Source organism: Solanum tuberosum, unplaced genomic scaffold, assembly GCF_000226075.1.
Source record: "Solanum tuberosum cultivar DM 1-3 516 R44 unplaced genomic scaffold, SolTub_3.0 scf00096, whole genome shotgun sequence".
In the NCBI taxonomy this organism is placed as follows: Eukaryota; Viridiplantae; Streptophyta; class Magnoliopsida; order Solanales; family Solanaceae; genus Solanum; species Solanum tuberosum.
In genome coordinates, this window is record NW_006239025.1 from 1583279 (window position 1) to 1647415 (window position 64137).

General features: G+C 31.5%; 6 protein-coding genes and 1 long non-coding RNA gene across 11 annotated transcripts in view; 2 read left to right on the forward strand and 5 right to left on the reverse strand.

Moving 5' to 3' along the window:
- LOC107060822 (uncharacterized) overlaps positions 1-1093 on the reverse strand; it is a 5736-nt gene extending 4643 nt beyond the window's left edge. The window contains exon 1 of the long non-coding RNA XR_001473548.1: positions 927-1093. This is a non-coding gene — a long non-coding RNA (uncharacterized lncRNA). The remainder of the gene's footprint in view (positions 1-926) is intronic.
- A 3342-nt stretch (positions 1094-4435) lies between these two features.
- Positions 4436-6001, reverse strand: LOC102599704 (gibberellin 2-beta-dioxygenase 1-like). Its single transcript, XM_006348307.2, has 4 exons — positions 5605-6001; positions 5373-5520; positions 4932-5280; positions 4436-4827 (listed from the first exon to the last, which is right to left on the reverse strand). The coding sequence occupies exons 1-4, from the start codon at positions 5876-5878 to the stop codon at positions 4576-4578; spliced, it is 1023 nt and encodes a 340-aa protein (XP_006348369.1). The 5' UTR covers positions 5879-6001; the 3' UTR covers positions 4436-4575.
- Positions 6002-20689: 14688 nt separating this feature from the next.
- On the forward strand, positions 20690-22099 carry LOC102600357 (gibberellin 2-beta-dioxygenase 1-like). Its single transcript, XM_006348309.2, has 3 exons — positions 20690-21170; positions 21279-21627; positions 21725-22099. The coding sequence occupies exons 1-3, from the start codon at positions 20767-20769 to the stop codon at positions 21962-21964; spliced, it is 993 nt and encodes a 330-aa protein (XP_006348371.1). The 5' UTR covers positions 20690-20766; the 3' UTR covers positions 21965-22099.
- A 12854-nt stretch (positions 22100-34953) lies between these two features.
- Positions 34954-36721, forward strand: LOC102600034 (gibberellin 2-beta-dioxygenase 1-like). Its single transcript, XM_006348308.2, has 3 exons — positions 34954-35454; positions 35541-35901; positions 36276-36721. Exons 1-3 carry the CDS (start codon positions 35093-35095, stop codon positions 36525-36527), a joined length of 975 nt encoding a protein of 324 aa, XP_006348370.1. The 5' UTR covers positions 34954-35092; the 3' UTR covers positions 36528-36721.
- A 3194-nt stretch (positions 36722-39915) lies between these two features.
- Positions 39916-50347, reverse strand: LOC102600688 (vam6/Vps39-like protein). The gene is made up of 12 exons (XM_006348310.2): positions 49776-50347; positions 48838-49049; positions 47663-47794; positions 47405-47548; positions 46773-46885; positions 45022-45448; positions 44069-44398; positions 43420-43641; positions 42846-43088; positions 41972-42421; positions 40901-40999; positions 39916-40579 (listed from the first exon to the last, which is right to left on the reverse strand). Exons 1-12 carry the CDS (start codon positions 50215-50217, stop codon positions 40379-40381), a joined length of 3015 nt encoding a protein of 1004 aa, XP_006348372.1. The 5' UTR covers positions 50218-50347; the 3' UTR covers positions 39916-40378.
- A 915-nt stretch (positions 50348-51262) lies between these two features.
- LOC102601041 (interactor of constitutive active ROPs 1-like) lies at positions 51263-54246 on the reverse strand. Of its 5 annotated transcripts, none has more exons than XM_006348311.2 (3): positions 54029-54246; positions 52853-52923; positions 51263-52646 (listed from the first exon to the last, which is right to left on the reverse strand). In XM_006348311.2, exons 2-3 carry the CDS (start codon positions 52864-52866, stop codon positions 51533-51535), a joined length of 1128 nt encoding a protein of 375 aa, XP_006348373.1. In that variant the 5' UTR covers positions 52867-52923; positions 54029-54246; the 3' UTR covers positions 51263-51532. The 5 variants fall into 5 exon arrangements, with proteins under 5 accessions (XP_006348373.1, XP_015164674.1, XP_015164673.1 ...); XM_015309188.1 differs by lacking the exon at positions 54029-54246 and adding an exon at positions 53958-53978; XM_015309187.1 differs by lacking the exon at positions 54029-54246 and adding an exon at positions 53893-53971.
- Positions 54247-60480: 6234 nt separating this feature from the next.
- Positions 60481-64137, reverse strand: part of LOC102601386 (uncharacterized) — a 9421-nt gene continuing 5764 nt past the window's right edge. Inside the window, exons 8-9 of the mRNA XM_006348312.2 lie at positions 61857-61923; positions 60481-61338 (exon numbers count right to left, since the gene is read on the reverse strand). Coding sequence (XP_006348374.1) covers positions 60760-61338; positions 61857-61923 — 646 coding nt within the window. The 3' untranslated portion in view covers positions 60481-60759. The remainder of the gene's footprint in view (positions 61339-61856; positions 61924-64137) is intronic.

The window sequence follows — 64137 nt, forward strand, 5'->3', positions numbered from 1 at the left end:
TATTATTATTATTATTATTATTATTATAATTATAATATTGAATAATTTTAGCCGAATCCCCGCACCCGTATCCATACTCGGATTCGCACCCCCGAATCTTAAAATTTAAATTTTGCCGAATCCGACTCTCGGATTCGCATCCGTCTCGGATACCCGCACCCGAGTCCGAGCAACTTAGGTGCCCGATCAAACGATGTCAAATAAGTTGAGACAGATGAAATATCTAATTAAGTCAAAAGCATTGTTATATTGCATTTATGCAATTTTTTAATCTTACATACTCGTGAATATGTTCATGTACACGCACAAAGCGCGTATCCAGAGACTACTTGGTTATAGAGAATCACAATCATGAAGAGGGCAAGAGGCCCTGTAATACTCTGGACTCAAGCACTTAAGAACATTAAGTTTCTTCTCCTAGCGAACTTAATCATATTGCTTATGAACAACTTTAATTTTTTTATTAAGTTTATTTTTCTTTCTAATGTACCAAAAGAAATTATGCATAACATCCAAAAATAAGATCAACAATCTAAATTAAGAAAGGGGATTGCAAAAGTTAAGTCCAGTAGTTACCAACCAATGACTCAAACTGAAAATTCAAACCTCAGCTTTTTTCAAGTAAGAGAAATTAAATGACATTTCATACCTTCTACAACATTAATCAAACAAGATTTAAAAGTCTTGTTTATTTTCTTAACCTTCCCCAAATTAAACTCACACAACCAAATCAAAAAAGAGAAAATAGTACACAACAAAGATAAATATACACATTTTCTCACTTCAAGATAAAAAGACAATCTTTATCAACACCATGTACTAAAAATTGAAACTTTAACTCATATTCATTCACAAAAGGTCAACCCCAGATGGAAAAAAAATGAGTATTTAGGTAAAAACCCAACATGGGAAAACTATCAGCATACCTTTTTTTTTTCCTTTGATGGATAAAATCTAAAAGACCAGTTTAACCCTTATAGGTCTTTTTTTCTTCTTCTTGCTTCTCTACAAGTCTAAAACCCAACAAAGATTCTTTGATTCCTTAGTTGGTAAGAACATAACATAAGACAATAATTTCTTATGGCATTCTCACACTTTAATGACTCACGGAAATTTTTATGTACAATTATCACATATTTACACACGTGGCATACTATTATTGGCTAGGAAATTGATAGGATGGACCCAACCGTTGGATTATTATGATTAGAGAAAGGGAGTGAGACAAATAGGAAGTAAAAAATTAAACCAATCAAAGAGGACAGAGAAAATTTCCAAAAATTGTTTTTAGTTTTATGTCTTCTTTTGCAATGGATCTTTTTTATATATAAAATATCTAAACACGGTCATTTTATTCTATTTAATTTGTAATTGATCAGAAGAAATTATTCGTAAAAGAATGGGATATCATAAGAGGTTGCAAGTTTTTGCTTGATGCCATCAAGATAAATATCATCCATATCCGGAGAGAAGCAAACAAAGGTTTTCTGACAAATGAAGAAGACTTTGTTAATATAGCTAGGACGATATGATTATGATCATCTAATTTTCAATCGATCCTATGTTTTACACCATTTTAATGTATCTTCGGGGTCTAATCTTGACATTTTGAGCTTTCATTTTAGTAGGTTTTATTTGAGGAAACAAGAAAATTACAAACCAAAAAAAAGTTTTGCATTGTTTGATTTCTAAAGCATGAATTGTGAAGTTCTCAAAGTAATGTTTTTCATCTAGTCTAGTTTAATTTGAGAGTCTTTAATATTTAAAAAGAGGAAATTCCATAAACAACCATAGTTTGGAGAAGAATTACCATTCTATATTTTTCAAGTTCACACAAATTCACTAAATAATCTTGAACATACAAAAAAGTACTTATTTTGCACTCAATATTTATACTAGATCATATAATCTAACCATAATTTATATATATCTGGGCCAAGTATTTGGTGGCAACTTGGGCATGACTACAAAGTATGTTTGTTGGGTCAATGGGCCAAAAAAGCAAGAGCTTTCAAGAGTTTCTTCTTGGTGCATCAGATTTGGAATACAATTACCAATCTATACTACCCCCTTGACAAATTGTATTCTTTCTTTTTGATTCTTGAACAAAAGATAGTTGGTTTGTTGACAATTAAGTAATCTAACATAATAATTTAAGTTATAAGAAACAAAAAAAAGGCAATAACATACCCATTGTGATTTTATAAGTGGAGTTTGAGGAGCATGGTACGAACGTAGTCTTATTGCTATCTTGTGAATGTAGAGAGTATATTTTCAATAGACTCTTGGCTCAAGTAAAACATATCAAAAATCAAACATGTAAAACAAATGTAGTATAAAAGAAATCATCTTGGGAACAACCTAGAAGAGACCAAGTAACAACAACAAATAATACCATAACTGAAGCAAAAGAAACAACAATAACAAAAACTAAAATTGAAGAATATAATAAGATGGCTTTAGAGTAATTATAAATATAATGATAAGTATGTTAAACAACACTCGATTACCTACTGACCTCCTTCTAAAGTTCGATCTTCATATCTTCCTATCTAGGTCATATGCTTAGTCAGCTTAGAGTGAGTCATGTGTTGTCTAATTACCTCTATTCCAAAAAAAAATTCAGCCTACCTCTACCTCTCCTTATACCTTCTATAGTCAGTCTCTCGTATCTCATTAATGGGGCATATGTGCATCTTCTCTTCACATGCTAGGACCATTTCAATCTCGCCTCCCTCATCTTGTCCACCATGGAATCCATTCCCACCTTGTCATGAATAGCTTCGTTCCTAATCTTATCTCTCCTAGTATACCCACATATTCATCTCAACATCCTCATTTTCGCGATTCTCATATTCTTGAATTGCGGGTTCTTGACCGACCAACACTTTACCCATACAATATGACAGATACGATCACCATTTTATATAACTTACCTTTAAAGTTTGATGGCACATTCTTATCACATAAGACACTTTATGCGGACTTCCATTTCACCCATCGTCAATCTCTCCACTTTCTTGAATTATTGACCCCAGATACTTCAAAATTTCTCTTGATGACTTGGATATCAAATCCTAACTTCCAAATCTACCACATAAATTGTGTCAATAATCTTACTCGTGCTCAATCTAGAGCTTTAGACTTTAGGGTGCTAGAACAAAAAAAGACATCTCAGATGAACTCATAAACGAAGTTATCTAGCTTCAATTAGTGAATTTTCTAGTGATCAAAAATCAATTACAAGCACTAAACTTGTCATTCTGGACCTTTTTATCCCATGTGTTTGTCATTTAAAAAGGAGCTTACCAGTCAAATATTGAGTGGGCAGGTGGTTCTTGGTTAAAATGAATTGAGTTTAATATTATTTTTTATTTTTGGCTTAAAAAATAAGGTAAAGTGGCTGAATATATCACTTTCTGCCTTAAATGACCTTTTCTTTAAAAAAATAAATAATAAAAGATGCATCACCTAGGTTGGTGACTTCTATTGCATTTACCTAAACGAGGTTAATGAACGATCAATAAGGCTCATGACTTAGGTTAGTGCCTTCTATTACACTTTGGAGGGGTGCCTGCCTGAAGTTGACCCAAGTGGCTGAACTTATAACATAATGTGTGACAGTGCGGACCTTCATTGGCGCGGCCCTACCCCAAAAATGGAGGGGAAAAAAGACTTTGTTCATTTATTTTTAATAACTTTGTTAACTATTCAAACAATGAACTATTTTTGTATATTTCATTGTTTCTTCAATTGGATTTATTTTATGTAAAAGTTCGGGACATGGAAATAGTCTGTAGGAAAATGTAGGATAGGATTTGTGGTCCGACCTTTCCTCAAATTTCGGACTTAACGAAAGCTCAGTATACTAGACTGTTTCTTCAAATATCATGGACAACCTTCATTTTCATAGACAGACCTTTTTTATAATTGATATGTGTTCCAGTTGTCAATTCTAGTTGATTTGATTGAAAGAAATAAAGAATTGCTGTAAATATCAAATCATTGGTGATGTTCTTTTTGTTCCATTGTTGATGACATTTAATATTGTGAGAAAGAAGCATAAATACAAGAACATTCTTTGTTATTTTTGTGAAAACAAAATTGGAATAATCATGTGAAGTATCATCAGTATATATATATATATATATAACTTGGTTGATGATAGTACACGCTATCACAAACTTGTTCATAAATTCCTACTCATAACCCTATCCAGAAAAAAAAAATCTCTTCAATATCAATGGTTCACATACACAAACTTTTCAACTATGAAATCAAATAAATTGTAATATAATTTATTTATTTTTAAATTATGGGGGGTCAAATATAAAAATTTCTTGTAATTCAGAATGAACCTTTATCGATAAAAGAAAGGAATAACAATGGACTTAAAAACATTTGAGTTTTGATGAACGACACATTGTTACATTATCAAAGGAAAAATCATTTGAGTTTTTCGATATCAACTACCCTTTTGATCCAAATATGGTATATTTATCGCGAAATCTATTGAAATATGTACATATAACGATAAACTTTAAATTCTGATTTTGTCTCTCGTTCGAAAAATCACTATGAGGCTCCAAATTTCTCAAACAGGGTCAATCTGTTTTCTGCCAGTCTAGATTTGAAAGCAGATTTTTTGTACTCAAACCATGTAAACTCTTTGTACAAGCTGCTTTCTTCTCCTTCCATTAGTGATGGCAATGGTGCTATTTTTTCACTCAATGGTGGTCCTCCAAAATATATCATTGATAGTCTTGATTTCACTCTGTTTGTCAATACCCTATGCTTCACACTCTTAAACCTTCCATTAGTCATCACCTGCACGCATATTCAGGATTTTTAGTTTATGAGTTCTGAACCGTCATAAAACTTTCACTATTTAACAAGACAAGTACAAAATTTGATGGGTGTAGGTTACGTACCTGCAATGAGTCGCCAACATTGATGAAAAAAGAATTCTGATCAGGTGGCACGGAAAACCAGTTGCCATTTTTGAGTAAAACTTGAAGGCCGGAAGTGTTGTTGGATCTTAAAACCGATATGATTTGTGGATCGGTATGTTCTCCAAATCCAATCAAATTTTTGGCATTGAATTCTTGAATATCAGGACATGGAGGATAGTGATTCAGGCGGAAAACAGAGTCGCTCTTTTCATCCTTCAAAAGCTTACTGAAAACATTTGTCGGATGAATATTTAATCCCTCCGCCAACATTTCAAGAATCTCACATGACATTTTCTTCACTTCTGTCACATAATCATTTACCGCAGCCCTGCAATAACAATAACAAAAATCAAGAAATGATAAAAACAAGAATCGAAATTTAAAGACATCACTCTGTTTTCCCTTGTTTTAATGACTTACCGAATGTTTTCTGGATTTACACCTAATACAGATGCGAATTTCTGGTAATTGAATTCAGAGTTTGTTGAAAGGAGAATGTATTCAACCCAACCGATGTCGCCATTTTGTCCGATTTTCTTATTGCCATAACCAAAAGGGTCAGCAGGCCCTGCTTTTAGCTTCTCAGAGAGGGGAGAGGAAAAGAAATTAATGGCTTCATCGCCACTTTGTCCGATTTGTTTATTGCCATAACCAAAAGGGTCAGCAGGCCCTGCTTTTAGCTTCTCAGAGAGGGGAGAGGAAAAGAAATTAATGGCTTCGGATTCAAGTTTACTTATGAAGTCCATAGGAACATCATGGTTTACAACTTTAAAGAATCCGAATTCTTCGCAGGCCTTAACGATGAGGTTCTTGGAATCGGGTTTAGAGAGGTCTATCACAGGAATATCATTGAAGAAAGAGGGGGATTTGCAAGAGTTGATGATTATTGGTAAGTGATCAATGTCTGGTTCTGTTAAAACCACCATTGTTATTTTTTTGATGAAATTTACAATGGTAGAAGAAGAATAGCAATGAAAAGATCAAGAGTTTGGGTGTTACTATCTAAGACAAAGTATTTCTTGTTTCTTATTACAACTGTTGGAACTTAGTTGTAGTTGTGAGCACTCTGAAACAACTCCTGCTGTCCTATTTATAGGACTCTCCAAGTCCAAAATTCCAACAAATTTAAATAAATAATATATTCAGTATAATCTTATAAGTGAATTATGAAAAATAATAAAATATATGCAAATCATATCTTTGTTGTGGATAGAAAGCTAATAACTTAGATATTCTTTACTTTGAATATTACGTATTTTATCATATTTTGTCGTGTCCAGGTATATTCAGATACATGGTCAAATTTGTTCTAGATATATTATATTTAAGTGGATTCGCATGTACCTAGGATACATAAAAAAATATATGTTGTCTCTCTCCTTATTTTAAAGTATCTGGTAGCAAAAATACATGTATTTAAATGTATCTTTCTCAGTATATGATAGGAAACTCTTAATTAGAGCTAAGATACGTAATATTTCAAAAGTATAAATAATAACATTATATATGATAGTGAATATGTCTAATTATGTAATTTCTTCAATAATGTAAAGTCTAAAAAGAATATGATACATGTAGAGCTTATCCTAATTATGGATAGAAAGATTATAATAGAGCAAAGTCTAAAAAGGATAAAATAAATACAAATCTTATCTTAATTGAGTAATCGTATATAGAAAGGTTGTAATGAAATATAGTCCGAAAAGAATAGGATACACGTCGATCATATCCTTAGATAGAAATGTTATGATAAATTAGAGGAAAAGAATTGCCTTTTTTTTTTTTCTTTGTCATCACTCATCATAAACAAATAGTGTAATGCGAGAAAAAGAAAAGGGTTGAAGGAATTTTTAAGAGTTGATTTGTAATTGAATTCATAGTATTGATATTTGTGGAAAATATCTAGAAAAAAATAATGTCAAAGATATTGTCATAACGTATTCAAAATATATCAAACTATTAACATAAAAATTGAAATTAAGCTAGCTCATTCATACTTTTCACAATTGATATACTTGATGTTTGTATGAAGGGATCAAACTCTTATCAATAATAAAAATAATTTTGATTTTAAACTTCTCGTATTAATTCTGATAAAATGATTCATAGTCAACCAAATTTTAGAATTTTGTTTTAAATGTAACAAATTTCAAATGTTTGTTTTTACTTTTTCAAATTTTATGACTAATTAAACATCACCTAAATTGGATAGCATAAGTAATAATTTCGAACATTGAGGAGGATTAAGATAATTTGCTTTTTTTAGCTTAGTACTATGTGGGTGAGTGCAATGGACGGTGGACCTAGGATTGACAATATTGTAGAAATGTGTACCAAGATTAAATATGTTCATCGACGTGGATTGAAGTGAGATAGTTAATTAGACGTTAAATTTAAATCTTTGATAATGAAAAAAACTTACTATATTCAGTGTGTGAATCCGAATTAATCAGTCAAATTTCAATACATGTATATATATCGAACACCAATTGAATATAAAAAAAGAGAACACTATTATTTTTTCTTTTTCTCTTTGTGTACTTCTTTTCTTTTCTGAGTCACGATTATCAGATAAATTGTCTTGGTGATCAATTGGAATAAAAAAAGAAAGGGTACCCTTCCCCCACAAAACAATTGATTCATGAACCAATAATGGCTTTACATGGCACCCTTTATACTCGTTTTTAATAATGGGAAAGGATTATAATATAATTAACGTTTGTGATTTATCTTATACTAGTTATTAGGTTCCCGCGCCAGCGCGGGTCCAATGTATATTACTTCCTCCGTCTCATTTTATGTGAGGTAGTTTGATTCGCTACGGAGTTTAAAAAAGAAATGAAGACTTTTAAAATTTGTGGTCCAAAATGAATGATATAAATTTGTATGACTGCAAATTATTTCATTAAGGGTAAAATAAATATTTTATAATCAAATTGTTACTTAATATAGAAATGTGACATTCTTTTGGGACTGACTAAAAAGGAAAGTAAATAACATAAATTGGGAGTAGTTCTTTGTTTCAATTTATGTGACACCGATGAAATTTGGAGAGTTATATAATTTTTTGTATGTGATTTTGTTAAATATATTTTGAAGTTGTTAATTTATTGTGATTTATAGCACTTCTTATATCATTTTCAAATAATATATATTACTCTTTCTGTTCCATTTTATGTGACGTAGGTACTTTTACGAAAGTCAACTAAATTTCTTATATGATTCTTCAATATTTTTAGTTGTTATTTTACTTTAATTTACGTTACTTTTTATGTTATTTTCAAACAAACTTCTTATGTTTCAATATGGAATTAAAGAGTCAATAAAATTTCTTTTATGATTTTTAATTATGTTTTTTTAATATCTTATATTATTACATTGTGATTTTAAGTACTTTTTATGTAATTTTTAAATCTAGAACAAATTAAAAGAAAAACAAGGAAAAATTTAAATGAAGAAAGTACTAAAATTTTCAAATAATCATATTTCTATATTAAAATGTTAAAAACTTTAAAACTCCACATATATGCAGAAAATCATATACGGAAGACAAAATAATTTTTAAAATATATATTAAAGCTCTTTCTAATAATATCACATATTTATTCTATTTTTCAAATAATATATATTTCTCACTCAATCTCAATTACGCAGTACATATGAAATTTCGAGAGTTAATCAAATTCTTAGTACTATTTTAAACTATATTTTAGTACTATTTATATAATTTTCAAATAATATATGTTACTACTCTATTATATTATGCAATACATGTGAAATTTCAAGAATTAACCAAAATTTTAATATTTTAAATTGATTTTTAGTACTATTTTTGTAGTAAATAGAGGAAGTTGAAGAAGAAGGGCAAATCGGTCAATTGACTGACTAACCCTAAGCTCCTAAACATTCTCACTTCTAAATGGAAGCACGGGCACAATATCCGTTAAATTGTTAATTATTATGATTTATAATATTTTTTACATTATTTTCAAATAATATATGTTATGTATTTTTAAATACTTTAAGTTGTGATTAATAATATTCTTAACGTAATTTCAAATAATATATGTTACTCCATTTGTCCCAATTTATGTGACACATGTGAAATTTTGAGAGTTAATATGTTTTTCAAATATTGTAAGTTGTTAACTATTGTGGTTTATGGTATTCTTAATGTAATTTTTCAAATAATATATGTTATTCCCTTCGTCTTAATTATACAATTCGCGTAAAATTTTGAGAGTTAATCGAATTTGTAATATTTTAAATTTATTTTTTAGTACTATTTAAAAAGGAAAAAATTAAAATATTACTATATAAGAAGAGTAGTAATTATATAGTAATTTTTCAAATAATATATGTTATTCCCTTCGTCTTAATTATAGAATTCGCGTAAAATTTTGAGAGTTAATCGAATTTGTAATATTTTAAATTTATTTTTTAGTACTATTTAAAAAGGAAAAAATTAAAATATAATGAAAGGAGTGTATAAAAGTAGGTGGGCATCTTTGTGATAGGTGGGCCATCTTGGTGCCACGTGTCGAAAGAAGAGTGAATAAAATTCACTCTTCTTATATAGTAATATAGTAATATATATATGACATTTGGGAACCTATTGGCTCGTAGAAGTCCCTAATATTATCTTATGTGGAGTATCAAATATATACCCTCGTAAAAATAATAATTTAAAAAGGTCCAAATAGTCCCATCGCACTAATGGGTAGAAGTCGTATGATATTTAGATAAAGTTGAATAACTTTTTAATTACAAACACTGATTTAAAGTTGAGTGATCATGGGAAATTAACCTCTCACACTGTGTAATAAACTAGTTGAAAAAATTGAAACTTTTTTTTATCGAAAGTATTTATTGAATATTTAAGAAATTCTAATAAAAAACGTGGTCATTTTCCTAACCAAAATGATATTATTGTTCAAATGGAAAGTTGATTAACAAGAACAATCATGGTATGGAATGACAATTAAAATGATTGATATGAGATCATTAATTAACTTGGAATTAGACATTTAGACTTGACTTATTTTTTTATAATGGTAGGTCATTAGATTAAACATTTAAAAAGCGTGGCATAAATTATAAGGGTGCCTTTTTTATTAAATGTCACATTTTTTTTTAATTACTTCAGGCAACGCGTATTAGGGCAATGACATGGACTCCCCTTGACCCCCATTTTCTTGGAGATAGCCTAGTCTGAACTAGAACAACAGATTCGTGAGTAAGAACATATTTGACAGTTGATTCAACAACAACTATTTTTTCTAGAGAACTTTCATATGAGTTTGTTCTTTCTTTTAATCTACTATAAATGTTCTAAATTGGCTCCTTAATATTAAAGTTAATTACATTCTTGTAAAGATCAAGGGCTCTACCCTCTCGCATACACTTTTATTGTCTACCTTCGTTCAAAGCAACCCCCCCCCCCCCCCCACATCTATTATTTATATCTAGTTTTTTTGTCTCTTGATTTAACTCATCTTAATTTTAATTAACGATATGTTTCATTTACTCCATCTCCTAATCACTTCTCAAAGTTCTCTCTAATTGATTCAACTTATTTATCTTAATCCCAAAATCATATACTATATATTTCATTTGCTCCTTAATACATGCCAATCCACGAATGTTCATATTCGAAGAGAACATATACTTATTTAAATGGGTTAAATAAATTATTATTTTCATTTCAATTTATATGAAAAAAACGTTACAGTAATCATCAAATTTCTCTCACATTGTTTGAATTTTATTATTTATTAAAATAATGCATAGGAGCAATGTATTTTTCAATGTCACAACTTTTTTTATTTGGTACAATAATAACACGTGTCAAAATGGCCAACAACAACTATTACACTAACAGGCTGACACGTGTAAATATTGTCGGGGATTAAAAAAACTTTATTATATATGTGGTGGCTTCTTATTATTCGTAGACAACATGTATACAGTGACACAAGAGACAGGTTGGCTTAAGACACCAACGTGGAACATTGTTCTTCTCAAAAAACTTTTTAAGACAAAAACACACTCTTCCAATTGATCAATTTATTAGATTCCACTTGTCTAAATCTATTTGTAATCGTAAATACTAGTTTAGGAGACTTGTTAAGAAATAGATTTTAAGTAATTATGACACATGTTATCGATGGTGGATGAACTCTCATTAACCACAACTTAGGTATTCTTTAGGGATGTAGAGCGCGTTTCACTAATCCTAGCCGTCATTTTCATGTTGAAAAATATAATCTTTCATTCTACATCCATAATGATATATTTATATACTAAGATTCAGGTTAAGGGGAAGATAAACTAATGAGATAACCGACTAATTAACACCTCTTATGGGTAAACTCAGCCAAATAGATATTTATAACATCCTTAGTACTCCTTCCGTCCCAATTTATTGATAGATTTTGGATTTTGAGATTCAAACAAGTCTATTTTTTATCGTAAAAATGTCATATATCTTTTAAATATTTTGGATCGTCAAGTGTTATGACTAATAGTACTTTTTACTTAGCATACAAATATACAAGCTTCATTTCAAAAAATTGAAGATTTCATGCGCGTATTTCCGATCAAACTTAAACTATTTGACTTTCGAAAAACAAATTGTGTCACATAAATTGGACAAGAGGAGTAGTAAGTTACTACCTAAAGTAGCACTAGTTGTCAAGTTTATAGTTTCAAGGCACCATTAGTAAAATTGGTTTAATAAAATACACTAATTTTAAGAGATATACGAGATTAACATAAGTCAAGTAATATGAAATAGAGAAATATATAAAAATAAAGAAAGAGGATTACATATAAGGTGAAAGGGATATGTCAGTTTTGAAAAAAGTTTGAGTGGAGACACTTAATTTTTAAAAAGAAAGTTAATTCTGAAAATGATATAACAAAAACTTGGTCCCATTTTCTGAAATTTTGGTACACTGATAATTGGGGTTCTCTTAGCTAGCTTGCATAATGCATTTCAAAGTTCCCATATTTTAGGGATGTGCTCCAAAATAGTCCATTATTAGCACAGGAACCGGATCTTGTTGGGATCCGACTAATCAAATTTTATCTGCGAAAGTTAACAATTGCAAATTCTGAACTTTCGAGTTCAAATTTTTGATAAAAAAAGAAAGAAAAAATCGAGGTGAAGGAAATAGCAAAATGTATACGTACAGTATTTGCAGACAAGTTCTGATTAAGAAAATAATTTGAGGAAAATTGACCAAACATTTCATGTTCGACAGACAAAGAATAGATTATACAGTATGTTTCTACATTTCTCTAATTATACACATGCGATGTATGTTTTTTTTCCTCCCATCATTTACGTATACCAGGAATATACATAGAATTGTGTGCATGCATGTGAACTAGAGCAGGTGTTCTGACATAAAGGTAACAAATATTGTCATATCTTATTTTATATGATGTAATTTGACTTGCTACGTAATTTATATTTCAGATTACTATCCAAATAAATGTGAAAATCCCATAATTCTACGGTAACCCCGGACTTATCCAAAAGACCAAATTAAAACATTAATTTCATCCAAACTATTATGAATTAAATTTAGTACAACACTAGTGTACAGTCTACGCATTTGTCATAGTGGAAAACTAGATGGGAAAGATTTGACCAATTTTTTTGTGGAAGAAATTAAAAGTAATCTTATGATATGTCACAATGATTCAAGATGAGACAGAATTCTTATCCAAACAGCAACAACTATAATACATTTTGCAAAAATAAATTTCATGATTAAACGTCATAATTTTATAAGTACGTCACAAAAAAATAGCTACAAATTTCAACGTTAGTCTGCTCATAACTAAAAGAAATTCATCACTAAATAGAATTGGTGATAAATTCTGTTGTTTAATTGCATGAATCTCTAAGTCTTACTTCCTTCGTTTAAAAAAAAATGATCTCCTTTCATTTTTAGTATGTTTAAAAAAGAATGACCCTATTTCCCTTTTTGATAACATTTTAATTTCAGTTTTTCACGTGACATGTTTAAAGCCACAGGATTGAAGGGCAATTTAGTACATTTGATATAACTTTAATTTAGAACCACAAAATTCAAAAATCTTCTTTATTTTCTAAAGATTCGTGTCAAGTCAAATCATGCCACTCTTTTTAAAACGGAGAGAATAATATTTTAGTATAAAATTTGAAAAGAATAATGAATATGCAATCTTATTTTTATTCTACGTTGGTGAGTTCTCATCCAAACAAAAACGTGAAAATAGGAGAATTATTTTGGCCACAAATGGATAGAATATTGATATACATCCGTTTAAACCTTTATTTTGGTTCATAATGGGTACTATAAAAACTTCTATAAAGATTTTATTATTTTTTGACTTGATTGAGTGGACGGTCACTTTGATGTTACACACAAAATATCGTTACATTATTAAATAATTAAACCGGCAGCCAATTAAATCAAATTGGTTAATTTGGTCTTAATTAGTACACCTTATTAAAATTTTAAAATTATTTAAAAAGAAAACAGCTCCAATAATAGAGGATAAGTATTTTGTATAGTGATCACCTTTGTGTCGAAAAAGCCACATGCGTTGTTTCTAGTTTAGTAATTAACTTTATGATGTACGTGCATTTGTTAATTTATATGTAAGAAAAAAATGTATACATATTTTATTGTGCAACTTAATTTTGTGGTTTCCATTTAAATGGTATAATAAGCATAAATGAGAGAGTCGAGGATTCAACCTTCAACACCATGTACATTTTGTATAATTTTAACCATTAAGCTATCTTTCTAAATTAAATTAAGTTAAATTTAATCATTATTAGCCTAGAAATCACATTTGATCTATATGTATTATGTTTTTGTCAATGCTTACATTATCAACGACTAGTTCAACACAAAAATATCCCTTAGCTGTTATTAAAACTTTTGTTAATGTCATGTTAAGATAATAATATCTCCATAGTGTTCAAGTTTTGAATCTACTTAGAAAAATATTCTTGGAAAAAAAAAACAAGGAAAGTGCTTTTTATCGTAACCATTTCAATTTCATAATAGAAATATTCTAATATTATAATCACTAAACTCAAAGTTACAACAAGAGTATGAAACTAACAAAGAAATTGTAAAACAACAATAAACTAGCTGTAAAATGAAGAAACTAGTAAAGAAGATAAGTATAACGGAGATAAGAAACATAGATTAAAAAAAAAGGAGATGACCTAACTAGACATTTTTCTCAACAATCTTTATATATAAATTGGAATTTCTCATCCGTCGTCTACTCGTCTTTTTAGCTTGCTATATTAATAAGGTTTGGATCTCAAACCAACCTTTATGAAGGTCTTTCAGTTATGTTACTTCTTCTCTGCTCAATAACTAGTTATGTAACTTTAATTCATACAAGTATTGACAACGTACATCGATCCGAGGCTAATTTATACTTTCTCCGTTTCAAAAAGAATGGTCTCCTTTTCTTTTTATCTGTTTAAAAAAGAATGGCCACTTTCCTTTTTTGGTAACATTTTACTTTCAACTTTCCACGTGGCATGTTTAAGACCACAAGATTAAAGGACAATTTTGTACATTTGACATAACTTTAATTTAGGACCACAAGATTTAAAAGTCTTATTTATTTTCTTAAATTCTGTGTCAAGTCAAACTAGGTCACTCTTTGTGAAACGGAGGGAGTAACAAAGTTATATAGTGTCAATATTACCATGGAATATATATATTTAATAATAATACTTATAAATATTTTATGATAAAATAAATTATTTTAATTTGAACGTGCTGTGCTGACTAAATTTGCTGAAATAGTGGTGATCGGATAAGAAGAAGCAAAAAGGTTTATCCGAAACAGAAACTTTAATAGACTGAAACACTACTCTCTGTGTTCTATGAATAGGTTGGCGGCTCATTTAGTGCCCCTTTTCAATTTCCAACAGTCTCTTGTCGGATCAGGGGCTTCAACTTTTTTATCTATATTTAAAATGTGAACAATATTATTCTCATCGTCTTAATTTATTTATCTATATTTTAACTTGGTTATCGAATTTAAGCAAGTAAAGATGATTTTTGTATTTTGTAAAGTAAAAATATGTATAATGTATCAAGTGAATTACATGTTGAAGGCACACTATCATTACACCACGATGAATAAGGAGCGGAGCTACAACCATAAAGATAGATTCACTTCATATGATTTTTGACACACAAGTGAATTCAATATTTATAATTTTTAGCATTGAATTCCTTTAAAAAAAAATTAAAAAATAAATTATATTCACGTTTCGCATTTCATTAAAATGCATTAAATTAACTGAAAATTTTAAATTTCAAATTTAGATATTTAGAAATGATACGAAAAAAATTATAAGTTGCTGTTATTTTCATGTTAATAAAATTAAATTCAATAATCACATCAATGAAATTCATTTTACCATCCATTGGCCCTCCATCACAAATCACAGTTTTCATCACACGCATTCATGCAAAATAATTTTTTTAAATAGAAAATATCCGCCTTTTTAAATATGTTTTTTTAAAAATATCATATTTTTAGTTTACTCCTATTATAATTTATGTGTTTCTTTGTCCTAAAATACATGTAATCTTAGTAAATTTTTTGTTTATTATGTATATTTAATAAATATTTTTTGAAAATTGAATATAATACTAATTTTCATTTAGTACGGGAATCACAAAAAGAAAAATCCTACGGAAGATCTACTTTGATATCTGCATGTGACAACACCTTTCGGAAGGCATAAATTTGTAAAAATATTACTCCCGAATTTCATATTTGATATTTATATTGACTCTAACTAAATTTAAATTTGATCCAAAATAATTATATCAAGGAGTAAATCGTACCGTAACAAAGATAACTCTTTACTACATATTTAATATGACTCAAATTTAATATCTATGATAAAATAAGTTAGTGTTGTAACAAATAAAAAAAGAGTTTGTTATTGCCGCATGTAGTTTAAAATATTGTTATTCAAGTTGATTTATGAACAGATAAAGATTGAAAAAGTGTTTGTATTGGGTGTTAGGTTGGGTAAAATTTACCCGCATCGGGTGTATACATCAATTCAATACATGCATATTATGTGTTTAAATTTATAGTTTATTTTACTTAACCTTAATTAATTAACATGTGTTTTACTTCATTAAATGAGATAATAATGAAAATTGCATTAATTTGGTGTAAACACCCGCTGCGGATAAGTTTTTTCCGTGTTGGGTGGGTGATTTGGAATTATCATGTTTGACCAAAGTAGATCTTTGAGAGGACTTACCTCACGATTGATGGAATAATGAAGATTTCTTCGTAACTAATTAGAGGTTTCGTGTTTAATTTTATAATATATTTTTTTCAATAGGCACATTTCATCAATTTATTTATCAATTTTACACGATATAATTATAAATAATGCATTTTAAGCGGATAATAATATCTATTACTAAAAAATATTATTTTCCATCGAGAAATATTTTGTGACTATTTAATAATATTTTTATATGGAAAAATTATGAAGCTTTCCAATGAGCTGATTCATTAAAAATGATGTGAAAAATATATTTTATATCACAACTTACCATCAATTCGTGATGAAAAGACATATTTAGTAGTGATCGAATAGATAATTAATCCAAAAGAAAAAAGATAAAAGGATAAAAGTGGGAGAACATATTTAAATTATAAACCCCATAATTTATTTATTTTGGTACAGTATAAACCCAATAATTTATATCTTGTACACTATAAATGCTACATTTTTAATCGCTACTTTAAGTAAAATTTCTAAATCTTAACAGATATCATTGCTGTGACTCCAATAATTAAATTTATTTACGACTGTCAGTTACACGTCTATTTCTTCATTCTTCTTTATGCATAATATTTTTTATATAATTTAAATTACAAATAGATTTTTTCTATTTGTATATAGAAGATTAATTTGCACCTATCGTTGATATTGATTTTGACATAGCAACTAACAATTCGTACCATAATTGTAAGGTAAAGTGCACATTCTCAAGATTTAAATAAAATAATTCTAGTCCCACATCAATAATATTATAGTACTAAAATCATGCTGTTGTTGTTTATCTTTATCATGATATATATAAATAACCGAAATTATTAATGATTCTGTTGCAATTACACGAGATATCTGCCATCTCTATCAATAACAAGTATCAGGTAATTATGTCTATTAAAGTTGGGGCAAATGAGAAGAATCATCTAGTGTTTTTTGTCTTCGCTTTGTTTTGAATGTGAAATTAAACCTTACGGTTCCTAACCACTTTATTGATCACTAGGCCACACCTTTAGGTGCACCACTAACATTTTCAGTGGGAAATTATTGATTTTTTAGTAGTGATGATTATTTCACTCATCAAATAGTGATTTTAAAGATTGTTACATTAAACACAATGTAATTACTAGACTTATTAATGAAGATTTGTTTCTTAATATGGATAAGAACAATCTGTATAGTGTGATAAATATGGGTAATTGTTGCTATTAATAGTAGGACAGTTATAGATACAATCAGAGTCAGAGAGAATTAATAATAGAGTTTACGTACCCTAATTTATTGGAAATATGAAATGCACCTACACCAAACTCAATGAGTTTATAATCTAAGTCCCAATATTTTCGAATTATAAGTGGACCAGTTTTTTTTAAAAAAAAATTCTGTTCTATCATTTTCACAATTATTAATATTTCATTTCCATAAGGTCCACTTAACTCCCGTTAACATAGACAACTCCACTTCAACGGAATTTCCTCCACTTTCTTTTTATTAATTTCTTGGAGTCACGAAACGAATTCAAGATTAGAATTTTAAGTATTTAGGTTTGAAGTTCTATCACAATACATTTGAATTATTAGGTATGAAATTTAATAAGTTTGATGAATCGAAAATAGTGAGATGGATTCAGCAAAAGTGGAACTTCATCGAGCTAACTAGCATCCTTTTCCATTGTTTATTTTGAGTATAACGATGTTCCATTAAACACTGTGTGAATATATGTTAAAATAAGTCTAAGCGTTTGGAGGTATTTTTAAATTCATTTATCTAAGCATATGCGTGTTTTTAGTACTAGGCTTGAATTGATGACGAAAGTAATAATTCACACTAAATTCAAAGCATTTTAACTATTTCACCCAAAAAAAAAAAAGAATACTTTAAATAGGAAAAAGACACCATCAAAGTGTATGATGCGGTGCTACGGATGAGGTTATTTATAAATTCGAATTAGTCAGAATTGAATGTGAAAAAAAATAAAAAATAGGAGAAAGTCTAGGAATAATAAGGGCCACGTCACTCTGGCCAAAAGTTTGTTCACACATAAAGAATTCTGTTCATTTTATCTAATCTTACATCCTGTTTTGGCCTAAATTTTTTTGGTCAAATAATCAAACAAAAAAAATTTAAAATATATTTGCTAAAAAATATTTTCCTCCGTACTAAACACATAAAGAGAGTAATGCCTTGAAGTACTTATGATAAATACAAATCCCAATAGGCAATAACCATCAAATATTGGGGTAAAATGATACTTCTTCCGTCCCTAATTACTTGTCTATTTTTTTAATTTTATAGATATCTCTAATTACTTGTCATTTTGACAAATCAAGAAAGGACAAATTTTTTTTTACCTATTATACCTCAATTAATTACTTTGAAAAAAGTAGAACTTCTTTAAAACCTTAAGTTTTTAATTCATCCACTTCATAATTAATAGGGGTAAAATGGTAAACTCATTATATCAATAATTGTTTTCTTAATAGGTGTATCAATTCAAAAGTGGACAAGTAATTAGGCACAAAGGAGGTATATACTTAACGTCATTAAATTCGAGTTTTCTATATAAATTCATTTTTGAAAAAGAACATTGATTGATAGCAATTTCAAGAATAGATTATCTTTCTTTTATTTTTGTTATTTTTATCTCATAATGTAACTTCTCGATCTGAATTCATATTAGATAGACCACAAAACGAGTACTCGATAATGAATGAGAAACTTAAAGAATAAATAGCGAGTCTTGTAAGCCTTGACTTTGCCTACATAGTGAAAATTACCTTAGAACTGTGTTTTCTTGAAAGAGGTGAATCCTTGTCAATGTTTGTATACTCAATGACCTATCAATATCTGAAAAAGATATTGAAAGCAATTTTTTAAATCAAAATAGCGATATAATCTCATAGTGTACTAAGTTCAATTGAATTGTCCTTCCATAACCATCATTGTTAATGCCATCAAAACTTCCTGAAGTCGGAATTTAAAATTTATTAATATAAAATTTTAATTATTATATTCATTTGAAACCATATCTTAAAAAATTAACTCTTGCCATGTACTTATAAGGTTGTATGGGGAAAATGATGATAACGAGGAATTTTTTTTTCCATATATAAGCACATAATCATAGGAATTTTAACTTCTCATTGTATTAGCTCATTGTAAACATCAAAATTACATATCATTCTCTTTTTTAGTCGAGCTTATCGCACCAGATATATTAATGCGGTTTACATGTTAGACCATCTGCAATTCAACACCAAATTTTACACCAAATCCTAAATTTGGTGTAAAAGTTGGTGTTTTGAGCTCCAACCCATGCCAATTTTCACACCAATTCACTTTTTAAATATTTTAATATTATTTCACTATACAAACTTTTAATTAACCATTATATAAATTGTATGCTTTAATTAAATCTCTTGTATATTTAATTATTTTTTATGTAATTTTTTATAATATTAATTATAGATATAAAATTTAGCTTTTTATAAATTAATTTTTCTATATACGACTTTTTTTTAAATTTTTTTTATGTTAATTGTACTATGAATTATAATTTGATATAACTACAATTAACCTTCACAAAAATTAAAAATGCAAACATATAAATTTTTAAACAAATAATACAATTTACTTAAAAATAACCGAAAATAATAAACATTCAACAAAGTAGTAATTGACATACATCAAAATTGAAATATAAAATACATAGTAATTTTAAAAAGTACAACAAAACATAATTCTTTTTAAAAATTACAACAATAACTTAATAATCTGACAAATTCTTTCCGGATCCATCAATACTATTAAAATATGAATCGTATGGGGTATAATAAAGTATACATCAATACTTTATTTAATTGTATTTTCATTAATGATTTTCACTTTTATTTGTATTATCCATTATTTTGTATAATGTATAATATTTGCTAGCAATTTATATTATTTAAAAAATTATGGTACAAAATAATTTTATATTAAATTATTATAAAAGGAATAATATGAATTATATATGGTGAATGTTTTAGAACGAATTTGTTTTATGAAATAAGAAAATATAAATGAAATAAGAAATAATAATATAATAATGAAGAGAAAAAAATATTCTCTTTTGATGTAAAATTTGGTACAGTAAATTGGAGTTGATTACACAAAAAATAGTGCTGACACCAAATTTAATGTAAAATTTGATATTTGGATCGAAGATGCCCTTACTCAATGTGCACCTGAAAATTAGCGGTTGCAGATTTAGGGCACCAAGTCAAATTAGAGCGACGAGAAATATTAGGCCAATACTTTTTGTTAATATCTGTGTGCGTTGGGTGGGTGGTGTACTATGCTTAATACTTTCCCTATATATAACGTTACAAAATTTTCATTACTACACAGCTAAGTTCATACATACAGCTGTAAAAAGAAACAACAAATTCAACCAAAGTTTTCCCATTCTAAATTTCTATCAAAAAAACAATGGTGGTCTTAACAAAACCTGCCATTGATCACTTTCCTATAGTAAAAAACTCTTTCAAGTCTCCCTCTTTCTTCAATGATATTCCTGTAATAGACCTCTCTAAACCCGACTCCAAAAACCTCATCGTTAATGCCTGTGAAGAATTCGGATTCTTTAAAGTCATAAACCATGATGTTCCTATGGAATTCATAAGTAAACTCGAATCCGAAGCCATTAAATTCTTCTCATCTCCCCTCCCTGAGAAACTAAAAGCAGGGCCTGCTGACCCTTTTGGTTATGGCAATAAGAAAATCGGACAAAATGGCGACATCGGTTGGGTTGAATACATTCTCCTTTCAACAAACTCGGAATTCAATTACCAGAAATTCGCATCTGTATTAGGTGTAAATCCAGAAAACATACGGTAAGACACTAAAACAGAGCAAAACAGGGGAAAACAGAGTAATGTCTTGAGATCTCGATTCTTGTTTTTATCGTTTTTTTATTTTTGTTATTGTTATTGTTATTGCAGGGCTGCGGCTAATGATTATGTGTCAGCAGTGAAGAAAATGTCATGTGAGATTCTTGAAATGTTGGCGGAGGGATTAAAGATTCATCCGACGAATGTTTTCAGTAAGCTTTTGAAGGATGAAAAGAGCGACTCTGTTTTCAGGCTGAATCATTATCCTCCATGTCCTGATATTCAAGAATTAAATGCCAAAAATTTGATTGGATTTGGAGAACATACCGATCCACAAATCATATCGGTTTTAAGATCCAACAACACTTCCGGTCTTCAAATTTTACTCAAAAATGGACATTGGATTTCTGTTCCATCTGATCAGGATTCTTTTTTCATCAATGTTGGCGACTCATTACAGGTACGTAAATTACCCTCATCAAATTTTGTACTTGTTTTGAGAAATAATGGAATCGTTCAGAACTCATAAATTTAAAATCCTGAATCTGCACGTGCAGGTGATGACTAATGGGAGGTTTAAGAGTGTGAAACATAGGGTATTGACAAACAGTGTGAAATCAAGACTATCAATGATATATTTTGGAGGACCACCATTGAGTGAAAAGATAGCACCATTGCCATCACTAATTGAAGGAGACAGTTTATACAAGGAGTTTACATGGTTTGAATACAAAAAGTCAGCTTACAAGACTAGACTGGCTGATAATAGGTTGGTCCGATTTGAGAAAAGTTTATAATAACGATGTATATAGCTTAAACTTTTCGAGAAAATAGTTGCATTCAACGGTTCAACTCTTTAGGAAGGACTTGTATTGTTAAAAAAATGATGTTTTATAATAGTAGTTCAAAGTCATTATCATCTATTTATTATATACATATATCAACCCCAAGGGGTTATGAGTTTTTTTTATTCGTACTACTTGGGGCTCTCACTTCACCACCCTAGTGCTCGTTGGTTACATACGTTGCTCGTTAATGATATATGAATATGTAAATTATTATAAACATGGAAAATGAATCATTATAAGGCCAATGGGTTATGAGTTTTAAAATTGAAATGGGAATGATCTAGAAACAAGGAATTGGGCTTACGTACACATCCTCCTTCAACGGTACAAAATTAAATTGCTTGAGCTAAGGACCTCGTATTTAGGCCATTGTGAAAATGGCACTACGAGTCAAGGCTCAAGACATTACATTATGTGACATCGCATGGACTATCGTGGGAAGGCCAGATAGATCGATAAAAAAATTAATCTTGAAATGTTGATCGGCTTTTATTGGAAAGGCATTTTGACCAAACCTAATGTTCAAATTTCAAAATACAATATAAGTTCACGCGGATTTATTCCATTATGGAAAGTAGCCTTTTTAGTTGATTTATATGTCCTAGATATTAGGTCCAACAATGAACAAAAGTATATAAAACAACTTTTTACAAATTCACAATAATAATTATTGAGTGTTACCACAGTTATAATTTCATGCCCATCAAACATAAGTACTATACTTACTAAATTACACCTATTTATTAGATAATTTTTGAGAATTAAGAACTATCAATAAAAAGTAGCTTTTTAATAAAAGGATAAAGTGGAAAACATACTAATTTGTGTCATAAAAATTCCTAAGATAACACTTATTTCGAAAATAAATTTATTTTATTAAAGTAACATTTATTTTGTAACGGAAAGAATAATAAATTATGCACAAGCATTTGCCACTCTTTTCGTTCATTTATATGTCATCCTTATTAAAAATAGATGGTCCTTAATATTTGTCATTTCACAAAATCAATACATAAATGATATACTATTCTTTCTATTTACCTTGAGAGTTATTAGCCTTGAAAAAATGAATTTGACCAACATATGAAAACTAAACGATTAATTCATGTTCATTGATCAATTTAATTAATATAAACAATTTAATTTAGGTTCATTTATTGAAACTTGACTTCAAGAGAATACTAATAGGATTACAATGATAAACTTACATAATTTCTTAAAAACATAAAATCTAAAATGATAATATATAAATACTAATGGAGGTGATAATTAATTAGCTCAGCTAGCTAAAGACGACATTCAACGTCAATTAAGCTAAAGTTATTGTTAGATGTTAATTAGTAGACGTTTTTATTCGAGAAGAAGCTATTCAATTGCTGCACCACCACCTAAAAAGGTACTTCCTTTGTTTAATTTACGTGTCTTAGTTTTTATTTGAATAAATTAAAAATATTATTTTGCTAAAAATTTTTAAAATATTCTTTATATATTTTTGAATTATTAAATTGTGACTTATAATATTCTTAAAAGATATATATAAATTTTATTTTCAAATGATTGAAGATTTTACACCTTAATCATACCTAATATTAGTTAATTTAATTTACATACGAATCAAGCTAAATAAATTTAAACAAAAAAACATGACACCAGTAGTAGTGTAGCATCACATCAAAAAGGTCCATGGTTACCACAGTGCCACGCTACTACAGTTTAAAATATGCTTTGTGCTTCATTTCAATTTATATAATATTATTTAATTTAATTGAGTTTAAAAAAAGAAAAATAGATTTTTTAAAATTTTATGTCTAAAATAAATCTTAAATATTTATGTGATTATATATCATCTCATTAAGAATAAATACGCATTTTAAAAAATAAATTATTACTAAATATTAAAATGTCTCATAAATTAAGACGGAGAGAACAGTACATTGTTATTGTAGCTGTTTTAACGAGTTGTAATAGTCGTTGGAGCTGGCACAGAGCCGCCATAGTGCATGAGGGATACAAAGTTGATAAAATTTAATAACTTTGACTCAAACACTATATTTATAATTTAAGAATTCATTGAACTAAAAATTTCTAATCCCACCTCTGATATTAATACATATCGTCACAATCAACAATACATTATACCCCTACATCTTAATTTATGCGATAATATTTAAATTTCGAAAATCAATAAATTGAGCCTTTGAGGATAATCACTAACCTAGGATGTAGGCTTAGATTGTGAAAGGCATATCTTACCAAACATGTGATACTTCCTTATCCAAACACTATAAATTTTCGTGCAAATTGTTGAATCAAAGTACATACAATCTTTGATATCTCTTGTCATAGTGGGATCAATAGATATTAGATTAGATTGGATAGGCAACACTTCACCAACTAGATTTATCTTTAATTTTCTTCCCATTTTTGGGGAACAATTTGGACCTCTCTTTACTTACTCAACGTACAAATATATCTCCTTGCCACTAGCTACGATTTTTGACGAGACATTCTTCTTATCCTCAAAAAAAGGAAGAGGTGAAATTTACTTACACTCGTTATTTACATCAAATCATTACTGTATAGGAGTATTATGTATTGTTATATTTGAATTGAGACTTTATTAAAAATTGCGTCTTTGTTTATGTGAGAGAGGAGTGGAATTCGCATACATTCTATGAAATAGGATAAAGTTTACATACATTTTATCATTCCCTATACTCACGTGTGCAATTATACTTAATATGTTATTATTATTATTATATATGAGATTAATTGATTTAATGAGGTAAACATATATATTAAATAATCATTGATTAAGTAATAAAACTATATATATGCAAACATATATCATGCGTACATTAACTTTGCGACCCAACTCTAATATGTGAGTTATTTTTTCTAGTTGGACTATTTCGTGTTTCATCCTTATATTAATGTTCTCTATATCGTTCTAATTTTATTGGATGCGTGAAAGCTTAATCCTTTATATCTTGGTTACATCATGTAATATTTCCTATATTTTAATTGTCACTAAGAAAAACAATTGATAATAAAGTGAAAGAGTAATTGAAACTCTTTTTAATTAAATTTGAGATATCATCAGTCATATCACTAATCCTCCACAATTTAATTCTTCATCAAATGTCACCCACGATATTATACCAATTTTGTATATATGATGTAGAAATTAAAAACTATATAGTATATTGTACTGACTGAATTTGCTGAATGGTGATGATATAATAATAATTAATTACTGGATAAGAGAAGGTAACTGAACAAAGTTTATTCCAATATACGTAACACAACGACCTATTAATTAAACTATGTTGTTGTATACGTACGTAGATAAACTATGTTAGGTCATGTCAGAAGCGGAACTACGGTGGTGTCAGGGTGTCCAGTTACACATGCACCCTTTGATGGAAAATTATAATATATATATAAATCAAATCATACTTTATATTGGTATATATGGTATTTTGAAAATCCTTAGAACCATACAGACTTGTAGCGCAATGACAAGGGCATGCAATATGCTCTACATATATGGCGCCCAAATTTAAATTCGTATACAGTAATTTATTTTCGAATTTACTATCCAAAATTTAAAAGCTCTTTTTGAAAATTTTGATTATGTCACTGGTGAGAAGTTATCTTAAAATGTCTTATCGACAATGAACTGTACATTGACCTAGTCAGCCATGAATACCACCTATTTTTGGACCCCCAACAACACCCCATTTCATATTTGATCATGCATCACATAATTTGATCCTAGAGCAATAAATTTATAGTCAATTTTTTCGGTTTTTTTATATTGTTAGAGCGAAATGATGCTATAAAGAACATATAATATAAGTAGATGACCTAATAGAAAAAATCGGTTTAAAAAAAACTTAGTCTCTATCATTAGTGAAATGTCTGATTATAATTAGACTAGTGAAATTTAATACTATTAAATTTTGTATTTCAAAAAACTATAATAATAACTTTCAAATTATGAAAGTGTACCTACAATATAATTCTTCTTGTTGAATAATTTGAAGGTTTGAGATTAATTAGTAGCGCGGAGCTAGGGGTCACAAGGGGTTTATATGAACAATTTGTTAAAAATTTACATTGTATATGAATTATATAATATGATGTCAATTTTTTTTTATGTATATATAATAAACGTCAAATTTTCTTAATTAACTTCTTCTATATATATATATTATTATTATTTTTTTTGAATCATCAACAAAAAATTTAAATTGAATCCACAATGTGGGACGGAGTACCACACCAATAAGTACTCTTACGACAACTCTTTTTCATGATGTTCTAAATTTAGTGATAGATTTTGAATACATTGGATGTGAACATTAAAGATTGACAAAATCTTTCTACTTTTTATTTTTTTTAAATCATTTTTGTGATCATTCTTTGAGTTAGTTGAGCTGAAACATCATACTTTTTATCTGCACAAAACATAAAATAGAAATAATATAATACAATATTTGAGAGTAGTCAGTTACAAACGTGACAATTCGAAGGAGGTGAAGTGGGGGGTGGGGTATGTGGAACTTTCCTTTTTGACCAAAATTAGAAGATCATGAAAGGGACTGAGAGGGGTCTCTAAGATTTATCAACCACATTTTGATTCAATGTCCATTGTACCTTTTTTCACACAAACATTGGGCGGATTCAGAATATAATCTACGAGTTTATGTATTATTAAACAAAATAAGAATAATAGGCGTAGCTAAAAAGCCAAATCAATCATTAATAAAAAAAAAGTTTATTAGTTATACGAGTAATTTAACAATGGTCTAGCGATAGAGTTCTTAACTATTTCTGAAATTCTTTACTGATCGTGTCTCTGATAAAATAGTCATAATTTTTTAGTACTCCAAATTCTTGTTGATGCAAACTTGATGACATTAAAAAAAAACTCATAGATCTTTAATTTGATAGGACATATGTCACCTAGCTATTAATATTTAGAGATATATGATTGTTTAAAATTAACCATTGCATGAACTAATGCGGAAAGTTTAACCGATAGGAATGCTTGAATATAGTGATGGGATATTCTCAGTAATTGTTGTTTGACACTACTATATAAATATTAAAAAAATCACTATATATCTATAAATGTTTGAATGTTATTTTCAGTAATTTTTGTCACACACTATTTATATAAATATTAAAACATTCACCATAGACCTTTAATTTGATGCAAACTTGATGACATTAGAAAAAACTCATAGACCTTTAATTTGATAGGACATATGTCACCTAGCTATTAATATTTAGAGATATATGATTGTTTAAAATTAACCATTGCATGAACTAATGCGGAAAGTTTAACCGATAGGAATGCTTGAATATAGTGATGGGATATTCTCAGTAATTGTTGTTTGACACTACTATATAAATATTAAAAAAATCACTATATATCTATAAATGTTTGAATGTTATTTTCAGTAATTTTTGTCAAACACTATTTATATAAATATTAAAACATTCACCATAGACCTTTAATTTGATGCAAACTTGATGACATTAGAAAAAACTCATAGACCTTTAATTTGATAGGACATATGTCACCTAGCTATTAATATTTAGAGATATATGATTGTTTAAAATTAACCATTGCATGAACTAATGCGGAAAGTTTAACCGATAGGAATGCTTGAATATAGTGATGGGATATTCTCAGTAATTGTTGTTTGACACTACTATATAAATATTAAAAAAATCACTATATATCTATAAATGTTTGAATGTTATTTTCAGTAATTTTTGTCAAACACTATTTATATAAATATTAAAACATTCACCATAGACCTTTAATTTGATGCAAACTTGATGACATTAGAAAAAACTCATAGACCTTTAATTTGATAGGACATATGTCACCTAGCTATTAATATTTAGAGATATATGATTGTTTAAAATTAACCATTGCATGAACTAATGCGAAAAATTTAACCGATAGGAATGCTTGAATATAGTGATGGGATATTCTCAGTAATTGTTGTTTGACACTACTATATAAATATTAAAAAAATCACTATATATCTATAAATGTTTGAATGTTATTTTCAGTAATTTTTGTCACACACTATTTATATAAATATTAAAACATTTACCATATATCTATAAATATTTGTATGTATGTTACTTTGATTATTATTGTATACTATTAATTTTAATTAAGCCTATTGTAAATATTCATAAACATTGAGTTCCGAATACTCCTCGGTACTACTTTTTCTTTAATATCTTTTTGTATATGTTTTGAACATTTTATGGAAATTAATTTTAGTCTTTTTAAATAATTTGTCACATCGTTTCTTTAATATCTTTTTTTGCTTGCCGTTTATGAAGAAAATGTGCCAAATAGATCTCACTTATTTAAGAAAGGTTTCCTAATAATTGTAATTAGTGTATGTTGCGGTATCAATCAATCTTAATATAATAATTCAATATGCACGCATTTGTAAGTTACACGTCCTTTTCTACATACTATTAATCAACATCTTTATATAACAAGACTTTGAACTAACAAAACATCACTTTTAATTAACTAACTAAGAATTATTCATGGACAGCAATGGTCAATGGGTTCACATTTATTAATGATCTTGATTTCCACATGTAACAAGAGTTTTAGAAGTCATTAATTCTTAAAACTTGCTTTGGACTTGATACAGCGTATTGTTAGGTGTGCGAATAAAGTTTTTCATATTAATAGCTGGAAAAAAAGAAAGAAAAAGAAGCTACATATATATTCAAAGTGTAATCATGATATATACTTGACACTTGACTAAAAGTATATATTTATATTACGTTATCATATCATATATCTTACTCATAATTATGTTGTTATATCGTCATTTTAGATGTTTTTACACTTTATTACAAGGTTTATGTGAGTAGAAGGGGTTGCAATCGTGAGCATTCGAGTGTCTGTCAAGAACGTTGCGTTGGCAGTTTTGCAAAATAGTCAAAATAGTGAAGTTCAACGACGAAGGACAAGAATGTGTTTAAAAAGAAAAGAAAAAATATAATTATTTGGAAAAATCGCATTTTTGACTCATTAGTAACAATATAAATAATTTTGAACTAAACTATTAACGACATTGATATTTTAAATCAAACTATCAACTAATGACATTTTACAGGGGAAAAACACACCTTAGGTAAAATGTCCCACCACAAGCCTCACGCTCACTACTCCTTTTTAAACAATAATTGTAAAGAAAATTTTGAACAAGTACTTAGCTTATTAGTTAGAAAGACACTCATTATATAATTTTCAATGTTTAATTAAGACCAATTCCATCATTAATAATAATGTTGAACCAAAAAGTTTGATTATCAATTGATGATGTACCTTTACCGGAATTAAATTATTGATAAGTATTAGAAAAATTAATTAGTTGCATGTCATACTCACTTAGGTCTCAATCAGTCAGATTCCCATAAATAAAAAAGATTACCCTTTTTAAATTAGGTCTTTTTTTTCTTCTTATATACCCATTGTTTTAAGTAACACATTTTTCCTGCTTTAAAACCATTGGATTTGATATAAAGTATATCATCATGGTTTAATAGTTCAGATTACTAAACTTCTATATATCAAAGTTGGTGTAATAATTTTACCTAATTTTAATTTATTCCTAATATTCGGTAAATTAAATGTGTATATTTTATTTGGTCTGAGAAAGTAATAATTGTTACTTCTTGATGTCATTTGACACTAGAAGAAAATGGAGCATACATCCCCCAAATAAGGGAACAATGAAATGCACCTATGCCAAACCAAATTATCAGTCCCAAATGTGACCAATTTATGTTCTACCATAAAGAGAAGAAAAAAAAAAGAGACAAGAAAGAAGATTTACGGGTGACTGAATTGGTACAACAAATGATATTTCATAAATGAGGTCAGAGATCGATTCTCTCTACCAACGCCCTCTAAATGAAGTCCGTCGCACTATGCTTACATCTCCTATATGGTTTAATTTATGAGTTATGCATGCACAAAATGAGTGCTCATTTAAAGAATAACGACAAGATTTCAAAAAGAGAGAGGGTCATCAAATGCCCCTACACTATTGAGGTAGAGTATACACCCTCTTGTTTTCATTTTGTCACAAAAATGCCTCTATCGTTAGCCAAGTGAAATAAATATATGTGCCCCTAAACTATTGAAATAAACCAATTATACCTTTCATTTACTTTTTGGCACAAAATATCCTTACAATATTCAAGATGGATCAAATATGCCCCTCTCCACTAACGTACTTCACATCAAGCATATTTCAAAAAAAGCAAATGAAGAGTTTCACATCAAATGTTTAACAATGAGTTCATAAGGTCAACAATATCAATTCAACATAATATCATCCTCTTTTAGCAGTAATAAATATATATATATATATATATATATATATATATATACATTTACAAAAAGAACGCTAAAATCTTATTGACATCAGTTAATTATTATTGAATTCCATATTGCTAGAAGCTTTAAAAGTGATCATTGTCATTAATTAATATACACTAAAGATTATTTTCCATGTAGCGATTCTTTGATTCATAATAGAATTTTTTTGAAAATGGAGGGATGAATTTAGACAAATGGAAGATATATTGGAGTAGAAACACTAATATTGGATTTTGAGAATAACAATATTCCACGTCAGCTTAATGGACCCACAGTGTCTTATCATATTTTCATAAATATCATAATTTTGATGTGTTAAAAAAATGTGAATTATAATTTTTATAGTATACTATGAATGTAACCGACGAATAATAAAGGGCAACGATGTTGCTGATAAAACTTATTGGTTCGTCCCCGACAATACATAAAAGTGTTGACGTGGCACTTTTATGTGGTGGGGTATGCTTTTAACACGTGGTTTTGATTCTAACAATTAAAAATAACTTTTTTTAATTTATATGATCGTATTTAACTGAATATTTATAAAAGAAAAGAGTCAAAACTACTCTTAAACTATTCAAAATAGATTAAATATATCCTTAAACTATCTTTCAGCTCAAAAGTGTCCTTCTCGTCTAACTATTGGACCACACTTATCCTTCTGTTTAACGGAAGAGTTATGTTGCATCCATGTGTGTATTAAAATACCACATGGACCTCCACATGTGCACGCCAACACACCCACCTCCACATAGAAGCCCTAATTTCACTCCTTTTCCCCCACATTTAATCCTTATCTCTTTTAATATGCTTTTACATCCATCTCAACATCATAATTTTCATTACATACATTTTCTGAACATGCGAATTCTTAATCGACCAGCATTAAATTTATGACCTTAAACATGTTAATATTTTATTTTATTTTTGCTTCAAACACATGTTATAAATAAAGAGTAAATAAACTATAAAAATATAATTTTAAAATATATGATATTTTGAATAAGAGCATTTATTTTGAAAATGAAAAGACAATGTTTAATTGGTGATGATGACAGAGCATTAAATTTGAAAAAGATGGGAAAAAAACAGGAGAATATGGGAAGAAGAATAGCCCAGAAGAGAAAACATGGGGAAGGGGAAACCAAGGGATCCCATCATCCAAATGGATTTGACTGACTACTCAGCTGAAGTTGACTCATCCTCACTATGGACCATCACCCAAATAAATCTCCGACATAATACATAAACGAGCCCTTTAAAAACGAACAGACCAACACATATATCTTATACAACATAATACATACATATAAGACGTCAGGTATGACATGAACTAAATATTCAGATAAATGATGTTATTATTATAGATAATTTTGAGAGTAATTACTTTTAAGGTATACTTGTATATCAACATATTTCCTTGAAGTTTATTAACATTGATTTATGCACCATTAATAATAATTTTAGAAGGTGTCATTTCAAATGCCTACCAATGTTGAAAAGAAAAAATAATTTAAAGTTAAGCCTACTTAAAAGTCATAATCAGTGGATCAAATCTTGCTGAATTAATTAATTAAATTAAATCTAATCTGGGAATACTTAATTAATTGCGTAAGTAGACGGATTACATAATGTAAACTTGTTTTAAAATACATTCTTTACGTCCTAAAAAGAACACAATATCTTTTTCTTAGGAAGCAAAACATATTATAATAACTTGATTTACAATAAGTAAAACCTTGAAAAAGGAGCAACTTTCACCTAAAGCAAACATAAAAATCATATTTGTATGCTATAGCTATAGTTTACATAATTGCACTCCATAACAAACATAAATATATATATTTCGTTATACATATACAAAAAGAAAGCAATTGTATAATCTGTTTCTATTTCGGTATACATATACAAAAGATCAGTTGTATAATTTGTGTTTGTATAAAGCGAGAAAGAGAGAAAGACAAAAGAAAACTGGGCAGGGGAAGATCGTATTTGTATAATCATAAGTGTATAAGACGAAAATATAAGCATTTGTATTTGTATATACAATTTTCTATCGCTTTATACAAACACAAATGCAATATATACATTTGTGTTTGTATAAAGTTAGAGAGGCGAGTGAGAGTGGCGAGTGAGATCTGGGAGAGGGGAGAGAGGGGGACGAAAATATATGTATATATACAATTTTCTATCGTTTTATACAAACACAAACACATTTTATACATTTGTGTTTGTATAAGAGCGAGAGAGGCGAGGGAGACTGCCATCGAGAACGAGAGTGGCGAGCGAGATTCACTAGGTGAGAGGCGAAATAGCAACAATTTGCTATGGGGTACAATTAAATCAAACTATGTCTATAACATTTAATTTGAATTAATAGTTTGTTATTATATACAATTTTCCCTAAATAAAATACATGCTGAAATACTTTTTTTTTTTTTTTTGAGTTTGGACAGTGGTAGTAATGAATTAATTTCCTGTACATGTTTTATTTGGAGAACAATTTATTAGTTTTAACTTTTAAGTGAATATTCAGCACTGATTCGACTAGAAAGTTGACATGAAAAAGTTGCTGTGGCCTGTGGGGCTCGGAATTGATCTTTGTGATTTATAACATAAAAATTGGGATAAACTGAGTATATATAAATAAGTTATGATCGATTATTTGAATCTGTTGTAGTATTAAATGTAGTACTCGAACTCACAATTGAATTTCAATCCGTTGTTCTGATTAATTAGTTGAAAAAACATCACTATTTATATTTTAATATATAGATGTGTTATTTATTATGACGTGTTATTTAATTTGTTTAGTTGATTAGACCAAGTGCATCCCTCTACTGTACCTATAGCCTACTGAGTGAGACTTTTATTTAATCATACTATTGAAAATGTAGCCATTTCATCTACCACTTAAATTGCAAATCATTAATGTTTGGAGAATTGTTCATTCTCTCTATTAATTGGCTAATAATTTAATTAGAAAAGTGTCATGTTCTGTCTCGTGTTGATCTGACATATTTTTTTATAAATTCTTAATTAGAAGTATATTTAATTAAACTAATCTTATTAATGATATTACTACTATTACTTTATGTAGTTAATTTAATATTAAAGACGATATGAAAAAATATAAAAATTCTTGATTTGTTTAAATGGATAATAGTCTGTAAATTCAAATAGTCTAGGAGTTACTTTAGGTTGTTCCTATCGTCTTACTATTTATAAGAACATATTGATAGGTGGAGGTAATTGTCGTCATGTTTTTACGTCAAGTCAATTACTTAACATTGGAAGTCGTTTATCAAAAAGAAAACATATTGGCAAGCGATGAAATTTCATAATACATGAATGCAAATAAGTTTCTTCCAAAAGTATGGTGTGTATTAAATGAATTGGTGTCACTCAAAACCGTTCCGCTGAAAAATTTAGTTATATATATTTGTGATAGACTAACATCGTTGGGATAATAATACTCCCTCCGTCCACAATTGTTTGGCAGGTATACTAAAAATAGATGTCCAAGATTAATTGTCAATTTAAACAATCAAGAAATAATTAGTCACTTTTTTCCAATTCTGCCCTTAATGATAGTGTAGTTCAATTGAAAAGTTATGTGGACTTTTGGTATTCTTGGTATAGTAGGGTTATATTAGTCAAATTACACCTTGTATTAAATTTTCCTTGAGGGGTGTGCATGACCGTCCCCTGACAAACAGTTGTGGACGGAGGGAGTAGCAAATATTATACATTATACATAATAATGGATGATGCAAATAAAAGTGAAATCATTAATGAAATACAATTAAATAAACATTACATAATTGAAAAAAAATAGATGTCCAAGATTAATTGTCAATTTAAACAATCAAGAAATAATTAGTCACTTTTTTCCAATTCTGCCCTTAATGATAGTGTAGTTCAATTGAAAAGTTATGTGGACTTTTGGTATTCTTGGTATAGTAGGGTTATATTAGTCAAATTACACCTTGTATTAAATTTTCCTTGAGGGGTGTGCATGACCTTACCCTGACAAACAATTGTGGACGGAGGGAGTATTAGGAAACTTTTAGAAATAGTAATAGTTTGAGACCTACTGATCAAACATAACAATGGTTTGAATAATTACGAAACATACTGTGAGTTTTCCAAATTCGCTCTGTATAAGAGCCACAATAATTTCTAAAAATTTGCTCCGAATCAGAGCCACAACAATTCCTAAAATTCGCTTTATATCAATAATATTACTTAAAAACATCAATATATCGAAAGGAAGCAATAGGATCCCAAAGTTCGAGAGCCGAACGATAATAAACCCAATTATTTAGTTTTTTTTATACCCATTCCTACGAGTTCTCGTTATTTTTGTTTTTTTAGTGACTCAAACTTAGAATCATTCAATTAAAAATAAGAATCGTTACGGCTTACCATCTAAGCAACTCATTTTTTATCAAACTAATTCATTAAGTATTTTCACACGCTTACGTAAAATCTTGCGTATGCTCAATAGTATGGACGTGGGGTTTAGGACTCTGAGTTCCCTATAAATAGCAAAGCATGGCCTTGCATACAACTACACAAAAACTCATACATTTCTATACAACCAAATACTTGTCAACATAACACTCACCATGGTGATCTTGTCCAAACAAACCTCATTCTTCAATGGTGTTCCATTGATAGACCTCTCTAAACCCGACTCCAAAAACCTCATCGTTAATGCCTGCGAAGAATTTGGATTCTTCAAAATCATAAACCATGATGTTCCTATGGAATTCATAAGTAAACTCGAATCCGAAGCCATCAAATTCTTCTCTTCTCCCCTCTCTGAGAAACTAAAAGCAGGGCCTGCTGATCCTTTTGGCTATGGCAATAAACAAATCGGAACAAATGGCGATTTTGGTTGGGTCGAACACATCCTCGTATCGACAAACTCCGAATTCAATTACCAGAAATTTGCATCTATATTAGGTGTCAATCCAGAAAACATTCGGTAAGACACTAAAACAGGGGAAAACAGAGTAAAACAGAGTAATCCTTGTTTGTATCATTTCTTGATTTTTGTTATTGTAATTGCAGGGCTGCGGTTAATGATTATGTTTCAGCAGTGAAGAAAATGTCGTGTGATATTCTTGAAATGCTGGCGGAGGGATTAAATATTCATCCAAAGAATGTTTTCAGTAAGCTTTTGATGGACGAAAATAGCGACTCTGTTTTCAGGGTGAATCACTATCCGCCATGTTCAGAGATTGAAGGATTGAATGATAATAATAATAATAATGATTTGATTGGATTTGGAGAACATACTGACCCACAAATCATATCGATATTAAGATCCAATAACACTTCGGGGCTCCAAATATTACTGAAAGATGGACATTGGATCTCTGTCCCACCTGATGAACATTCTTTCTTCGTCAATGTTGGTGACTCATTGCAGGTACATTGTTTATTTGCACTTTATGTTGTTGTCGGGAGGATTTTTCTTTCTTTTTACTATCGTCGAATAAAAGTCATACGTTAATAGTTCAAATAACAAAAAGAGTTACTTATAAGATATCGAATATTCTTGACCTTTTAGGGTCTTTTAGGGAAAACCATGCGAAATTGTCCCAGAGCGGTCAATATCATACTTACACCAACACCAAACTAAAAAAATGTGTAGGTTGCCGCAAAGGACCACACCTAAAAGGGTATATGTAGATATTTGACCCTGACACAAAAATCAACAACTTATTGAGTACTAGTAACTCTTTTATACTATTAGTATATATAACTTAAAAATTAAATTATTCGGTTTGATTTTGATTGCAGGTTATGACTAATGGAAGGTTCAAGAGTGTGAAACATAGGGTATTGGCTAATAGTGTGAAGTCAAGACTATCAATGATATATTTTGGAGGACCACCATTGAGTGAAAAAATAGCACCATTGGCATCACTAATGGAAGGAGAAGATAGTAGTTTGTACAAAGAATTTACATGGTTTGAGTATAAAAAATCAGCATATAAAACTAGACTGGCTGATAATAGATTGATACTTTTTGAAAAAATTGCAGCCTCATAAGAATAATAATTTTATTTTTATTATCTAAAAGTGACAAAGTCCCACCATGTTAGGAATTATGGGTTGTCAAGATGCTCATTGTGGGCTTATAATGATAGATGATTGAATTCCTATAGATAGCAAAATTTGTATTTTCTTTTTTGTCTTTCTTATACTGTTTTGTAACTACCAGTCTTGTTAATGATACAATTAATTGGTCCATAGTTTTTGAATCCATTTATTCATCTACCTACCAATTATTTGTGGGACACTTCAAATATACATATTGTCAATCAAATATAGGAATTTAACAACTTTAATATAGGCAAAAAATAATTAATGTTTGCCCTATTTTACATATATTTTATGACCCCTTGCACCTCTCTTAGTCCGTCCTGTCTGCCTAGAAAACGAAAAGTGCATCTTTTGGCTTCAATAGACAGTGAAATTTTATTTATGATGTACCAATGGTATATACGGTGTATATGTGTAGATCGTGAAAACTTTTCTTGGCATAAAACAAATATGTTACTATAGTTGTTTTCATCGTTTCGTTTAATAGTTGAGTAGAGGTTTAAGACAAATGGATCATGGCTGATCAAGTTCATTTACTTGGAAATAAAATGTCAAGATCGCAATACAATACAAGAATAGGAAGAACAAGAAATTCTAATGACTAAAAGTTGCTAGGGATTTTTTGATGCCTTTTATTCTCTGCAAAACCTCCTTTTATAGGTCTAAAAGTTGAACTATCGCCTCAAAGTGAAACGACGACATGCTTGAATATTGAAAAGGCTATCTCATAACATGTGGTGACTCGACATTAATTGTTTGGCTTCCGCGGGTCATTATGACTACTTCCTCAGTTGAAGTACAAAAACAGAAATTACATATGTTAATGATATTTATTAGATATGAAAAAAATCATAAAGTCTAGTACTCCCTCCGCTCCTATTTATGTGATACCGTTTGAAAAAATGAAATATTTTATAACAATTTAATTCTTAAATGATTTACAAGTATACAAATATCTATAACTTATTATTAACCATAAGCTTCAAAAATCGTCTTTCTTTCTTAAAACTTTGTGCATAATCAAATACTATCACGTTAATCAGGACGAAATGAGTAATTCATTGTGTGCTTTTTGACACTGAAGAATGTGACAAGAGCAAGTGCTAGAAATAAAAAATAGATTTAACACAAATTTCATAGTGAGCTAATTACATTCTATCCCTATTCTTTTTCATATTATAAATTTTTTTTAAATTTGGTGGTTCTCGGATACATCCCAAAATATCCCGATACATCGTGTACGCCCCGATACGACGCATAAAGTGATGTATCCGGCTGATTGTGGCTCTAATAATTCTACTGGTCAACTTTGTAAGACAGTTACAATAAATAGGTCACAGCCCTTTTTTGCTCAGCTAAAATATGATGTAATAGAAACAGAGTTGCAGAGTAACAAGGCCAGAGCCGGGACCAAATCTAATTTACCCACAAAACCTTGCAAACTCCGAAATGAAACCAGGGGCTGACCAATTGACGGTGTTTGATAGTTGATTAAAGTTATGCAAATATTAATTATGCAAGATTTGTTTATATATAGTTAGTAAGGTAGGATGTTAAAAATTGACTTCTTTTTTTTTTATTACTACTTCCTAGAAGTTTCACCTTTTTGCTTCTTTGACCACTCGAACTCCTCATTGATTTATCTGTTTCTTTTTTTGGGTATGTTAGACAGAGGCGGATCCACACTGCTTTAAGAGGGGTGTACGTACACCCGTTAATTTCGGAAAAAAATCATATGTATATCTATTTTGAAAAGCTGATAGAAACTAAGATATAGTTAATAGTGCACCCATGAAAAGTGTAAGGGTGGCCTTGTGTTTTTGGTATAAGCTAGAGAAATCAAGGCCAGAGTTTGAATCCAGCTAAAGCCATTTTTCATTTTAAATTCAGCTTAGAGCTCATATTTAAGCTAATATAATATTAGTGCACCTGAGGTCTTCAGATGGTTCGCCTCTGAATTGTTAGATACACCTTATTTATTGTATTAATGTCCAATTGCCGAAAAGAAAGGAGAAATTGACACAAAGACAACCTCAATTCATTCAGTATATGATGATGGTGAAGACAATTATACAACTCAGTAACAGTTAAGTGTTTTATTATTAATTACTAGTATTTCCATAAACTCTAATCTCAAGGTCTTTCCTGACAATATATCATCAACACTAGTTGAGAAAATTCACCCTTTCGTATTCATCAACTGATATTGTTGGGATAGCTGCAATATTTGCTGCTATGGTTACTCTCATCATATTTCTGTTGATGTGTCAATTCACCAAAATACGTCCATAGTGACTAGGATGGATATCTCGAAAAATAGCAATGCCCAGCAAAGCAAATTCTGTAATTAAACCTTCATGATTCCATTTTTATTGGAAAAATAATTCAGATATACAATCTGACAGAAACGGAATCCCACCAAATATATATATTACTCATGCTTTTTTAGAGCTAGTTTGGTAGAATCTATAAGAATAACTCTAAATAGAGTGTCTGTATTGTTTGGTTTGGTATGTTAAAAATAGTATGCATTGGATAGAAAAAAATACTCTCTGTCTCTAATTACTTGTCTACTTTTTTCTTTTTTAGTTGTTTCTAATTACTTGTCCATTTTGACAAATTAAGAAATGACAATTTTTTTACCTATTATACCCTCAATTAATTATTTTGAAAAATGTAAAACATTTTGAAAAGCTTAATTTTTTAGTTCACCCACTTCATAATTAATAGGGGTAAAATGGTAAAGTCACTATGTCAATTATTGTTTTATTAATATGTGTGTCAATTCAAAAGTAGACAACTAATTAGGGACAGAGGGAGTAGTATTTACAAAGATACCCCTACACATTTATGGTGGAAAAGATGTAAAAGGGGTTTTGAGGTACAGTTGAGTCTTGAACGATGCTAATGTATGGATTAAAACCATTGCATTACTAATACCTAGAAATTCATGGTATTAGTAATGGACACGTTAATACACAATAGAGTGTAATAGACTGAAAAAACGTATCAAACAAAGTACTAGTAATACACAAAGCTAATGCATGCATTATTTTTTCTAATACACTCTACAAGACGACCCCGGAAAGAATTGAAAAGAGATTCTGAAATTGAAAAGAGCCTTAATTCGACCAAGTGGGAGGAAATTCTTTAGCCTTAAAATCGGAATATTTTTAGCATCCTTTTTATATAAACCCATTTATTCTTTTTGAGTTAATTAATTCTTTTGTAAAAAATGGTCCTAAGAAGGTATTTTATGACCTTCCTCCTAATATGCAGTTCAATGTTGAGGTTTTGGAACAGTAGAATGGGGTTTGCCCAACAAAGAAGGATATACAATCAACAAAGAAATTGTGTATTATTGCATATTAATTGAACATTCACAGCCTGAGTTGTAACAAACACTGCATACAAACACACTCTTCACAAATAAGTGATAAACCACCTCAAATACAAGCTTCGATCCTTTTTAATATAGACATCACACAACCTCAAATACAAGCTTCGATTTAATACAGACATTACACAATCTCAAATCGATACATTCACTTCCACATTTGACATAATATACAACAATATGTGTATTACACATTCCTTTGTAAGAAGCACTTGAATCACCAGCACGCTCTTCCAGAAACACGGACGGAGAGCAGAGATTCCTACTTTCAGGACTTAATGGCGACTTAAAACTTAAATCCCCAGAACGTGTGAAACGGTGTTAACATGAAGAACAGGGATCAATCCACAAATAGCAACCCAAGAAAAAAACCAGTGCATCCAAATGCAACTTCTCATTATCATCTTTTCCTTGACTGAGAGCCTCTTCCAACAGCCTTCATATTCTGTGAATCTCTAAAGCAAACAAAATGCACAATTGTCTTGCCGTTAGGATACACTGCAAAGACACTGGTGCCAATCTTCTTGTTGCAAAGAGAACACATGCTATCACTTGTGATCTTCAAGGCTGCTTTTCTTTGACTATACAGTTCATCTTTAACCTGTTTCATACACAGGTTTACAATGAGAGACAACAATTGCAAAACCACAGCATTAGTAAACAATCTAGTAGCAGAAATTAAATAATCCAGTATTATTTTTCAATCTTCCAGACATTCCCTAACATTAACTCAAACAATTGAATTGCAAGGTTGATAATTGGTAGTTTCCATAAAACAGAAAAAAACAAAAGATGATTCACATGCCAGTAAAGAAACAATGTACTCTATATATAAACTGTAAAACAAAGCCAGAAAACCCAAAAGACCACATATAAATTATGTATGTGTCTGTTTTATTGGTATGACCATAGTAAAACTTACCTGTAGGTTTTCACTTTCTCTCAAGCTTTTTATCACTGAAAAGTTTCGATACGCTTCACTGGATTTTCTCAGGAGAGGTCCAAGAAATGGAAGCAAGTTCTGCATGATAACAAAATGAATCAATACAATACTATAACAGCAAGATGTGAAATATTCTCGCTCATGCACACATATGTGCACAGGGCAAAGCTAGAGGCAATGATTCCACAGTTGCAATTTTAGCATGTGCATGAAATGATATTCACTCGAATAAATAAACAATGGCGCATGCACTATCCCACAGTGCTGTATGTGTATTTTCAGAAAACCCTAAAGGGTCTAGGAGAGTAACATTGGATAGAATTTTACTTGGCGTAGTTGTTTCAAACAGATGATTCTGTATATTTTTTTTTATGACAAGGGAAACCCGAAGCCGCTATCCTTTGGGTGCGCACAGGGTAAAACCACCGCTCCTTTGCAATAGCTAGCAAATCAGACAGGAGAGGAAACCCGCACTAGGCAAGGTGCAACGTGCTCGACCCAGAAGGCAAATCCCTTGCTTTCATTGGCAAGGGGTTTCGAACTTGAGACCTCCAACATGGAAGTCCCAAGCCCAAACCATTGGGCCACCCCCAAGGGTTATGATTCTGTATACTTGACCACTTGAAAGACAGATTGATCAAACTTCACCTTGCAGTTTCCTTAATGTGTATTATCCCAAAGTCAATATTTAAAGATATTATAGATTGAAACATCTAATATGCAGTTTAAGACCGTGAGACATCAAAAACCACACATTAGGTATTTAGGACATACTAACGTGATTAGTGTGCAGATGCATAGAGTACCATCACTCTTGAACAGATAGCTTAGCTTGTGTTCTAGTGAGTTTTTTCTTTTGTAGTAGCTTTTAGCCAGAGGAGTGGGGGTTGTGGCATGATGCTATAGTGAAGCCTATCTCTGGTTTTTTTTCTGAGAGAATCACTTCTGCATGCAAGGAATGATGCTTGTTTACTTCAGCCCTTTGATTAAATAATGACCAACTTTCTTATCTAGCTCATGTATACCATCATGTTTTGATGGTTCATTTACCTGTAGTTTAGTGTCCCTTGGTAGTAGTTTCAGAGCTTGGGCCCCATGGATCCGATCCCACCTTTTGCTCAAAAGATCCAGCACCTGATCTAGCATAATAGTAGAATCTCCTTCCTCGGCAGCATCTTCTGTATCTCCATCGCTCCTTCCACTGTCAGTGCCACTTGGACTGAATCGAGTATCCTCAGCGCCCTCAATTTCAGCAATTTTCTTGAAGCGGCCTCCTTTTACCTTAGCTGGAGTTCCTGAACCAATTTTTGGAATCCCAGGGCTCTGAGATGATACCAGATTAGTAATTTTCTTCTCAAAATTTTTTGTTGTCTTCATGGGATTGAGATAGATTTGCAGTAGAGTCAAGTAAATGTTTCCATAAGATTTTGCTGAATGTTGTTGAAGTCCTGACTCGTACACCCGATCACAATAGGACAGTGCAAGTTCAGGAACATGAAGCTATAAATCAAAGAGAGCAATTCATTTCAGTAAAATGCAACACGAAGAGACAACTGAAAAGACTTCAATACCTGCCATCAATATTCATAAAATTAGACATGTATTAATGACAAAAAAGATGACATACCGATGCCCCTACTTGGGAATGCATACTATCCCAACAACATACAGAGAAAGAAAGGGTATATGCCAAATCCAATGATACAATCAAACTATGTAATAGTGTCTGACCAACTGGTACACTCACTAAAGGAAGAGTGAAATGATCAGCAAATGCCAAGTTCACAATACAATTCTGTAATAATGCTTATGATGAAGAACTTGCACAGTCCATATTTTCGCCATACCTCAAAAGACCCTCGAAAGCACCAATCATTAGATAAAAGACTAGCCTAAAAAAGTGCAGTTAAAGCAGGAAAAATACCTTGTGCACATAAATAGATAGTGCAAGTTCATGTTGATTCATTTTCCCCAACAGAAGTGCACGTTCTTCATACAGAGCATCTGGTGGAAGTCTCTTCAGCAACACCTCTGGATTATATCCGGATATACTCTCCAAAGCAGACAAAAGCTTTTTCCTTGTTGGAGAACATGATTTTTCATCCCATTTTTGCTGGGAACTAAGTTCAGCATACAAATCAAGCACTTCTGAGAGATAAATTTGCACCTGCCACAAGTTACTAAGAGCATTTATCAGTCACAGACACACTCAACATTTTATGTCAGAAACATGGAATTGAAGCACAAAAGTTTATCCCCTGATAAACAGTTTTGGAGACAAGATAATTGTTTCTCACTCTTCGACCCAGCTTTGAGTAAAAACTAGACTAAAAATGTGAGCTTCTTTCGCCATATCACAGAGGAGAAACTTAAAAGCCTCAGCTTTCTCACTTCACTAGCAGTAGTGTTTCTTTCATAGCTTTTCTGCAATAGAAGGTACAATGGGGAAAGAAAGAGAGAAGCTACAGAAAAAGAGACAGATGAACGAGTGCCTATACCATTTCATTCTGCAGATTCCCGGAGATGCTATTTTCATTCATAGCAAGCATGAGTTCCAGATATGTTGCCTGCATGTTTGGAGCATGCTGTTTTAAGTAAGAATTCACCAAGTCCGCTGGAATGTTACCAGACAAGAATAGCTCAATGGTTTGCATAGGACAGCTTTCAAGAACAGGCAATGAGAACTCCAGGACAAGCATGGGGTCAGTTGCACAAAGGGGCTGCCAAAAAGAAGAAAGATATAGTCAGGTGTATATTCAATGAAATGATATAATAACTGCATTGATGGAGCTTTAATCCATAAATCCATTAAGAGATTTGCTATTCCTTGTGCTGAGCACAAATACAGCATTTAATAGGAAAGAAACCCAGGAATTTCCAGAAAACGTACATGTATAAAAGATAAAAAAAAATTAAAGGATCAAATAGAACCCTAAAATTATCACAGTCCCAAATCTGGATAATCCTTTCCACAAAGGTCAAGTTGGTAGTTCATGATTATGCATTGATATCTGCCGACATAGACCCATAGCTCATACTGCACTCCAAATTTCAACATAGCTGATCCAAAAAACTTTACAAGCTTCCACATCTCTCAAGAAATTAAAACCTAAAAGGAAAAAGATAAAAGTAGACAAAGAGGCATACTTTGAGATATTCAATGACCATATCAGGCTTGAACTTCAATGAGAGCTCTACCGGAGTTTGCTCTGACTTGGACTCTTCTACCAATTGATGGAGAAGTTTAAGTGCTTCACGATGCATTGAATTGCTCCTATAAAGTTCTAGCAGACAAGCATACTGGCTTCTTTTTTGCAGGAACTCCTCACATATTTTCACATCACAGTAGTTGAGGGCTTTCAGAAAATCTGTAGCTGCTGAGAACTGTCCAGTTAATATAAGAGCTTGAAGAAGTGCAGTGTCCAGTATTGCAGCCATATCCCTAGCGATTGAAGTGATTGGAGCATGAATTCTGCCCTAAATGGATCAACGAAGCAACATTTTAGATGTGAATTAGGTAAGTAATACAGCTAGGTAGAATCACCCCAATACTAACAGCTCTTTGAGGCTCATTAGTTATTTTTTCTTTATAAATGGCTTCTTCCTTCAGTAGACCCACTAAACTAAGCCAGTACTTTTGTATATAGCAGAATAAGCACTTACCTCCTGGACATTTTGACTTTCAGAAGCTACAAATGGAACTGTATTTTCCAGAAGGCTATAAATGATCTATAACTTGAATAATCCATCAGAATATTTTGCACTTACTAAATCTTTTCTTTCTGATAAGGTTTTCGGTAATTAAAAGAACATCAAACACAGACAGCCAAAAAGGTATATACACTTGGATGCAAAGAAAGGTCCACGTTAAACAGCTCAATATAATTTGCGCTGCTTGTTAAACAAGATAATCAACTGGTTACAATTTCCCTTGTGGAGTCTTTGGAAAGCTTTGCTTATAAATACTGAAATAAACTGCTAGTCACATTTACCAAGAAGAGATCTGCTTAATGTGGAAACTTTGACCTTCAAATGTGAACTTATTCAACAAAAAAAATTTCCCTCCGATGGAAGGCATAAGATGAAAACCCAAAGTTTACCTTGGTTGGTTTTTTGGACCGGCTAGTTCCATAAGAAATGAAATTATCTCCGACAGCATCTGAAACCACCTCTTCAGTGCCCTCAGCTGTGGCTTTCTCAATAACACTGTATCTTCTCTTCTGTAAATACTTAATCAGAGCCATCAAAGTGTTGTGACTCATTTTTTTGGATTCCATATCAATTTCATCAGATTCTAAGACATGTGAAGGCGTAGAATCCAGATCATCTGACAGACCAGAAGAAGCTCGGGAGAGATATGGTGCATCCCCAACTTCCACAAATTTCTGTGGTTCAGGTATGAAAGATGATTTTGGAACAATAATGGATGGATATAAGGCGAGCACATAAGTGAGTTCAACTTGAGATGCCAGAAAATGTTCCATTGCTTCTTCATAGCTCCCATTTTCAAACAGGAAGTGTGCATATCTGTATCAAAAACTTGTTATCATTCTTCATGTATATTAGTTTCAACACTTTCTTTTTCTTTCCTTCTTTTCAAAACTACAAAAAATGAAAAATTAATGACTAAAACTACAAAAAATGAAAAATTGATGACTAAAACTACAAAAAATGAAAAGAAAACTAAAAAATATAAGAAGCAAGTCCTAGCTAGAAACTTCTTGTCAGTCAATGTTCATATTTGATTTATTTTCTTCAGAATGGTGGATGGTGTCCATGCTAGCTTGTACACACCTTGACTAGTCCATGTTACCTTCTATCTCCCACCAACAAAAGTATTGGGCAATTCTGCCCACCAAGGTTTAGCTAGATGAGAAGAAATCACCTAGTACTTTTTGTCTTTGCTTGAATTTGAATCCTAGTCTCCAAGGCTTTTTCCATTTCATTGACCACTAGGCCACACCCTTGAGTCCTTTTCAAATTTCAGCTTTTCCGGTAAAAAGGGAATACTGGCTATAAAATTGAGCTGGGATAGTTTCCTGCTCAAACCAGTATGTTGTCAGTCTTACTACTCATGTGTACTATGAAATTAAGATGAAATTAAGATGAAATTAATTATTTTAATACCACTTTACCCTCAATATTAAGTGTTCTTGAAAATAATCAATATTGATTAGAGTGCAATTTATCGGAAAGTGATAAGGGTATGGTATTAAAGATGCACCTTTTATTTATGATTTCTCAAGGGGTGTGCACAAGTGAAGTGTGACAACTACTATGGGACGAAGGGAGTACAAAAGACTCTTCAACTCCCTCAAATGCTCCTTTGTTTTTTCCAATATGGTCCACATAATCCTAGAGATCTGCTTCCCATGCTCTACTTCTCTACCTCTTTCTTCTGAACTTCCAAGCTATCAATATGCCTTTAACACAACCAAGTAACACACGATCAATTCCGAACATGTTCCATGCTACATACCATTACCAATACGCCAGACCAAAATGGAATAACAGATGATTAGTGTATGCTCCAGTACAGATGTTTCAATTTAGAAGCTTTATCATTAAGACTTCACAGCATGCTTTGAACGTTCAATTTAGCATTCAACTTCCCTCACTAGAGCATAACTTTGACTTGTGTTAAATGTAAGAATGTATACACCATAACTTTGATTTAAGCGAGGTACTATTGCAATTGAACTACAATGTTAACATAAGAAGTGGTAAAATGCTGGGGGGGGGGGTTGACCATGACCAAAGTAAAACGTTCATTAATAGAAACAAACAAGAAGGTGCTGAAAAATATCTAAATGAGATACCAGTGCCATTTTTTTTTTTTTTGGGGGGTCACCTTATATGAATTGATTGCTCCTTTGCAGATCTAAGACTTGAATCTTCTGGTGGTAGCAATTTGCACAAAGCCAAGGCCTCCTCAAAGTTTCCAGAGGCTGTTAGTTGTACAATCTGCATCATATATTATATATAAATAAGTTGGGATCACACTCTCACAATAAACTCAAAAAATAATGGTTTGTGGTTCTGCTCCTGAACCTCTTGATCTTAAGTGGGTACAAAAAGTAAGATTTGCATGTATTAGGGAAAAAGCGAGAAAGCCCACAAGGCATTTGATCAATGAACCGTTTAATAAAAAACGATTGACTGAGACAACTCTGTCAAGCATGTATGTAAGTATAGAGCACTTTAGTTGGTTGTTGACCAGCGGAAACCATTGCAGAGGTCTCATAAACAAAACTAATCATGACCAGTTACAACTTGCGATATTGATTTATTTTGCAAGAATTAGACAATCCGTTTGTGAGCCTAAGGCATTCTCAGCTTAGTCATAACAGGCCTCAGTCCCTCCAAAACGAGTTGTTCAGTTACACATAGACATAAATGTGCTACAGTTCAAATACTGGAGTAGAAGCATAAGCAAGATAGTTCAACATAATATTAAACTAAACCTCCTTAAGTGACAATTACCTGTGCACCGAGAGGAACAGGAAAAAATCCAAAAACAGAATTGTCAAGAGCAACAATAACAGCATTGTTGCTTCGAACAAGACGACGAACATTCCGAAGGACAACTGTTTGAATCAAAGGATAAGGAACACGAAGAGAGCGTATCTGCAATTTTCCAAAACATCAAACTGCATTATCATTTCAGATTATTTAGATCTAAAGTTATTCACTTAATAATGAACAAAAAGTACGGATTAGCAAATGAAACACTAAAGCTACCTCAACATGTCGCGGTAAAAGACCTATGGCATAGGGCTTCTGAACAACAACAATTGCAGGAGCCTCTGACCAACAAACCCTGCCCTCTTGGATCAACTTTCCATTTTGGTCAACTAAGACACCAATATTATCCTGAAACAACAACAATTAAGCATAGTGGTAATTTTCAAACATCCTTTTTTTTTTTATAAGTAAAGGTAATTTTACTGGGAAAAAAAACCCAGAACCAAGCAAACTTGTGTTGGTTCAGTACACAAAAAAAATAAAATAAAAATTGGACAGTTAGTTTTCAAAGATTTGGACTTCACTCGGGAGAAGTGAGAGATGATCCAACAGGGCTTCATCAACTAAATCATAGAGAGTAGACTACAGATTCTATGGAATCAAAGTCATCAAGGGAATAAGAATGGAGGGTGCATCATAAGATGAAATAGATTCTGAAGTAAAAGTATATTTTCTCTGCTTTATGGATACAATGAAGCTCTGGTATGTGAATTTTGAAAAGAACACTTTGGGAAGATGGTCAGCCTCGGTCTATAAGGCAATATTGGTGTGTGCATGAGTGTGGAAAAGAACTAAAAGGCCAATCAACTCAATGCAATAATGACAGTGATAAGCTTTAGAAGAATGTTGAAAGACTAGGAAGTGAATAGAATAACTGAATTTCTCAGAAGTTTGGAACATTTCCCAGGTAACACAGCAACTGAAGACAGATTATTCTCGCAGATGCATAGCAAAGGTATTTACACAGTAAATAGGCCTATATAGTACTCATGCATAGTGGTCAGCAGGGGCCCAAATGGCTTTGGAAGCATATCTGGAAAGTGAAGATACCCTACAAGGTGGCAATTTTTTCTTTTCGCTAGTTGTAAAAATCATGCTTGACTCAAGACAACTTGATGAACCGGGGGTTGCAGTTGTGTTCAAAATGTGTTGTGTGGTAAGGGTTGGAGTTGACCAGCTTTGGCAAGATGAACTGTCAGATCTTATTTCATTTTTGATGTAAGGAAAAATTCCTAGATGATGCTGAAACATTGATAAAAATCATAGAATTCCTGTACGAAGAGCAAGGAGATATTTTGCTTCTTTTGAAATGTCAACATGGTTTATGCGCAACCTTTGTGCTGATGATATATAACATTATTACCTTTCTAAAAAAATAAGTGTTACATTACCTTGCCCAAAAGAAGTTCTCCAGAGGGAAGAGACACCACAAGAGGTGTGGCAATCCTCCCCGAAGGGAACACCTCAGACAATGCACCATTGGTGGTATTCAATATCATGTACTCTCTTCTAATCCCCAAGCAGATATTCTCACCACACCAAGACATCGACTTGACTGTGTCAGGAACTCCAAATTCTTTCACCTCCACAAATCCTCTCCCCCCTATCAAAGTTTCAAATAAGAATCAGACTACACTAACAGAACTCCTATAGCATGACAAAACTACTATCATCAATATCCAAACTTCTTTGAGCAAGAAACCTGAAAGTCAAGTCACCAAGTGCAAGAAGGAAGAATTATGGGCACTTATGATACTTGTGTTAAACTAAGAGCAGTGAACAGAAAACTATACCTCCCTCCAGCTATTTTCAGATGTCAAAAAATGTTTGAACCATTCCATTTCCATACAACTTCCGAAAATTCAAATCATTAAACTACTTTAAAAACCGGTGTTATCTGATGTTTACTATATCAATTATCTTTTCAACCATCAGTTTAATACTTTCTTCTACTTGCCTTATTGTAACATATGAATCAAGTTAATATCTTTACGTCTGCTCAAATATTGTCATATTTTAGTAGCAAGTACAAGGGAAGTAGCTAATTTGGAAGATCTGCAAAAGGTTAGCTACAGTTCAAGGTTATGTCTCCACTTACCGGACGCAAAAACAGATTCAGACTGCATTCTTTAACACATTTAACCATTACCTTTATAGTGGTAAAGCATAGTTCTAATTATGTTAGTAACATCATACCAATGGAAAAACACTTCCTTTCACATCTAGCAGACACTGAAATACACACTCACTCATCTAAAATCATCAGAAATGCATCAATATCAACTTCCAACAAACAAATATAGTAATAAACTACAATTCAAGTAATTACCATCATGTCTGAAGATACAAACCCTCTTTTGCCTCCCAAAGCATAAAAAACCCCTTTTATCATCCCACGAATACACATTTGCACCTTTAGCCTTAGTAATCACAGCTAAAGTCTCCAAATTAGGCAGCCGATGGAACGCAATAGACTCCGAAAGGGAAAGCAGAAGTTCTCGTGAGACGAGGACTTCCATAGCCAGCATTTGTCGTCTGGAGAATCCATTCACAGTTCTTTCAAGCACGTATCGTTCCTGCTGAAGCCCTAAGTTTTGGTTGTGGTAATCGGACGGCGGAGATTGACCGGGAACGGAGGATTCAGGACCGTAAACATGGAGAGATCCATCGGAACAAGCGACGAGCAAATTTGAACCGTATGACTCGATAGCATCGATTTTCGTTGGACAACTATTGAGAAGTTCGAAGGAATCGTAGGCACTGTGCACCATCTTTTTTAGCTTCGTTCTTCTCCGATTGATTTTTGTCTCCGATGTCAAATTTCTCTCAGTTCGACAGTCCACGTGAAACGACGTCGTGTTTGCATGTTGATTGCTCAACTGGAGCCTTTGTTACAAACTTACAGTTACATGCTTTGTCCCGCTCTTTTTGGATTTTGTCTAAACTTTACTATTTCTTGTCCTATTTTATTTGTCGTTTTTACTAAAAATAAATAATTAAAATATAAAATATAATGAATAAATAGACTTAATTTAGTCAAATTTGTAATTTTTTTATTATAAATATATTACTTTAAAAAACTTGAAAGAAAAAACACGATAAGTAAAATAGATCGGAGGCCGGAGTATAACTTATTTTAGTCACATGTCATGTCAAAATTAGATCATCGTGTAATTCTCGACTAAACTTCATCTATTTCTTTTTTGGCAAATGATATATTAGAACAATTATCAACTGTCACACACAGTTCAATATGATTATAATTATAGAAGGCGATATATTTTAATTGGTATTAATTTATCTATGTAATGAATGCTTGAAAATACACGCAAAATTTTGAGTCTAAGGGGTGATCTACTGGTATTGAACTTTCGACTTGTCTCACCGGTAAAACTTCAAGTTAAACTACTTTTGATATTGCACACAATGGTGAATCTTGCCTTGATAAAAAAAGACTACTGGACAATTCGAAGATAAACGTTGCAGTTTTATACATTTGTAGTGGAACTCAACCATCAACTGTGAGTAGTAACAAGAATGTCACTTCTTGTGATCTAGTAGCTGACCAAGGGAAAAAGTCACAAGTAAAATGAAGCCTTGTTAACAAATTTCAATCATTTTCTTTGATAACAAGGTTCTCTAACCAGTGTCATTTCACGTCTAGTGTATTTTCTGTATATACCAATATGTGCAGATTCATTATGTGTTTACTGTTGACATTCAATCTCAAGCAACAACATATCCAGGTAATCCCACACAAGTGGGATCTAGGGAGGTTCAAATGGGGGTAGAGAGGTTGCTTCCGATAGACAAAAATTCAATCTAAAGCAATACACCAGCATTTTGTCATCCACCGCACAGAAAAACACCCAACATTATGGACCTATAGGCACTGCCCTGAATGACAGGTTATGGCATCAAGCTAAGACTAGAAAGAAATAAGACACTGCTAACACAGAAATTTAAACTCAGCATAAGTAGTAGTAGTATTGGCCAGATGCCAAGAAGAAGATTCATACATTAGCCAATAAACAGAAAATGGCGAGCGACCATTCAGCTGGCAAAACATGACGATCAAAATGACACTTATTTGTGGCCCTTCTTCTTCCAGAGGTCACCAAACATCTTAATACCAGAACCTTTTCTCTTGCCATGTCCAAAAACATCGTCTGAATCATCAACTAACCCTGGTGAACCCATGTAACTGCCATATCCGCCAACACCTGGTTCGAATACATTACCAAAGTGCTTATCCATTGATCCACACCTCTCCGGTAGCCTTCTCCCGTTCATTTCCACACCTCCTCCTGCTAATATTGCTGCTGCAGCATCTGCAGCTTTCCTCCATTGTTCTGTTTGGACTCTTAGTTTCTTCATCTCATTCTCTAATGCCTCTTTTGCCTTCTCAGTAGCTTCAAGTTTCTCCTTTAAATTAAGTCCATCATTCTTGCTTGTTTCCAGCTCTTGTGTTACTTGGTCTAGCTTGAGGCTCGTTTCGTCTTCCTTGGCCTTAGTGGATGATATCTCTTGCATCTTTTCATTCAGCTCCTTTTTCAGGTTTTCATTTTCTTGGCTGAAAACCTCAAGTTCTTTTTCTTTCTCCTCCAACTTGGATTTCAGTGAACTAATCTCTTCATCCTTCAAATTCAGCTCTTCAAACAATGGTTTTACCGGTTCATCAGGTGAAAGACTTAAACTTTTCAAGTCATCTTCAGTAGAGGGGTGGCTAATTTCAACACTTGGAGGAGGCTCCACAGTTAACTTCTCAACTGGAACTTCAAACACATCTGTTTCTTTCATTTCATCGTCATCTTGAATTTCATGACTTGGATTGATTCTGTTGTCATTGTCATTGTTGGTTTCTTGGATTTGGTCAGACTCAACAACAGTTGGCTTCTTGGTTTTCTTCTCAAGCTGTTCTTGAGCTGCTTTTTTTGCAGCCTCAGCTGAAACTAACTGCTCTTTAAGGGACTTGAGCTCATCCTGTGCTTGGCCAAGTTGGGATTCCAAATCTGCAATTCTTGTTCCAAGTTTCCTTTGATTCAGTGGATCAGATTGAGCACCACGTGGAGAGCGACGATCACCTAGTTTAGGACTCCGGTCAGTCACTGGCCTATGGTGTAGAGGATCAGACTCAGAGCTTGATGTTCTAAGTTGTGAAGGGGCTCGAGGAGATTGCCTTTGAGGCATTTCTGATCCCCTATACTCTCAAAAATTGAAAAAGAAAGTTACTGTTAGATACTATGAATAGTAAGTTTGTAACATATAAGAATGATAACAGTCCATATCAAACCGGACACGGATAACCTGCTACAACATGTTAAAATACACCCATATTCTAAAAAAATCGTTTACGGTTTACTCATACAGCTTTTAAAGGGAGTGCAAATCATCCCAAGAACTCACCTTGATCTTGGCATTGTACCTTCTTAAAATGTCAAATGATGCAAAGCTTCCAACACTTCAAAAATCTTGATCTGTGGAAGTGAAGGATCAATTATCAGTTTTAAGTCAACAACAACATATCAATTGTAGTCACACTAGTGAGGTTTAAGGAGGATAGTGTGTACGCAAACCTTGCCCCTACCTTGGGAGGTAGAGAGTTTGTTTCCGATACACCCTCGACACTCAATAATAGGATTGAAGAAACCAGGACAAAATATGATAAATCAGTTTAAATCATATCAACAAAATGCATCAAGTTCACCACATTGCATTAGAATTGAAAGTTTTCAGAAATAATTTCAAGAAAGTAACATACAAACACAACAATAGAAGCAGGAAAAACTAGTTTTGAGTACTAATTCAATGAAATTACACCTTTTTGGCTTTTGCAGCAAAGCCAGAATTGTCCAACAACACTTATTTTTAGGAGTGTAACAAATAGCCCACCAAAGTAATTAAGTAAATAATCCAACAGTGACACATACAAAAGATAAAAGAAAGAAGCATGCTTTTAGAACAGAGCAAAAGGAAATTTTGCAGACACCTTTAACCCCATGCATATGTCAATGTCATTGAAAAATGTGCACATGATATCCTAATAAAATAAAATAAAAACTAGAAGGGTTTCAAATATTAAATTTTCATATAATCTTATTATGTCTGTTTGAATGAATACACTCAAATGTCCACCAAAATGAAGATCTATCCAACATATATTGCTCGAACTATCCAAAAAATGCGGTTTGAAGAGTCCGAACAACATAGAATGTGAAAGAGGATATAAACTAGAATTCTTTGAAGGACTATAGTATTATAACCTCAAAAAGTGAGATTTGCTCTTATTTTAATGTTCTTGAAAGAGAATCACAAATCACTTTTGACCAAACAAACACAAGTCCTTAAAAAGGAGGAAACTTTGATCTTTACAAAGACAAAAACAACAACAAAAGACAAAGGAAGTGAAAAATAGAAATATCAAGAAAATGTCCCTCAATTCTTACTTGTTCTAAGCAAAAAAGTTGATACAAGAAGCCTTGAGAATGAAAAAAAATAAAAAAACACTCACAAAGCAGAATCAAGAAAAAGGCTTTAGCTTTATGTGGATGCAAGATTGCCTATGAATGAGGGCTTACTTACCAGCATTAAAAGCCCTTTCCTTTTTCTTGAAAAAGTGAGACAGTATAATTTGAGTGGAGCAGTAGAATTTTCTAGCCAAGTGATATTTTAAAGATTTGAACTTTGAAATGTTTGAAGTTTGAATTAAAGTTGGGTGGCAGAGTGGAAGTGGGGGGAAGAGGACAAGAGGGTAAATTTGAATGATAAAAGTAAAAGGACACCAAATAATGTCACTATGGTCTTGGAAAAATCATCTTTTCTTTTTTTAGTTTTCATCGGTGTTCGGTATCTGCATTAAAAATTTTAATCATATCTAGATTGGTGTTGAAAAATCCCATTTCGAGGTAAGACTGTTGATGAGAATGATACTAAATTGGAACGGGAAGAGAATTTTGCACTCCTTATAAGGCTTGAACAATTCTTAATTCTTTGAACTAGTTTTTATGGTGTGAATTAGGCATAAAAACTAAGTGCAACATGATATGAGGGTCACACTCATTGAGTCCAATGTGGCGCGAGTTGTGAATATACTCTTGATCCTTGAACATTATGCTCTGACCTAGACAGTGAAATCTCAGATAAAGAATATTTGAATTCGAACATGAGGAGTGTTACTCTACATCCGATCAAAAGAAAACTTTGAGTTCGTTATATAATTTGGGCAATCCTCTGATTATTTTTATCAACAAAAAACATTTGAAGAACCATCACTAAGAATGGCAAAGGTGACCTTTTTTTTTTTACTGTCCTTTTGCTTCTTTTCAAACCACTTACCTTTCTTGATTACTGAATCTTTTTTCTCTTTCTCAGCATCTAAACTATGGATAACAGTGAAGATTATTTAACCTTTGAATTTCACACACTAAAACCAAGAAAATTAAATATTGGACTTTGAACCATGGAAGAAAGGAACTATGTGTCCCATTAGATAATTGAGACAACTACTAAGAAACAATTGAAAACTGAGTTAGTATTATTTTAAGTAGTTTTTTTTTTAAAAAAGATCTTACTCCCTCATTCACTTTTATTTTATCCACAACACAATAAACATCACACTTCCCTTAAAAGAATAATAAATTAAATACATATTTTATCGTTATAGTTAATGCTAAAGATAAAGAAAAATAATTGTATTTCTATTGATATATTAAAAATGAAAATATTCCTTTTCTCTTCACTTTTAAGTTTCAAGGTAACTTTTTGCTACTCTTTTGCTCAAGTAGTAGAAATGATGTTTTCACTGATAAAGTTTTTGGTGGAATAATAAGTATTTCTTCATTTTTAATTAAGAGGTCTCGAATTTGAGTCTTCTTACATACGGAATCGCCTTTGTGAGGAATCGTTTTATCCCCAATGCAAAACTTTCTGGTGCGAATCTGAATTTAGTTGGACTAGATAACGGGAAACCAAAAAAAATGATGTTGTCTATAGTCTATAGCCTATTAAAAAATGAAAAAGAAAAGAGACAAGATTTTCATCATTTTTCAGTCCCAGAAAATTAAATAAAGAAAATTCTTCTACTCCTTTCTTTGCTTTTACTTCTCTATCTATAACTTAAGAGAAACTTTTTCTTAGTTAGATTGGGTTTAATAATAAAAATTCAATCTGTTTTTCTATGCATGGTTCTCATCATACTCGTATTAAAAGGCATATCTTTAAGATCAATTATGCTAATCATGGAGGCTAATGATGTTTGACTCTGTTTTATCAATTTTCATTATCAAACAACAACATACTCAGTGTAACATTTGCAAGGTAGCTGATAGTCCTTCGACTCAAAATAAATGTTTCAGATAAAGTTTTACTATCCATATTTAGAATCCATCCTAGACATAATCCAGCCATTAAGCAAGAATCCATATAATTAACACATTCCAATATTATTTGATAAAAGAAGCAACGTTTGTCTTTTAACACTAGATTTTTTCCAAAAGGACTACTTCAACAACTAGTTTCATTATTAAGGTCCCTAGACATTCTGGATATTCATGAATAATTATTTAATTAGTTTTGCAAAAATTCAAATCAAGACATTGAAAAGTGATTCAATCATGAATTAATCAAGTGGGACTCAACATCAATTAAGAATTTAGATGGGTGGCCCATGATTATGTTCAAAAGAAGTAGCTAGGCTTTAATAGATGAAAAAGGAACATTGCATGTGAGGTCTAAATGCATCCCAACTACTCCATGGAACCAGATTATACTTACATCAACCTAGTCGCGGCGGAGCCAAGATTTTTAATAAGAGATTTTTAGAAGTAAACACACGAACTAGTGAAAGGGGGTTCGACATTTATTATACATACCTACAAAATAATATTAATTATGTATAAATATTAATATTTTATGCCAAAGGAGGTTCGGATGAACCTCTTAAGTATATGCTGGCTCCGCCCCTGCATCAACCCCACCCCCTTTCAAAAAAAATTTAATCAAATACTATGAATCTTTCAATTTATTTGACTTTCACGCTCAATTACTTAAGGTAGATTTTCAAATGTTTTTTATGAATATAATGAGTCTTGTCTTCTCTTTCTTTTTTTTTAATATGAGACCAAAATATTCGAAGGTATTGGATGCACGTAAATCCAGGCTCCCACACTATACCACTACCACTGACCTCAACTATTTTTTTTTCGAAGTTTCTATCAAATTAAAAAATATTATATTATGCGTATCTTATGTATCACGCGTTCTAGACTGATGACACTTGTTCAATCTCTAAAGCGAATTTGGAAATTTTGGAAGAACCAATCTCGAGAGGAGATGCTTCATACAGGTGTAGATGGGCTTCACATTGAACGAGTTGATTAAGACTTCAAAATAGACGTAACTAATGTCATAAGTAGACTTGAATTAGATATACATTTTAACTTTAATATTTGACTCGTAGACGTAGACGTTAACTTATTTTGATTTGGTTCAGATCTTGAAACAAAAAATGCATGGATTGTACATTAATTAATCAGATGATGGGTCATAATAATGTGAATGAAGACTTTTCGTATTATAGGTTAAATAAAGCATTGATTATCATGGGTTGTGATTTGTGATCGTATTGGATTTTAGCTCTCGCAAATGAAAAAATTTATATTAAGAGTCCGTCTCACAAATGGATCATATAATGTGTGAATTCAAATGTAATTAAACAGTAATGTAGATAAGTGATAACAAATACCGGGTGAAAAAAATGATTTGAAATTCAATCATGGGAAATGTATTTCACCCATTAATAATTTAATATGAAAGTCATATGTGAACGCCTATGCAATTATTTTCATATAAGCATTAATTTATCGGGCAAATTACAGAAATCACATACTTTTAAGACAAAATTACAATATATCCCTTAAAAGTTTATAATTACAGAAATCTCTCAAATGGATATAATAATATAAGCGTTGATACATTAATCTGATGCACGAGATACATTAATCGTTAAGTAAGATACATTACATTTTATACATGATACACTAATCTGAAGTGTATTTTATACATGATACACTAATCTGATGTGCGAGATACACTAATCTGATGAGCAAGATACACTAATCTGATGCGCGAAATGAGGGATTTTGGAGATTTGTAAAACTTATAAGGAATAATGGTGATAAGTAAACTAAAAGGTGAGATTTCTGTAATTTTTCCATTTCTTTATGTTCTTTAGCTCTTTTTTAAAATTCAATAATTAAATGATTTCCTAGAAATCTATTATTTATTTTTCTATATGATAAAACCTTTGAAATCATAATTTCCCCTTCCCCCTGAACTGACGACCTACAATACTTAGGGAAAAAACATAGAGAAAAGTCAATATAATTAGTTAAACATATTAGTCTATTATTCATCTTTTGTTTTATTTATTATCTAGAGATGTACACTCTGTTCCTTATCGTCGCTGCCAACAGGGGCAGACCCACGCGGGTTTCAAAGGGTTCATCCAAACTTTTTCGGTAAAAAATTACATCGTATATATTAGGTAAATTTTCTATATTTCTGTAGATATATATATTTTGAACTCTCTCACTAACATAGATAAATTGATGGTGCAGTGGCAAATCCCCCTAAAATTAAGCTATATGTCACTGATTTGAATCATGTGAAAGCGTTTCAGTTTTTTTTTTATTTTCAGTTCTGTTTTTTTTAGTTTTTTTTTTTTTTTTTACTTTAAAAAACGTGTTAAAAGTGTGATTTTAAACCCAAAAGAATTCAAGGTCTTTTTTAGTTTCAGTTTTTTATTTTATTTTCAGTTCTGTTTTTTTAGTTTTTTTATAGTTTTTTTTACTCTAAAAAATGTGCTAAAAGTGTGATTTTAAACCCAAAAGAATTCAAGATTCTCATTTCTAAAGGTTTATTTACACGTTTATACTTTTATTTTTCGAATCCCTAAACGAAAATCCATCAAAAAAACAATCCATAGCGCAGCGACTAAAGTCAATCGTTACATAACTGATATTCAAATTATTAATATATGTATAACGCTATCCAGTTATCAAAAACAATCTGTAAGTGAACTAAACTTAGATCCAGAAGAGAAGTTATTATAATAGTTAGAATAAATAAAGTGACGATGAGATGTAAAAATCAGAGAGCCCACCAAACTTGAATTTGATTAGATAATTGAACTTATTTGATTCTTCTCACTAAATTAATAATAATAGTAATACTTTTTTTAGTTTAAAAAAAAGTCCAAACCAGATTAAGCATCTTCAGTAGTACTCCAAATTGGGTAGTACACTTGGTACTACTTAATACTCATGTTCCACAATATTTAATCTTGCAATTTTTTATAAAATTGAAATGTCAAATATAATATTAGCATTTAGCAGTACTAGAATTGTACTATAGTAAAAAAAAAAAAAGTAGTACTACTAAAAAAAACATTGAGACACTCTTGATGATAATATATACAGTTATAGTAGTACAATCATACACATGTACTTGCTAGGCCACATTTATTTGTGAAAGAATAATATAATGTACTGCATCATATCAATAATCTTATCTATAAAAGGAGTCAAATTTGGTACATTGAACATGCCAAGAGGAAATTGAATTAAAGAAGAAGTAGAAGATGACATTTTGTTGGTGACTTTGGTCTCAAAAGAGTGCTTATCATTGTTTAGTTAATTTATTTACAGTATGTTATTTGTGTTATTTTACTTTAGTAAACTATTTATTGGAACCTATTTCAAAAATTAGTTTTTTTAGTTGAGAGTCTTTCGAAAACATATTTATATCCAGCAAGAGGTAAGAATAAAATTTATATACATTCCATGACCCCATTTATGAGATCATACTGAATATGTTATTGTTGCTGTTTATTTCAGTAAATTGCTTATGTAGTATATAGTATTGTACCTTAATTGAATGTTTGATGCATGTTTGTGGAGCGGTGAAGCAATATTTGATCCTATATATGCACTAACTTTTTTTTGTTGAAGATCGTTCAACTGATCATCCTTGAATCTACCCAATTTTTGTAATATAGAAGTGTCAATTTGTGGTTACAAAAGATAACCACCGTTTTTATACACTTCATATAATATTTGTAAGAATGATCCTTGTTTTTTTCTTTTTGAACTTAGAAATGATTTAGATGCTTTAATTTAAAATTTAAAACATCTTGCAGTCTTGCTTTTTTGCATTATATGCCTTTTTTGTTCTAACCTTTGTTCAAGAAATTTGCATTCTTGTACAATGGAATTGTGAAATAATATTTGTAGGAATATCAAGCATTATTATCATCATTATATGGACACATGGCATTATACTCTTGGGACCAAAGTCACCAACAGAGTGTCAAATTTCTCATCATTCCAAGGACAACGACAATGACGGAGTCAGAATTTTTATCAAGGAAAATCAACGTCTTTTTGTTGTTTTATATTAGTGCCTTCTTATTTTCATTGGAGGATGTAACCAGCTAGATGTAATCCCCAGATATATATGTAACGATCAATCCCCAACCTTTTGGGGTGTTATGCGATATAAAGTAACACTTTATTTTGTCTCTCATGTTATTGTGATAGGATTATTGTATTTGGACGGATACAGATATAAGATAATTATAATTTTTCTCAATGTTCTGAAAAATATTTAATCTAGGAAAATAAGCCCCTTCAAATGAAAAAGAAATGACTTTCCTAATGAACGAGAATAAAACAAATTTCATAAGTGATATTCTAAGTCCATTATCTCCTCCCCACTCACCCAACGACCTTGAACATCCCACCCCCAACCCCCACTCGTCACCCCATAATAGTAATTGTTCTTAAAGTCTACATACACGATAATTCGAAACAGAGAAAGTATATATTCTCACTTTGTAACATGTTATCCTCTTTCTGAAGTTATCAACTGGCATTTGAAGTAACTTGTCATAAAACTCTTAACATCCTCAGAAATTAAAGCATTGAAGTCCATAAACACACCATTTGGCTAATTTTTAAAAAGAAACAAAGTACAACTTGAAGTAACTCGGCAACTATTTACAATTTGTGAATGAGTTTAACTTGCAAAACTTGATATATGCAGGGCTCAAGCAACATTTCATTCACTAGAATCAATTTCTCTGTTTTCGTACAACAGTATACCGAAATACGAAAGGGATGAAAAGTGAGATGGAAAAAGGTAGAGGAGAAGGGAAGGGAAAAAAAGTAGTTGCATTTTCTTTTTTGCTTTTTCTTTGGGTTGAGTGGCGATGTAACACGAGTGGAATCCTCACAACCCCACATCATCTAGCACTACTAGTGCCAGGCCACCCCAGGAGGACTAGATCGCGCACTTGCCTCAGCCAGTGAAACAGCCATAGCTAACATCATCTGCTCTTCAAAATTCTCAGGAACAATTGAACTTGTGGTGGGTTGAAGATCACTTACCGTTTCACCCTGCAGAGGGAATGAGGCATCATCTTCCATTTCGTCAGAGACTGCATAACTAGTTCCAACTTCAGCTACCATGGAACCATGATCAGCCCATTCACCGTCCTCCCTTGGTATTTCCAAATGGCTTTCAGGTGACACGTGCATGGTGCCCTCGGCATGAGGGTAATCATCATTCTCTAGCTCCTCCCTATTGGAAAACCTATCACATGAAGGATGCTCATTGTACGAAGATGACATGTTTCGACTGTAGCTACTGGATTCTCCACTCATTTGCTGGCGCTCAGCAAGGGCTGCAATTGCACAAGCAAGACCACCAGAAGGAGAGGAAGATGAGCCAGAAGCTGCGGGATTGACTGCTGGGACACATCGATGATCTTCTTCTGTATATTGCTCTGATGGACCAACATCACTATAGTCCATACTTCGATTTCTGCCATTCTCCTATCATGTGATCAGTTTCATGTGGAATATTAAGTGATATACCATAATAACGTAAGTTCAACAGGTAAAAGCATGACCGAATGATCAACCAATCCCAAAGAGTATCATCATGTTAAAAGCAGCAATAGACAACACAGCGAAAGAAAAGAAATGATATCCCATTTCAATGGGAACACCACACTCACATATTTTCCACTAAAGATTTTCAAAAATGTGAAGGATGACTAGTCAAAATTCAAAATCAATATGAAAAACCCTAGGGGAAAACAAGAAATGCCCATTTCCATCATACTCGAATTGAGAGAAAGATGACACTTTTGACTCCTTTACCCCACAACCATCCACAACGGAGAATAGAAAAATCAAGCACTTCCCTCAGAAAAGAGAAATCGAACACTTCAAACAGTACGTCAAACAAAAGATAAAAGCTCTAGCTTTTCAAATGGGATGCTGCCTCCCCAATAACAGGAAAAAAATGGCAAAGGAAGAAGCAAGAAAAAAGTGTGCGCATAATTTACCTGAATGGATAACCATATGGCTTCCATAACCATGATATCCTCAAGATCCAAGTCAAAATCGTCCTCCCTATGTTACAGATCCAGGAAAACAGGTCAGACCATGTAGATAGGCTAAGCTTTTTTTTAGGAACACAGGGTAGTAAAATTCAATCAGAGATCACTGTGAACATATTTCATCCAGCTTTTGCTTTTTCTTTGACAAACATGCATTTAACAATACTCACAATAACTCTTAACACAAAAGCAACAAAACCAAGCAGTGCCTCTACCTCACTGATATCAATGAGACGATCTATGGACCGGTTTAGCAACAACTAGTTAAAAAATTATGTGATACTACAGCTGGAAATTTCAACTATAATGGGAATAAATCTCATCTCATATACACTAGCTTTTTGAAAATGGTTCAAGACAATCCAGATCTGCATGTTGAACATGGCAAGACTATAAGGTAAGACTAAATAAGATAATATAATTTGATTCCTTGACCCAGCTGTTATATTTTGGGTAAGTCACTCATAAGCCAGCGACTTGACCGTTTGGTCATCTCCAAACAGGAGGGCCCTTTATGCATTTTTGCTTGGATAAGTGTCCCTTTTGGCTCTGGATTCACTAACACACCCTATTCAGCATTATTATTATACACTCTACCAAACGACCCCTTACTGTTTCAACATGAACTTATCTTGAACTTTGATTTTGCTTGCATGTTATCTGCTAACTGTCTTATGGTTCAACATAACAGGAATAAGAAGTCAAAGAACTACTTTGTATCTGATACCAGCCTAATAAACATCACCTGATATTGTTGGATTTATTTGAAGGAAATAACAGGGAATCCAGTGGGAACAAGAGGAAGGTGAACTGAAAGAAGCTAAAAGATAACTAATTGCAGGCAACATAGCCTAAAAACTGTAAATTGATGTGCCGGAGCTTTGAGCACTCATTTGTCTCCTCTTACAAATACAAATACACAGTGCAAGCCGACACTTACCCGTAGCACCAGATCTATGATCCAAACTACTCCTAGTGGTGGTAAAATTCTCGATGACCAATTAGACTCGGAGCCTAAACTTTATAGGAGAACTTAAAACAATGGCACAAGGACTTATTTATTTTTTTAAGACAAACAAGGACTTATTAATATCTTGCTTTGGACCATCTAAACAAATTGTTCTAAAAAGTGATTATTTGGTAACTGAATATAACAATCAATTCATTTCTTGCAACAGTTTGTTACCGTCACTCAAAGTTGATTTTCTTGTTCTGACCAACTATAAGTTGTGATTAAAAAAACTAAGTCGATTAGTTTTTTTTTTTTTTTTTTTTGATAACCGAGAAATCCGTCTGTGACCCGCCCTTTGGACCAATCACAGCCTTCTAAACTCGGTGGATAATGGGCCCGCCCCTCTACCCTTCTCCACTTAAATACCGGGCTTCGCTTTGCATGGTGTGGGGCTTGAACCTGCGACCTAAGCCACAAACCCTCCACCTTTTGCCACTTGAGCTAGGCCTTGGGGGCACTAAGTCGATTAGTTTTATCAGATGAAATCCAAACAAAACATGGCCCTTGTTAGAATATGAATAGGTTTATACAATCCTATTAGAATAGGAATAGGTTTATACAATCCTATTAGAATAGGAATAGGTTTATACAATCCTATTAGAATAGGAATAGGTTTATACAATCCTATTAGAATAGGAATAGGTTTATACAATCCTATTAGAATAGGAATAGGTTTATACAATCCTATTAGAATAGGAATAGGTTTATACAATCCTATTAGAATAGGAATAGGTTTATACAATCCTATTAGAATAGGAATAGGTTTATACAATTCTATTAGAAAAGGAATAGTAATAGAAATAGAAATAGGAATACAAAGTAGTATCCTACTTGGTAAAGGATTATATTCTAGGGTCTATAAATAGGGTCTCAATGTAATAATGTAGATACGCAATTTCAATAATATATTTCTCCTATATTTCTCACATGGTATCAGAACATCTACGATCTTGGTAGAAAATCAAAGAGTTTCCGCTGCCGGCGGGTGGCTATTACCAATATATGCCGCCCGTCTGGCCAATGATTATGTTAATAAAAGTAGGACAAATGATACATGCATGAACCCCATGTTCAAGGGAAGAAACTTAGTCAGACAGGTCACCATGCATCAATTTTCGGTGACTTTCTAGGGCTGTTTTGTGTCAACCCCATATCCGTTGGTATTTGTGTAGCACCGTTCCATCTTTCCGGTGACTACTTTTTCATATATAATTT

What these genes read in the sequence shown, in the direction of transcription:
- LOC102599704 (XM_006348307.2), bottom strand. Translation starts at nt 5,878, where the DNA reads ATGGTGGTTTTAACAGAACCAGACATTGATCACTTACCAATAATCATC. An exon ending in AGGGCCTGCTGACCCTTTTG is followed by an intron (nt 5,521 to 5,604) that starts GTTATGGCAATA and finishes AGCTAAAAGCAG; the next exon opens with GGCCTGCTGACCCTTTTGGT. An exon ending in GTAAATCCAGAAAACATTCG is followed by an intron (nt 5,281 to 5,372) that starts GTAAGTCATTAA and finishes TTGTTATTGCAG; the next exon opens with GGCTGCGGTAAATGATTATG.
- LOC102600357 (XM_006348309.2), top strand. Translation starts at nt 20,767, where the DNA reads ATGGTGGTCTTAACAAAACCTGCCATTGATCACTTTCCTATAGTAAAA. An exon ending in GTAAATCCAGAAAACATACG is followed by an intron (nt 21,171 to 21,278) that starts GTAAGACACTAA and finishes TTGTTATTGCAG; the next exon opens with GGCTGCGGCTAATGATTATG. An exon ending in ATGTTGGCGACTCATTACAG is followed by an intron (nt 21,628 to 21,724) that starts GTACGTAAATTA and finishes CTGCACGTGCAG; the next exon opens with GTGATGACTAATGGGAGGTT.
- LOC102600688 (XM_006348310.2), bottom strand. Translation starts at nt 50,217, where the DNA reads ATGGTGCACAGTGCCTACGATTCCTTCGAACTTCTCAATAGTTGTCCA. An exon ending in TTTTACCGCGACATGTTGAG is followed by an intron (nt 47,549 to 47,662) that starts GTAGCTTTAGTG and finishes GGAAAATTGCAG; the next exon opens with ATACGCTCTCTTCGTGTTCC. An exon ending in CTGTTCCTCTCGGTGCACAG is followed by an intron (nt 46,886 to 47,404) that starts GTAATTGTCACT and finishes TATATGATGCAG; the next exon opens with ATTGTACAACTAACAGCCTC.
- LOC102600034 (XM_006348308.2), top strand. Translation starts at nt 35,093, where the DNA reads ATGGTGATCTTGTCCAAACAAACCTCATTCTTCAATGGTGTTCCATTG. An exon ending in GTCAATCCAGAAAACATTCG is followed by an intron (nt 35,455 to 35,540) that starts GTAAGACACTAA and finishes TTGTAATTGCAG; the next exon opens with GGCTGCGGTTAATGATTATG. An exon ending in ATGTTGGTGACTCATTGCAG is followed by an intron (nt 35,902 to 36,275) that starts GTACATTGTTTA and finishes TTTTGATTGCAG; the next exon opens with GTTATGACTAATGGAAGGTT.